Source organism: Ixodes scapularis, unplaced genomic scaffold (assembly GCF_016920785.2).
Source record: "Ixodes scapularis isolate PalLabHiFi unplaced genomic scaffold, ASM1692078v2 PGA_scaffold2__306_contigs__length_199485367, whole genome shotgun sequence".
Taxonomy (NCBI): Eukaryota; Metazoa; Arthropoda; class Arachnida; order Ixodida; family Ixodidae; genus Ixodes; species Ixodes scapularis.
Genome location: NW_024609857.1, coordinates 51,911,715 through 51,983,283, shown reverse-complemented (window position 1 = coordinate 51,983,283; position 71,569 = coordinate 51,911,715). Strand labels below are relative to the sequence as shown.

Below are 71,569 nucleotides of genomic sequence, written 5' to 3'. Positions count from 1 at the left end.
TCAAAGGCCAACGTCCAGCCGTCGGGCGAGTATCTTGTTCTCCCTCTATGGGCTTCTTCGGGATGAGAACGGTCAGTGCCTGACGCATAATGGTGGCTGCTGATTGAGTCGCGGGGCGTTTTCAAAGACGTCACGAAAAACCGGAGCAAGTCCTCTGAGGAACGTCTTTTAGAAGACACTGGGGACTTCCGTGCAGCGAGTTTTTGTATGGCCCACTCGATGTATGCAACGGAAAGCTTCTTGTTAATTTCCCTTTCGCAGCTCCTCCGACACTTTCAGAAGCGGCGCTCCGAGCGGCCGGAGCGGCTGGAGGCGTTTCGTTTCCGCACGATACCCGTTCGGCGACGGGCGCGCTTGCTCGGAGACGCGCGTGGCAATATAACATTGTGAACAGAGTCGCTAGAAGAAACAAGTGATCACAAACAACAAGCACTGCAGTTGCAGAACATTCGTCTGTTTAAATTGCAAAAATAAAGTGCAACGTTCGCCGCGCTCCCGTTGTGTCGCAAAGTGTACAAAATTGTATTTATTTTTCCTAGCCGTTATTGCTTGTTATTGTAGACTGTGACCACTTATACTTATACCGATTTTTTTTTATCAGGCTTCACCGTTTCGCGAAAGCAGCCACCAAAAGTTTTTGTTTGGCATCTGTCCGCGTCACACCATCACACGGGTGAAGCGTCGTGGAGGCTGGTCGGTTACGTCCTAAAAATTCCGTTTTCTCCTCGATCACTGGCGTTATTTCGAGAAGTTGCTTTAAAACGCTTGTAAACGGTCGTAGCTGCCTTTAAAGACCCGGAAAAACTTTCACGATTGTGCAGCACAAGCGAAAGGTGGCGCAGCTTGCTTCAGAAAACACTTACAACGAGATCGAAGAGCATGTATAGGCGCCTCGTAAAATTATGCTGAAGTACTCTGGGCTGTCGACTGCTTGTATATACTGACCGAGAATTCACGGTGTGCGCCCTTGTACAGTTCTCTAAAAATAGGGTCTCAAAAATAGCATAGTTTTTTTTGGCGTTCACAACCAGAAGTCGTCCATCACGGTCCAAGGTCACTGCGTTCCCAACCCTCCGTCGGCAGGACTTCCCGAGTGTGTCTTGGCGAACACTGGAATGTGCAAGTGGTCCAGTTGGTATCATGATTACTGCCTAAAAGCGCCAAAACACAACGACAGAGCGAGTGGACCAACGGAGCGCTTTTATGCAGTGGGAATAATATTCTTCATGCGCCGAGAAAGCGAGAGAGAGGTAGGAGACAAGAGCTCGCGGGAACATCAGAACGCCGAGCCAAAAAATGACCGCATCTCCACGTGGTGAATGATGTTCATTGGGGAAAAGCTGTGGTGGTGCTTATGATACTTATTTTATTGTTCATAGGTAGTGCTGATGATGCTGATTTCTTTTCATTGCTCATAGGTAGTGCTGAGTTCCGGGTTGCATTTCGACTTCATTATTACTGCTTTATGGTCGGTGAAATGCAGAGCCAGTGGTTCTTCTAGCAGATCAGCTTGGATCGCTAGAAACCGTGGGAACGCATCTCCACCGCTTAAGTCAACGGTCCATGTCAGAAAGAGAATGTGTGGTATGGAACGTGGTTTTATACGCATTTGAGCATTTGACCGCAGCGCCCTCTCGTCTATAAACGTTTAGCCAATACATGCAAAGTTTAACGCGATTATATACGAACTTGACCGCAGCGCCCTCTCCTGTATAGACGTTGAGCGGCTACATGCAACGTTTCATCCATGACATCCCCAGCTCTTGAGTTACTACCACATCTCACAGCCCCCTACTCGTCCTGCAGTCGCGGCCGAGTGCGTTAAGGTGATGGACTAGAACTCCATCGGAGTCTCAGGTTCGAATCCTGTCGACTGCGCAAACATTTTTTTTTCTTTTTTTAAGAAGACAGATGGGATGACAATCGATGTGAGCACGGACGCCGGACAAGGCCAGACCCTAAGGAGCTTCGCCCCTAAAAGCTAGTGCTGCCTTTGTCTCCACCGCATTCGTTGAACGCTTTAGAACGCGGAATGCCGGCGTCCGGCGTTTGGCTTTTGCATTGAAGGCGTTCGACGACTTCTTTTATGTCTACCCACTAATCATTGCAACCAGATCTTGCTGTCCTGACGACTCCGCGCGTTCACGTCTCTACCTCTCCCTCTGTGTCTCAGCGTATAGTTCGTCTGCCGTGTTCGTCAACAGGGCAGAGGTGACCGATTGACCGCCTAAGCGCTCCGTGTGTCCACACTCCTTGTCCTTGTTTTTTGGTGCTTTTACGCGGAAGAACACTAGGACGCCTAAATGCTACACAAACGTTCGAATTGTAAAACTATGCGGAGCGCAAGCTCGTCTGCTTCTTACACAGGGATTGCGATGACGTCAGAATGCCCAGTTCTTAGTGGCTGATAGAAAATAAAATAGTGGGCAGACCTCAAGGTGTCTAGCATAGAGGTTACGCACTATGATTTTAATCAGAGCCAATTAGAACTCGGCGTCGTTCTGATTTCACCGCAACCCATGAAGCAGACGACTTGCTCACCGCGTAAGTTGTTCTGCCGTCCGAGATTGACCTACTAGACTCAGTGTTTAGAAACCCATGGGTGTGTTTGGGAGCGCTATTGTGCTGCACTTATTGAATCTTAAATGTGCAGGGTAGCACTGGCAGGGTCTAAAACACGTTTTTCACAAACACGTCTGAGTTTGCGCCCACCAACTGTGAGCATTCCACGTGCGCGGAAACGAGATTCGTGTGAAGTGAAATGCCTGCGCATGCGCCAATCCGACAGCAGAGTAACCGCAGTGGCGTAAAGTTAAAGCTATAGTATACGCAGCTGTCGGCGCATTCGGCGTGTGAATGTCTCGTTAATAACGACGCGTTCATTTCCCCGGCAAAAAAAAAAAATATTCATAATGTGATTTGTTTGTAATAACGAGACAAACAATGTACGTACACACAGTTCGTGCACGAAAACATTGTTCTACAGCTGGGCATCCGTATTAATAAAGTCCTTCGTGACAGTTATCTCCGCAGGTTTTTGCCGCGATTCTTGCAGACGTTAGATTGACCCGTGCGATTTGGATCCGCAGGTTGCACGAGAAATTTGTGCTCGTCAACTACGTGGCTTTGAACATGGTGCTCATCTTGGGTCCCAACTTCATTGATCAACTGTCTGAGCGCTCCGGCTTTCAAGTGTAAGGTCCCAATAAAAACGTCGAGAGCTTTAAGCTAGAATGCATGTAAAGAATGCTCTGTTAACTTTGTAGCATATAGTTTTTTTTTTTTTTTGACGAATATTTTATGGAATAAATGCTTCGCAAGAATATACGGAACGAGCATTAAGCATTCCCTACTCATGGCATCTACTAGCCGCAAAAAATATTTTTTTTTTAATTATAAAGTTCACTCTTAGCCTTGGAATTAGGAAACAAAATGTGCAGCGTATCCTGATACCTCAAACAGGAATCATTAGTCTACGTATGTGTAGATCTGGTTTCGCTCACGTTTAGGAGCGACCTTTCGCTACCGCTACCTCTCGAACATAGACTATACTCGGCGACAACTTTTCTCGGCAATGCAGTGGAGAATACAGGCACGCGTTCTCTCTCCCATTTTGAGCGCTGAATGAAGCTGTGCGTGGGCTCTCCTCCTCTCCACTGCATTGCCAAAAATCGTTGTCGCCGGGTGTATATATTATGGCAAAGTTCCGGGGGTGGGAGGATGAATATGCGTTATCTGGTGTTCTGAAGCATTAGGTCGATCCACGGGCGTTTGTCAGACAAATACGTTTCCTCTTGGCAGCACGAGCAGCGCAGTGTGGGTCGCCTTCGTGGTTCTGTTGTTCGTGCTTCCCGCGAACTCGCTATTCGAGTGCCACCGCAAAAATCGACTGCTCACATGGAAGGTGCTCAACGAAACCATGCCCTGGCACCTGCTCTTTTTGGCCAGCACGTGCGTGGTCCTCAGCAACCTCTTCAGGGTGAGCAGTGGTTGGCGGGAAATATTTCTCAAAGTGAATGTCCCGTCAACTTGAGAACCTGAGACAGCGACTACCGTAAAATTCTGTGTCAACGGCCTTCCCCGAGAGATCGTACATCCCGTTTTTCTGGCTAAATAACCGTACTATAAAGATTCCGAAACGTCGCCCACCCCCTGACTTCCATCGGACATTACGCGATGTACAGCGGGAATCACATCAACCGCGCGATCTAACGTTACCGATACTTGCAACAATCAAGTTCGTTACGAATTCCCGCGCTTTTGTCCGCGAACTGCGCGCGCGTTATTGGTTCCTGTCGCACGCAAGCTTGTAGCAAGTTTCCGCATGTTTATCACATCGTGAAACGCGAATCTGCTGCGCGTCCGCAATCTGCGGTATCTTTTCTCGTGACACAGGATGGTGGTAGCGAATTCCCGCGTGTTTATCGCGGCGTGAAACGCGAATTTGCCGTGTCCCTGATCTGTGGTATCAGTTCCCGCGCCAAGCGGTCTGTAGCGGGTGCCCCGCGGAGTTCATCATTATTTTTTTTAATTATTTTCGTATCATTTGACCCGCCTTATGTGTACCATCTATTCGTACATTTATCCGTACCATTCTTACGGTACAAATAAATGGTGAAAAACCTCGTGTTTGTTTTTCCATTTATCTCTTCATTTTGGGTGGGCGTTCTTTCAGTATTTTGCGGCGGGTAAGTCTAATAGACAGGTTCGGCGCCCTGAACGAATGCATGTACTATAATCGCCGACAGCTTAAGAAACGCAGAGCGTGGTGAGTCCCTTGCATCTCGTTACCCACGTTTCGCAGGCAATGCAGTAAAAGCATTAGCTGATAACGCCAGAGAACGAATCACGAAGCGAGAGTGATCACGACGGTGTTTCTTAACCAACATTGCTGTTGGGTTAGAACCCCGTAAAACAGCGTTTCCCAAAAGCCTACACTAGGTGTAAAGCTGGTTCCCAGCACATCAATCATGCCATGACATTTATCGATCACGCATCGAACGAATCCTCAGGCGTGCGTAAACTGCTCAACGAAAGTAGCGTAAACACAACGCGTTTTTTTATTTTTTTTTTTTTTTACATTAGTACAGAAAGGGCGCGGCGAGCCTCTAGTTCCTTTATTATTGTTCCGCAGTCAATGTGGTTGCTGCATTTCCCCGGAGAGAGCGTCGAAGAGCGAAACACGATGTAAAAAGCATGAACAGAATAATGCGACGGAGTGACCATAGGACAACGTATTGCCAAGCACCAGATCTTGCCACTTAGCTTGCTGCCCCGAATCTCAATAGACTGATCTCATGAAGCGTTTGGCGCATGCGTGAAGCCGCCATAACTTTAGTTCACAGGATGCAGGTGGCGGTGCCCAAGACGGCTCGTGCTTTCTCGTGCCCTGCATGCGCAGAGCTCCAACGAGGTTGTCGCACGTGCAGAAAGACTAAAGTTCCCTCGATGCATTGCGGCAGCGGTGGCTTAGCCAAACTGGCTGGTGAGATCGGTCTATTGCTGCTTTGTCAAACTAGTAGTTGCAATTACAGCTTTTTAATTATGAAGGAAGAAAAAGAAAAGCTGGAGAAACCTGCCCTTGGTTATTTCTGCCTACTGTCTGCACCTGCACCTCCTGTTAAAAATCTGTTAAAAAGCCCACCTTGCTTTTCCATCAAAAATCGCCATCAAAGATTCGTTTGCCTTTCTTCCTTCCGCGTAGAGATTCTAGTTGTTTCTTTACTGACAGATGAAGCAGTTATCGCAGCTCCAATTGGACAGCTTCCGTTGTTCTTTCGTCAATGGAAAGTTTTCGTCGGTCGTTTCCGCAGTCCCGTAATGCTCTCCGCGACCCCACACGAAATCTGGACTCTGCTGTCGAGGTATAGCGGCGCGCATGCTCAGTAGCGAATTTCTCGTCGTGGAGTGCGAAGCGCGAAAAACGGTCAACCAAAGCTTTCTCATCATGAGCGCAGCTTTGAACAGACTCGGCTCGAACAGCGGCCGTTGAGTATTGGAATAGACATAGAAGAAACACAGGAAAGGGTTTATTTTTAACTCTGGCACTAAATCCTCATGTTTTCTTCTCAGACTCCTTTACATTTAAATGCGTGTCATATCAAGGACTATGTGTTAGCGCTTTCGTGTCCGAGTCTGGAATTATAGCCTCGACAGAACGCGCAGCGTGGACCGCGCAGCGCGGAGCAGAGTTTCGGGCCCATCCGTCGTGACAGTACGGGCAACCCGTTCGGGAAAGTGTGCAATGTGTGCGACAGGCTGTGGTTTCGGGTGGAGGGTACATTTAAAACGTCACTGGTAAATGCCATAGAGACAGTCATTTCATGTTCTTGCACGCGGTGATGGATTTTTAAATCACTCTTTTTACATGGAAGCGGTGGGCGCATGGGTACTAGTCTTGGTCAGGTACGTACATTAAGTTGGAACTATTAAAAGGCAGAGTATAAACTTCTTCGATGCATTCACGTTTCTTAACCACTGGCGCGTCCCCGAATTCAGCGAATCGAAAGTATGTTTAGGAAGTATAGGTAAACCGCCGAGAGATGTTTCTTTTCGAACTGTTTAACATCATCAATTGTGACAAAGAGTTATTTTGGTGCAGAGCTTTGTGGTGGCTTCTTCTTCGTCCCTGTGCTCTTGACGCTGATCCTTTTGAAGTAATGTAGCCGCTAGCCCAGTCAATCATTTTATTGTGTCATTTTCTTCTCAAGTCTTAATCAAGCCTTGAGCAGAAACAAGGTAAGGACTACGATATTACTCAGCAATTTCTCCTTTTTTTTTTAACTGACGTTTTCTATTGCAGACTTCAGGACTGCAGCAGCTGGTGCGAGACAATTTTCACGAGTACGACCTGCCGAACCCGCTGTACGTGCAGATCTTGATATCAATAGTCACAGCAGTTGTGTGCGAGTTCTGTCAGAACGTCGTCGTGGTCGCCATATTTGCACCGTACGCTGCTCACATGGTGAGTCCGAGAACTCAAGCCTATATTTTGACATCTTGGTGACACGTTAAGAACTCATAAGTCGTTCCCCATTTCATAACACTCCGTCGCACCAATGCCCGACAGAAAGGAATCAATGCATGGCGGAAGCGGATCATTTACTTGGTTTTTGGCGTGTCATCTCGATATAATTAATCGTACGGGGAGGCGTACAGGAGCCACTGTCACAAAGACTTTAAAGTACTATTGTTTTACGTGTGTCGCCAGAAGCAGGAGAAAAAAAATCAATATGACATGTTCATCTCTCAATCCCCTTTTGCTAACCAAGCCCCACTTAGAGACAATTGGGAACTATTTTCTATATATTTAGGCATATTAAAGGTAAATGTGCAATCGGGACCGAATTACGGGGGGGCGGGGGGTTAGAGAGGGAGGGGAAAGGGTGGGGGGGCTCTGCTGCGCCTTCTATGAATTCCAGTAGCTCTCCAGGAAGCGCAGATTTGTATCGAAAGTCACGCCGTCTGCCATTCACATTTTATCAAAGCCCGATAGTACATAGTTCCATCGGCATTTAAAATTACTTATTGGAGCTGGCCGATTTCCTCCAATTTCTTTACATTTAAATTAGCATAGAACCGACGTGCTTTTATGTGTCTTGTAATGACCGGCTATAACAGCCGGCTGCGTAGCGGCGTGCTGTAACGGCCGTCTGTAAAGGCCGGAATTAACGGTCGGCTTGAACAAACAAACCGACACCGAAAAGCGCTACGGCTATAGAGAACCATATAAAATGACTTCAATCCCCGTCAGTATTCGAACTTACCACTTTGGGATAGAGAGCCAAGTACAATGCCGACTGAGCTATCCAGGGTCGGTGGCTTCTATCACACAAAAGCGAACTCTTTGGAACGGCGCGTGTAGGGGTGGTCGCGAGCTTCGATGCCTTTTTTAGTGCTTTAGCCTTTCCTGTCATGTTGCGCCAACACATGGCGTGCGTCAGGAATGGTTGCGAATTGTCAGTAGGCGGTGTTGTTCTGACGCCTTTATCTTTTTCCCGGGAAGAACTATCCCATTTTGTATTTACTAGTCTGTGTCAGCATGATCAAGCTTGTATCACTACAAATATTCAGTAATCATTAGGACGTGAGGCTTGAAGTAACCGAAGAGCTTTTTCAATGAAACGTTGATTGCAATAAGAACAAACAAAAAAAAAAAAGTTGAAAACGATCGCATCACTTGTGCACGAGTTACGTTATTTGAACATCTAAATGTTTTTCTTGCACGTAAAAGTCTTCCTGAGCCGACAAACTGGGTGCTTTTATAACTGAATACCTGAATGTTTGTTTGCCTGTGTGTGGAAAGGGGGGGGGGGGGGGGGGTAAGGAGGCGGTTACCAAAGATTACTGGTGGTAACTACAGCACTTCAGACCAATATTTTCAGCAGCAATAATAATTGCAAAGGAAGAAAGGAAACTTGGTACTCGACAGATTGTATGTTGCAGTTTCCTCTACCCTTCAATCCACCTCTTCATTTCTTTTTTATTGGTCAGCATACTTAAAAAATATGTGGTTCGGGAATTAATCGTCAAAAGGCCTTGGCTTACTCATATGTTACACTCTGATTTATGAAATTGTCAAATACCAACCCGGTGAGTTCTCGATCCAAATACTTTTTTGAGGCTACATGTCTTTTTTTTTTTTTTTTTTTAGGTACAATTCAAAAGCTGTTTGGCGAGACACATTTTTGTGGGTTGTATTTATTTATATTTTTGTGCATAGAATCTAGGCCTTCTCTGGTGAGCGTTTCGGCATTGTTGTTTACAGTCACGAGACAACATGCATGCTGAAGTAGCACTGCACAAGAACAAGCACGCTTGGTTTGATACGGTGCCCTTCCCTCACCAAAACCCCATTTCGCGTTGAGGACTACCATTTAACTCGACTAGCCGTTCAGTTATGTTTTCGTGTTATTAATTTCAAACTTACCCGGCATGTTTGAGAAACGAACACCCAATGTTCCATCCGCCTGGGACAATTCCTTCAAACAAAAACACTTCTCAAACGTCCCCCGTATACCACCGTTTTGTTTTGCCGCTGCTTCAGCTATTGTGTTCGCCGAGTGTACATCGAGAATCCCGTCGTTTATGATTGGAATCGTTCTCGCCTGAAGGCCGACGTGATGCACGTGCACCCGCTGTACTTCGTGCTCGCCGTCTACCACGCCGGTACCCTGTCCATCATGTGGCCAGGTTCGTGCATCTGCAATGAGATTGTATTTGCGGAGGCCCAGAGCAAAATCACAGACATGGTAAGTAAGCAGTTGATCGATTAATCGTTTTTAACTGGTTAACCGAGTTACGGAATTTCGGGGAGAAGGTAAAAGCGCTTCGTGAACATTTGTTCATTTTAAGAGGCCGCACCGTCATATATTTGGGGTAAAATACTTGGAAATTTCCTGTATAATTTCAATTCAGAGGGATTATCAGGCTTCAAAAATGATTTGAGGAAGTTTTATTTCTTTATTTGCGTGCCCGTCTCTTTCTGGGCCTGTTGGCTATACAGCGTCTAAAGCTGTTCATGCCGCCATTATTGACAATGCAAGGTAATAAAAAAAATGAGTCGTTTACAAATCTCTGTAACGCGAAATTAGAGCGCAGCTCTTCAGGACGAAGAGGCGAGGGTACGGAGGGGAGGGAATGTCCCTCCTCCTCTTCCCTTCTCTGCCTCCTTTCCTCCTTCGTACCCTCCCCTCCTCCCACACTTTCCCCGCTAAATTTAGCTGAAAAATTGCCGCCACGTGACCTCAACGCCAATTCAGTTTCCCCGCTAAATTTAGCGGGAAAACTGACGCCACGTAACCTCAGCACCAATTCAATTCCTCGCTAAATTTAGCGGGGAAACTGAATTGGTGTTGAGGTCATGCGACGTCGGTTTTACCGCTAAATTTAGCGGGGAAACTGAATGCCCAGTGTTGCATTCTGGGGCGTCACAGTCTTATACACCAATTCAGTTTCCTCGCTAAATTTAGCGGAAAATTGAGTTGGTGTATAGGTCTGTGACTTCCCATAATGCAACGCGCGGTTGCTCTGACGGCTATGGCGACGCCGACGCCGACGCCGTTATACGCGAAAACAGGCGGTAAAAGCTGCGCTGTAAAAGAAATCTGTGCAGTTTTGATAGTCATTTTATGGCGAATTCCACTGGTCTTTTTGGAGCGCGCCTGGATCAGTAGACCAGATGCGAGATGCAGCACGCGATCCGAACGGAGCCGCTGCGCATCCGAATCCCCAATTAAACATGCGCCAACCCCTCTCCCCGGGATCCCGGATACCTTCCCGACCCAGCTCCCCGCCCCCGGGAATCCCCTTCCCGCGGTCCCGGATCTCGAAGCGAATGCGTTCACAATCGCTGCTATAACAACACGTGTTCAACACACAAGCGAAGTTAGTCGCGATGTGAAAGATGCATGTTGATAAGCGATGTGCATCAATGGAACCGTGTATAGCCCACTTGCCTCCTCATCGGAATATTCGTGAACGGTGTCCCAAGTACGTCTCGATTTTCGGCCTCTTCTGCGGAGGTCCGAAGAAGCAGTCGGGGCATACAAGTAATCCTTGTCGTCGCTGCTACTCGAGCCTCTGCTGCTGGAGGAGCTGCTCGAGCACAGTTGATGACGACCTGTCATCAAGCAGCAACAGCAGTAAAGCGGGCGGCACTTCAAGAGCGGCCATTACGAATTCTTCCGAGGCGAGATGCCCGGCGAGAAAGGTCGCTTGTGCGCGTCGAGGGCTGACCCACTGCGGCCTGGCCGAACTGGCTTCCGGTCGAATCCGCCGAAATCGGCGGAGCGACTTTTCTCGGATCCGGATCGAGATCTAGAGTCGGAGCTGATCCAGAACGACGAGTGGACCATGCCCGTCTCGATTCCGGTCGCCCAAGAAATAGGCGCGCTCCAGAAAAGTAGATCTCGGCGCACCCCAAAACGACCGGTGGAATTCGCCATTAGATACTGTTAAAGGCGACGGACAACCTGAGCCAGCCGGTGTCGCAGACCACGCGGGACGAGCGCAAGGGGCTCGTGCCAGCCGGAGCTAGCGCGGGGAAGAGATATTGGTCTTCAAAGCAAGGGCATCAACAAAATACCACCTTAGGAGACAAGGCCTGCCGCGCATGACGTCATCATTAGTGGATCCCCTCCCCAAGCGACAAGCACGCTGAAGCTCGACCGGGGACATCGCAAGGCAGCATCACTCTCGTTGTGAGACCACGCGATGTCGGTAATGCTGACGCGAGCTAGGCGGCGCTGCGTGGGTCCACTAGTGATGGCGTCTGGGGCGGAAAGGACTAGGCCTTTTCTTCTAGCTGGCACGGACGGTCTTTTGGTAAGATTGCCTTCTTTCACTGCCTCAGCTGCCTCAAGTGAGTATACTCGTGTACTCGGACTGGCCTTCGGGAGATGACGTCGAAAATCCAGCACAGCCTTGTTATCGAGGGATTCGTGGGTCATCACATACGTCATTTCTACCTTTATTCAACCAAGTTGTGTTTTTATTAACGGGACTGGGGGGAGATCGAACAGTCACACCTCTAGCGGAACGCTCCAGCTGTGGGGACAACAAACCGAATTTTCCTGTTTGTTTTTTAAAAGAGAAATCGAAAATGACGATTCGAAGGCCGCTCCTCGTGCGACCAAAGCACTGGTTAAAGCGAAGCGCTCGTGTCCAGACCGGGCTAGGCGAGGTTCCATTTCTAATTGTTATGCTGTGTTAGTAAACACCGAACTGTCTGGACAACAAGCTTGATAAAGTGCCCCCGATAGTTCGATCTCCCGCCCAACAGCATTTTTTAGCTACTTCACCCGGTTTTCGAGATACAGGATCTATAAAATCGCAGCGCACACTCGGGCGCCGCGCGTATGACGAGCGGCAGTACGCACCCCTTCACATTCGCTCCGTCTTCAAAAAACCTCGTCGTCCTCAACGCCGTCCTAGAGGTCGCCCTTGAGATCACCCGGGAGGTCGTCCTAGAGGTGGCTCGAGACGTAGTCCTTAACGTCGTCCTCTAGGACGTCATCCTTGAGGTCGTCCTAAGGGTTGTCCTTGAGATCGCCTTGGAGTTAGTCCTATCGCTATCTTTGACGTCGCCCTCTAGGACGTCGTGCTCTAGGACGTCGTCCTAGCAAACAGATAAACCCGCGCCGCGCATGCACGGAGCGGCGGTACGCACACATTCAGATTTGCGCCCAGGCAATTTTCGGTTTGAGTTGAGCAAGTCGTTACGTGGTCAATGACGGTTCTGAAACAGCTTGAGCATTAAACGGTTACACACAGACACGACGGGACACACACACAAAGCTGCAATGATGTTGGGGAAACAACTTCAACAAGGATCACACAAAGACAGAAGATTAAGCGATTACACAAAGTTGAAGCATTTACTCAATTTCAAAGTGGCACGCTGCAGTCGCGCTGACGTCGATGATCGCGTCGTAAACCATTAATAAAATAAAGTGTTTACTCAAAATTTGGTCGTTGTATTCACAGGAGCTTTATTGTGGGTCTCTTACGAATGATATCGCAATTCATAGACAACCAACAATAGTAATTTCTGAAGCCAATTTTTATTTGTATAATTTCTGGAGAATGCAAAGGTAAAAATATGTTTTTTTATTGTTGTTTTCTAAAACCGAACGGACATTGAGTTTTATGGTTGGGTAAACTATACTTCATTTAAAACAACTGATATTTTCAGTAGTAAATATTGAGGCCTGTGAGAACGTACCAATACAACATTTGTAAACTAAACCAGACAAACGATTGAAAACGCTCTTATTATTTCTACAGTTCTGTATTTGATTTTGCTCTTGTATGCATTTTTAGCGCCATTCACAGTGAAATAATAAGTTGCTACGTTTTTTTTTATGTTTTATTTAGGCGATGGGTCGACGATTGCATTATCTTTGTAATTTGTTTCTCGATGGTTGCATGTGTTCGTACGCAGTATAGTATAGTATGTAATATCCTCACTGAAACCCTGAAATGTCGATCAGCCAATATGCATCATTTGCAATTTAAAAGTTAGTACTTATATTCTTTCTCTTTTTCTATTGCGCCATTGTCTCTTCGTTTACAACTATACTTCACCAAACCGTTCGTGCACGTGGGAGCAAAAAGTTGGAAATCTCAACAGTGGTGAGATCCACAAGTGTTAGACTACTCAGTTCTTAAAGCCTTCAGATTTTTAAAAGGTCTATCGTTCGTGTTTTTCAGGCGGTCCCTGGACTCATCATCAAAGTTATCGGCGGTATTATAAGTATTCTGGCAATCAACAGCATGGGCTTCGTGGTCTTCAGCATGGTGATTACACCATACCGCCTACCACACGAGGAGGATGTCGCAGATCAATTCTAGTTCTGTCGAACCACAAACCTTGCACCGTGTTTCTTTTCTTTTTTTTCATAACGTTTTTTTTTTTTTTTTTAAGCTTTTGACATGAAGAAATGCTTAATGATTGTAGCTCTGTACCTTTGTGGGTGCTGCGGGTGAACAAACTCAACCTTTTATAGCTAGGCGAATATTTCACGTGGAAACTGAAAGGCCAAGATGAATGTCTTCGCAAGCAACACTGAAGTTCTGGGAACAAGGACAAATATAACCTCCCGGCCTCGATAAAATGTCCGTGTTAAATATTTGGACTAATACTCGCTTTGTGAAGTTATTACTGTGAGCCTGGAGACACTAACGTGTGTAGAATTTTCCTATTCCTCTGATATTATAATCGTTATCGCTTGACTTTTATATGGCGTCGAGCAAAAATGGCACCTTTAAAGGGCAACTCCGCTCAATTCCGAAAAATATAGGCTTACATGTGATTCAAATTCACAAAGCGCTACTAAACAACTCTACGTCTTCGGATTCGTGAAATGTGGAATATTATTTGTGTAATCCTAATTTAAACATCAGCTGATACCGAAACCGAAACTTCGGTTGCGTCAGGCAACATTGGTCTCGGGTCGTCAGAGTCATGGCACGTCACGTCGAACCACGTGGTCTTGTGACGTTCGGGAGGGAGCGAGAAACAGGACACGCGACGCTTGAGCAGGTCTTTTTTTTTTCTTTCTTTTTTTTTGGACGCGGGCAGGTCGCTTCGCATGGCGTGGACGGTGATGGCCCGGGGGAGAGGGGGAAGGGGAGACGACGAAAGAGGAGAAGGGGAGCGGAGACACAGACCGATAAGCGCGCAGGGCAGCGCAAACTAGCGCATCCGTGTTACGCTGATCACGTGAACGCCCGGTCAGCCAACAGGGAGGAGAAACGCATGACGTCATAGTTCAATTTCGCTCTGAGAAGTAAAAACAAACAAAACGTGAGGATGACGTACACATGCCTCTGACGTAGTGGCTCAATGTCGGCTGCTCCAACGCCGTGGCATCGACTGCGCTGGTGATCGCGCCTCGCGCCGCCCGCTAGAGTTGGCAGATTTCGGCGACTTGGCTCGCTTGAAGGTTTGCTGGCCAGTTTATTAAATATATAAACGGAATTAGATCGTAAAATTTGGCATGGGGTCTTCCTATATGATACTGAAGAGGGCCACATAGTTTTCTAAATATCAAAAATGAAGCGGAGTTGCCAACAAGCAAATAAGGTGCTATAATAGAGGTGATTACGATAGCATTAATAATGAATTCCTGTCATTCTCAAATAAATTTTTGGAAGGGTATTTAACCCGGTCCGTGGAAGATAATTGGCTTATGTTTAGAAATGTACTTACCAATTTAATCAACAGGTTCATTCCTCTTATCACCATCAAAACTGTAAACACCGCTCCGTGGTATAACCAACAGCTTCGACGCCTCAATAACAGAAAGAAGAGACTTTACCGCCACGCCAATAAAACAGACCCCCTTTCAGTTTCCTGGTTACGCTATAAAACATGTGATAAGGAATATCAGTCACTGCTTACAACAACTAGACGTCATTTCTTCAAACATGATTTATCATCTATGCTACTAAATAACCCTCGGAAATTTTGGCGTGTCATTAATCCTGTTGAGCATCCTGATATCGTCCTTACCGCCAGTAATAATGACGTCATTCCCATGTCTCAGTGCGCACAGGTTTTTAACGACGCATTCATACCAGTATTCACATGTGAAGACATCTCGTCATGCCCGAAAGTTAACCTCATTCCTGATATCAGCATGCCAGAAATAATAATAACTGAAGGGGTATATACTCCTTACTAAATAAACTCAAAATTTCTACTGCTTCTGATCATGTCGGCTTTAATAATAAGATACTAAAGAATATATCAGCTAGCATCTGTCCCATACTGTCAGCCCTTTTTTCACAAATGTTATCGTTAGGTTGCATCCCACATGACTGGCGAATCGCAAAAAGTAATTCCCATCTTCAAGTCTGGTGAACGCTCATCGCCATTAAACTATCGTCCCATCTCGTTAACCAGTACCATTTGTAAACTTCTTGAACATATAATACACACACAAGTAATTAACTACCTGGAAGATCATAACATCATACATAAATATCAGCATGGTTTTCGCCGAGGATACTCATGTGACACGCAGCTCGCCGGCTTCATTCATGACATACATTCAGCTCTTGACGGTGGATCCCAGGTTGATGCTGTTTTCCTCGACTTTTCTAAAGCTTTTGACCGTGTCCCTCATCACCGGCTTCTAACCAAACTGTCCAGGCTTAAGATTCACCCTAACATTTTGGCATGGGTAAAAGATTTCCTTTCGTCTAGAAAACAGTTCACGTCCGCTAACAATTGTAACTCTTCCTTCAAACCAGTAACCTCGGGAGTCCCACAGGGTAGCGTACTAGGTCCACTACTATTTCTAGTCTACATTAATGACTTGCCATCCTGTGTCTCATCCCGAATTAGAATTTTTGCTGACGATTGTGTAATTTACCGAATAATTCCCTCTGTCAATGACCAGAAAGCTTTGCAAACTGATCTAAATGCTATTAATGCATGGTGCTCTTCCTGGCTAATGACCCTAAATTGCTCTAAAACAAAGTTTATGTCTTTTACTAATCACGTACCCCGGATTCCTACCTCCTATGTGTTAAATAATAATACTGTTGACCTCGTCTCCACTTATAAATATCTTGGAATTCATTTGCAACCTGATCTGTCATGGCACTACCATATAAAGCTCACCCTGGCGGCTGCTAACCGCTCTTTCGGATTTCTCAAGCGTAACCTTAAACAGGCTCCTCCTAACATACGCAAACTTGCCTTTTCCACACTAATACGTCCAAAATTAGAATATGCATCAGCCATTTGGGATCCTGAACATGCTTACATCATAAACGACATTGAATCACTGCAAAATCGTGCCGCTCGCTTCATATTTTCAGATTATTCACGTCATTCCAGCGTCACAGCACTAAAACGCCGAGCAGAGCTACCCGAACTACTCCATCGTCGCAAACTTTCACGCCTATCTCTTTTCCATAAACTTTACCACCACGCGTCACTTCACGGTGATTTCTTCGAGCCACCTGCCGTTATTTTTCCACGCCGCGATCACCCCTACAAAGTTAAACGCATAACCTGTAAGTCATCTGCCTTTTCCCGGTCATTCATTCCACGTACCACAATTGATTGGAATAATCTACCATCGCACATTGCCTCAGAAAAAGACACCACGAAGTTTCAAGAACAAATTCAAAATACTGATGCCATCTAACTTTTGCTGTTTTACATTGTTGTTTCATCTTTTCCGGAACGTGCAGAGCAAATGTGTACTATTTTGTTTTTACCTTGACTCAGCTTTATTGCAGTGTGATGAGTGAGTGTATGTTTTTTTGTTTTTTTTAGTGTATCCTTTATTTTCTTTTTATTATTAAGTGTATTGATTGTTTTTTAGTATTCTCATACGTTGTTCAATGTGCACTAGTTCCTATTGGAACGATTTATGTACCCCCCCCCCCCCCTATGTAATACCCTCTCACGAGGGCCTTTAGGGGTAATATGAATAAATAAATAAATAAATAAATGTTGTTTTCATTTCGTTAGGGTATTTGATTGAAAGATAGTATATACACGAATAAATGTCACCCTGCATCGTGAGGTACTAAAAAAGTTGACCGGTATTCGATTAAAAAGTATAAGTTACTAAACTTCGGGTTAAATGTTAATACGTCTCTCTAATAAAAAAGTTAAATATAGGTCCGTGCGATTGTTATATTGCCAATCGGAAAGTTTTTTTCTATTCTCATATTGCCAATCGGAAAATTTTCGCTCACCGGGGAGCAGTAATAAAAAAGTTCTTGTGTACTGCTTAGTTTAATTCAGAGCAGAAAACAAAGATAAGCGAGAAGTGTTTGCTATGTTATGACAGCTTAAGTATATGTAGGTCAAGAAATTCAACGGTATAAGCAACTAATGACTCGCCTACATTTTTTTTTTTTTAAGTGGCGAAATGAAAATTTAAGCCGACCGTGTAAATTTGTTGAACCGGGCCCTCGTGACTGTCAACCTGACTCTGCATACAGACGATCAATAAATTGTGCAAACCAAAAATTAGTGCAATTTTCATTAATTAGGTTCTGTTTTATTTCATCTGCTTATTCATTGGTGCGTTCGTTCGTTCCTTCATTAGGTTCGTTCTAGTGTGTAAGACGTACATGCCGTACATGTGTGTGTGTGTGACGGTCCAACCTGTCGGGTCGACATAGTTGCCCAATCATGTGTGTGTATAATTTTTTCTTGCTTTGGCGACTGTAGTAATTAGTGGCAGGGGATAAAAAGAAAACTCCCCACTGATGCACGCAGATGCAAGGTATAGTACTGGGTGGCCCAAGGAGCGGCCAGGCTCTTTAAATCGACCGCAAAATTGGGCTTCTTAACCTATCGCGCTACGATTTTGTGCAGCGTTGCCCACAAATGGTGCCTTTTTTTTTTTTTTTTTGTAAGATTTGCAAAGAGCGAATTTACCTCAGGAAAAATTAAAGAAATAAAAAGACTTAGCTCCTATGGAAACGCAGCGAAGCCACCGGTCTTCAAACAATACGGCGCCGCTCGCACGGGCGACAAGAGATGGCGCAAGCGTTCGTGACGCCAACTGCCGCCAGCGAACGAGCATGCGGCGCCGAGAGCCGGCGTCTTTAGCAGGCGATCGTTTCGACTCAAAAGCGGCGCGCGTTCCGCAGGCGGCGATAGTCGCAGAAACAAAAACAGGCGCGGTAACAAGGAACTGAAAAGCAGACGACATCGGTACCCCGAAAGAAACGCTCAAAATATCCCGACAAACATTTTTTTTAATAGATTATCTGTCCATACATTATGTTTTATTAGTAAGGATGATAAAATGATGCATTGGCAGCTGATATCAGAAGAGCTCTTGGCGCCGTATGCTCGTTTGTTGGCGGCAGTTGGCGTCACGACCGCTTGCGCCATCTCTTGTCTCCCGTGCGAAGCGGCGCCGTATTGTGTGAAGACCGGTGGCTGCGCTGCGTTTCCATAGGAGCTAAGCCCTTTTCTTTCTTTACTTTTTCCTCAACTAAATTTGCTCGTTGCAAATTTAACAAAAAAAAAAAGTACCATTTGTGGGCAACGCTGCACAAGAACCGAATTTTGCGGTCGATTTAGAGAGCCTGGTCGCTCCTAGGGTCACCCAGTACATTACCCGAAACACGCCAACAGGCAATCGTTACAGCGTTAACGTTCCACGTTGAATACTATCGTTTTCAGGATAGTAACGGTCGGTAGAGAACACAATGCATTTACTTTATAGTTGAGGGAGTTGAGGGTACATAACGAAGCGCAGCAAGCGTAGAATCTGTAGGCTGGGCGCGGGCCACAGTTTCTAGCTGCGATGTCTGATAAATGCAAGGATAGAAGGGTAGGAGAGGGCATGGCGTCAGCCGCGTAACCTCCACAAGCCATGCTCCCTAGTTTTCAGATGGAGTGGGCGTAAGTATAGAGTAGGTCGAGCTTATAACCTCCTTAAATAAATGCAAGGATCTTAGAAGTACTAGGGGGGGGGGGGGAAGGGCACGTTGCAATATTGGTAAAGCCTAGTCATAAAAAGTTTAAACGAGAGAGAGAGAGAAGCGTTGTGATAGAGGTGGGGGGGGGGGGGGGGGAGGAGAGAGCCAATAGTGTATGCGCACTGGGCGCTTTTGCGATATTGTGCCCAGCGTGACCGCAGATCTTTCTGGCGATTGGTGCGCGTGACATGTCACGTGCGGGAGGGATGGTTGATTGTAGAAGGATTCCTTGCAGGCTTGCGCGCGCTCCGTCCTGTAGGTTTTATCAGATCGAAGGCTAGACGAAGGCTAGCGACGGCCACGTGATGTGGTCTTGTTGGGATGATAAGCGAGGAGAGTAAGGAGGAAACTGAGAAAGAGGCGAGGTGTCAAGGGAGCATGGCTTATGGGGGCTGCAGCGCTCCCTGCTACCTTTAACCATCAACCACGCGACGGTCACGTGCTGTGCTCACGTTGGCCCGATCAGTGAGGAGGGTAAGGAGGAAAATGAGAAAGAGGCGAGGCGTCAAGGGAGCATGGCTTGTGGAGGCTACGGGGCTGACGTCGTGCCCCCTCCTACCCTTCTATCCTTGCTTTGCCCCGTAGACTCCCAGCAACCCAGCAAACTTCAGCAATTAAATTGCGTCCATATCCCACGATCCCCGATCTAGCAGTTGCACCCACCCTCACTCGAGCCTCCCTAATGTTGGATAACGAGACCTTTGCAAAAAGAGCGCTCTGGCCGCCGCCATTTTGCGAATCGAGCGACCCCTGTCCGCCAGAAATTTCTGGCACCCGCCTGAGCTGTGGAAACCTGGTCAGCCTGACTCCCCACCTGCATTGTGCATTCGGAGTTCGCCGGCTTTTCTCGGAAGTTTTTACTTTATTTGCCTGTTTAGGATGCTTACCCTTTGTGTGTATGCTTACCCTTTGTTTGTGCTATCTTCCAGTGTGAGAACTAGGAAATACCAGGGCTCGTAGCCTGCGCGGCCTTCGCAGGAAACGAACGAAGAAAACGAACGTCAAGCAGCCCGCGACGCAGGCAGTTTGACGTTCTTGGAGAATTATATCTCCGTTGAGATAATCTCCAAAAAGCCCACCCGACAATGTTCCGGGTCTTCGCGAAAAATAGCTGATAGGGTCGGCTCCGGGATGTGGGGACGGAATAGGCACTTTAGTTCATTTGATTTGAGCTGTGCAAAAAAGCAGCTCTCTTCTACATGTTCACCAAAACACGCCAAATTCCGTCCGATTGTCGTGAAATGCCTATCGTCGACACTGTATATTGGATATGCTGTGTTATTTGAGACCTTTCTCAGATCCTGTTCGGATAATGCGGCACCGTGGGGTACGTAGAATATATGTTGTTCGAATGATGAGACTCGTTGAATTTCATGTTGTGGACGGGGAATATCCAGGCAGTTCGGATATCCAGTGTGGTCAAATATTTTCGACGGCTAAGACCTTTGTAGATTAACACGGCTGAGTGTACGGTGCCGTAAGAAGATCAACATAAAATGAAACAAACATTCCAGTTGCATTTGTTCTGTCGCGCATGGACTCACCAAAACAGCTTTTATTTCTTTGTTTATGTTCCCAAAAATAGTACAATGCATTCTAAAAAACCCCGAGAAATTCTATTCGCCATAGAACACAAAATAAAAGAATTGAGCGCGGCAATTTATCCTCCACCTGCGTCCGGCCACAGCCCACTGGCATGAAAACCCACAGCCCAGCGCAGTCGGGCAACACTGACGTACCCTCTCAAGACTAGGGACGCGCACTATAAATCACTTCGTTCGAGACTGCCGCTGGAAAATCGCGAAACTCGCTTTAAAGTTTAAACAGTTGTATTTTTTTGCATTTCATACAGAGCATCTACATTGCGTAGCTTTGCGGCTCCTGTCGGGTTGAAACTTTTCGTCCGATTAGGTCAAGCAAGATCTTCCTCCGAGGTCATTTTCCGTTCCAAACGGAACATTGAAAAGCTCTCCTAGTCCTGCCGACCTTTCCACAGACCACGGCAGCCCGTCAGCATAGCTGCGGCGTAGCAACAGCTTGCGAAAGTAATGGCGACCGAAACTCCAAAACCGAAAGCTGGATTTTACATGCCCGGTGGCTTGTTCAGAGACTGGCGCCACTTTAGTACACGTAGCAGAGCGCGGTAAAAACTACAGTGTTTTATTCTTTCTGTGTATTCTGACCAACGTTGATTCTGACGCCACTTTCCCAGGATAGAGTGGCTTTAAATCTTACCTGCTGCTAGCGCCACCTCCCAGCGGCACATCGCTCTTTTTACTTATGATGCCAGTCCTCATCTTGAAGGGAGTTCCCCTTCCCCGAAGGACGCAGCGAAATCTGGTTAGGCTAAAGCTGCTACGCTCAGTTGTTTGTGTAACAGTCTCTGCCACTATTTATTCTGTGGACTTATTGACCATAAAGTTCATTAGCTTCGCCTGAGCCACGAGCATCTCTATATGGCATCTGCATTGTTCGCATGTACAAGGTGCAACGCCCGTCATCCATTCGAAGAACTTTCTCAAGGGCAACAGCTTTGTAAAGTAGGTGACCAAGTGCTTTAGTGCGTTTTACCGTTCCCATGTGCTTTACGTTTCTATGGTTAGTTGGATAAGAACGAGCGAGGCGTCTCGAATAAAACAGAGGTCCGGTGGAGCGTATGCCGATGCTTGAGGTCGGTCTACCTTTGTTAGGCTTACTGCTAGCGGTAGCTGTAACGTCACGGAAACCTTTGTCGCGTTCGTCAGAGTGGCCGTTATTCGTGACTGGATCGGTATTGTGTGCCCGTGAAACTATTAGTCGGTTTTTTCCCTTTATTTTTATTTTTATATTTGTGTAAGTGTTACGTAAATCTTGTTCGCGATATGTAGGCTTCACCGGCTCATGACAAGTTAACTTCGCGTCGCCATTGCATTCTTTTGACATTACGTAATCCAGCGATTTGTCCTTATATTGTTTGCGCCATTGGAGATACGGTACGGCGCATAAAGTGCTGGCAGTGTAAGAAGAGCTGTCCCAGATGTCGGTGCCGTGACCCAGAATCACTGAAGCCGGCTTAAATGAGCGATGTAACTGAGCAACATCTTCGATCATTTTCGACTTTTGGACATTTAACCGTATTACCGCAATTCTTCACTTGAGAGCCAGAAATTACTGGTGCCATGGGGACGATGCGTAAATAGTTCCACTTCAAAAGTTGCCTGTTTGGGGAGCCTGGACATTTCTGTTGGAGGAGGTAGTGGAGAGTTATTTAAAAAACTGGGAGACAATGGAAAGGAAGAAAGGTTAGCATGAACAAAGCTTGCCTACAGGGCACCACCGCAAAACGTTGTGTTTCTATTAATCTCAATACAAAGCTGTGCAACGTTGAATGCTGTTTTTGCCCAAATGTAGTGTCAGCTGCCCAATACAGATGTCAAAAGTTATGAGCGATTTTCGTAAGTTTTCAGTGGTGAAATGGTGGCTGACAGAACCCGCGATACATGGGACTGTATGGCGCCAACTACCGAGAATGGGCCCCCTTTTTCCCATTGAATGTTTCAGAAATTCGCTTACAATTTTCGAATAACATGTTGGTTAATCCTGAAGCTTTGGCTTCTGGTCTGGACTGCTAGCACTACATTCGAGCAGGGACTCAGCATTAAAAGATGCATGCTTTATATTTGTAGAAAAAAATGGCACTATTGTTTTTTTCTTTTTTTTTGGGGGGGGGGGGGGGGGAGGGGGGGGGCACGCTGTGGTTTGTTTTGGGAGTGGGAAAGTGACTTAGAAGGGAAGGGTAGGGCATGGAGAGGTAGGCATTGCATATGCTCGAAACCTACTAGCCCAATTACATTATACGTGAGAAAATAAGCCTGAAAACAGGAGCGCATATGGTTAAGATTGCTTGACCATGCATCGTAGCAAAAGGTGTCGAGCCTAGTCAGTGTATGGGATGCATCCAAATTACATCTTAGCTCTGAAGCGGTGAATCCTATCCTAGAGCCATGTTCCTGCAATGTGCTTGCTCAAAGTGACTATATTTACTGCGTCTGCCTGAGAAAATCTTCAGGGGCTTTCTGCAGTGCATAAGTCGGCTTCACCACAGAATGCTGAAATTTTAGTAAAAGGTATTTCCAGTGATAAAGGCAGGATGCAAAAGCTTTAGCCCATCATGTTAGACAAGTGGAGAGAAAAGTGATTTTCCAAAGAATTGAACTCTAAGCTGTCCTCCATTGGTGTCGTACTATGGGCCCATCCATACTAGATCTTGAAAATGTTGACGAGACCCACCTCTTTAATTGGTTGCCCCTTTTCATACAAAAGACCGAGGTCTCAGTAACTTGCTGTCATGTCTGGACCCATGTTCCCCACAACATTGTCAAACACTATTCACGTCTGCAGCTCGTTGCTCGCCCTCTTGCGACGGAAATGGGAGGCGCTCTAGCGGGTGTCCCCCAGTTCTGCTCGGCGGGTGCGGCGCAACTTCTTGCCATCATGGCTCGCAAAATGTCATTTCCAAATGCAAACAACTCTTCACTTTCCCGATATAGTGCTGCAGCCAACCTTACTAGAGGGTTTTGCAAACTCAAGTGCAGTGCATTTGCGTTAGTGTTTCGTGCTCATGCTGTGCATGCGCGTCGTTGCCATGCGCAAATTCAAGACCCCAAATTTGGGCTCCGCGTACGCGCAGTATGGAACACGCAATGCAAACCCCGTGCTTGCGTTCGTTCATACGCACAATACTAAAACTCGCTACTGTTTAACCGGTCTTCCACGCCAACAAAACGTGCTGCAGCGAGCAGATGAGCCAGTGGCTAGGCATTCCTTCGAATTGGGGAGGCTGAAATTGGCAAAACGACAGTGCATGAAGAAGAAAATTTTTTTAAAAATATTGCAATAAAGAAAAAAGAAATATTTTTTTATTTTAGGGCATTTGATTTGGAAGGATTGGCGGCAAATTCAGAAGTTTTGCCGATTCTCAAAAGTCACGATTTTGGTAGCTTCATATGCTTTACCCACAATTAATGTCATTTTACATCAATTTCTCAGTCTGGCTAAAATATTTTCTTTGATTTTAGACTTTTTATTTTATAACTTGTTAATTAAAAATGATAAAATTGGCACCAGTGACGATAATTTGACTGGGTTGCCATAGTTGTTTGCACTTCTGAAATATCATAAGCGACAAGTTATATTAGAGCTTGAAAAACTATGCATTAAAATAGCTTTCACTGGCAACAGATGGCAACAGAAAAAATAAAACAAACTCGGGGCAAATTATGGCAAACATTTCTGGTCCCTCGTCCAGAGTTTTTATTCTTTCTTTTGCCAACACACTTTTAAGTTAATGTAAAATAGCTTACTTGTTTTATTATTAATACAAATTGCAGTAATGTAGGCCCCCAATAAACGGTACAATCACAAAAATACACCATCTAACTATAACAGTCTTTACAGAAAGGTATAATTTTGTTTCCTTTTAGCATGTGAAAATTTCTGACATTGTTTTCAAGTGACACATTAACACTAGATATAATATAAAGTCATGTGTTGCACATTGCCTTAAAGTACACGCTCGCTGCTGTCCTCTGACTCATTTTCCATTGTTTTTTTGTAGTAAGAACAGCATTAATTTATATGTTTTGTGAACATATCCTTAACTCATTACCAGTTGTGATATTTTGTATAATTTGGTTTGATACTCTTATTCTTGGGCTGGGAATAATGCTAAGGCAATTAATTATCTAAATTCCCCAAAGCCAACTAACCAGTCCACAGTTCATTATTTGACAGGACAATTACCTGAGTGAAAAAATTCACCAAGGACACAGATATCAGCACTGAGTTCTTAACAAACACAATATTCTATGTTACCTTAAAGGAGCTGTGCAACAATTTCAGGGCTTTGCTTAAATAATTGTGGAAGTTGATGCAGTGAACTTCTGCAGTGAACTACAGAAAACAGATTTTGCCTGGATACCCTAGTTTTTACTTAAAAAAATGAAAAAGATCCAGGTTTTTGCCGCCTCTCAACTCGTGCATCGTCTTCCGGGTCACGTGCACAGTGACGTCACTAGAGTAGGCGCGGAGTTCCGGAAAAGTTCTCTCTTTAGAGCCATCAGCGAGCAGCGAGAACTCATCCGCTGCCGACTGCGTGACCACCCGTCCTTGCCCGTCCGGCGCTGTTCCCCTCCCCCTCCGGCTTCTGGCGGCTGTTCGCGGTTTTGTGGACCTAGGATAGATGGCGCCACTAAAACTCCGTATAATAAAAGTTGTCGATGATACCAGGGTGTTGACGCATTTATATATACGTTGGAACGACAAGATTTGTAAAAAGAGTTACCTTTTATCGAGCAGGTATTCGCACAACTTGCTATCTTTCTTACAACGACCCAAGTGACGTCACGCCGCTTGTTTCTCATGGCCGCCGCTCGTGGCTGCAGGTCGGGAAATATTCCAAGTTTTGCCTCGCTATTACGCGGCGGAATCGCAACATTGCGATGAAAGGAGGTGTGTTTTCTGCCATTTGTGACACAGTGAACAATATCAAAAGCAGAAAATGCCAATTCTTTCAACGTTAAAATCGTTGCACAGCTCCTTTAAAGGTGTATGAAAGACCCTGTTTTTAAAGGGATACTGAACTCTTGGAGGTGTGTGAAAGTGCCTAAATCGGACACGTATGTCACAAAATAAAGCTTCCACAAACATTCTCTACACCCCAATAATTACACTGCGAGACACATCTTGAGTTAGCAGAGAAACCGGAATTAAGACTTGTTTTCAGAAATTAAATTCAAAATGGGAGTTTCGGTTTCGTTCCCAAAGTAAAATGTGCCTCCTGGCGTAAATATTACGCTAAACATTGGTTTTGTTTTTGGGATAAACAGGTGACCTGCATGCATAACGCCCTAGCTTTTTTCGTATTCGCGGAAATAATTTGTCTCTCAGTGAAGCTAGCACACTAGGCAGGCTCAGCAACTGGCAAACCATCGTGCACCTCCGACCCTCACTATAACCGCCATTTCGGAAAACGAGTGGCACCAGCTATACACAGTTGGAGTCGCGAACATGGCTTACGGCTGTTTTCGCCAAGCGACTGCATTAGGTACAGGGCCACAAATCATTGTGGGGCTTGCTTAGCTAGCTGTTTGGATAGCATAAATGTGCTCACTTTAGAGAATTGTACTCATTGTTTTTCACCACAACAGACATTACTTTTTCAAGGGTGTGGTAGGTTGAAAGCTGGGTGCTGCTCTTTTAAAAGCGGGAAAGGGGTACATAAATGCACACCTGAATGTTTTCAGACGAACTTCACGTCCAATCATTTTGGCAAAAAATAGAGGCGAGTCAATAACAAGTCTCAATTAAGTTTCCGACCCAAAACTATAATTTTCTTTGTGGGACTGAGCAGGCAACATATCATGCTTATTATTTCCTCGTGGATTGTGTTACTGAATATGAGGTAAGAGAGGTTCTTTGGTCTTTTCGTTCATTTAGGGCTTAAAATTACATTCTTTTGTGATATCTTTGATTCATTGTACCCATCGTTTTCGTTTTGTCATTTTCCGCATTTCTCGAGTGTTCCCTGAATCCCATCTCGCCATGATTGTGCTAATGGCAGGGCCTTGATAGCTTTGGCCCTTTCGCCACAGTGGAAATTTTGTGGCAGTCTCTCCCACTGTTTTCTGACGATCAGGGCCAACTTGCTAGAAGCCGCGTCTTAGCAAAGGCTAGGTAAAAGAAGGCACTGCCAGAGCCAGAGCATAAGCTGAGCGGCACTTGAATCGCATCTCACTGCACTCGCACGCCTCAGCCTTTGCAGTGTGAACGAAAATATGAGCTCTACACCTCATGCAAACATTTAATGTTTGAGTTGCTGATGCCGCCTCTGTATCAGCACCGCCTTGAAAAGCTGCGATATACACTTCTGCTGGGCAAACAAATGTTTGGAGGGGCTGGAAGAGAGTTACGAGCGCAAGAATCTCTGCCATGGTTATATCATGGCACCGAGGTAGTTGGCACATGGAGCTTGTTTCAGCCGTTCCAAATGCTCTATTACTCAACAAAAAAGGAGTCCCACTCTGTTTCTCCACTGCTTCTTACAGTGACAGTACTTCATGAAAGAAAGTGCACTATGCCTTTCATCCAAATGTTTAAGGAATCTCCTATTTTTTTATGCGGGTGTCATGCTGGGATAAAACTTGCACCCAGCCTTCAGTCTGGCTACATTGCAGTTAAATTTGAGCATTTTGCACAGCCAAAAATTCTTAATTGTTTCTTGGGCATTCATTTCAATTGAAGAGCTCTGCCAGTATATCAAGGGCAATACTTTCCTGGATCAATTAAGCAAATTATATTACTCTATGTTCTAAATAATTTGCAAACTACATCTGCCTTGGATTTTACGGCATAAATGATCTATAGCGGTAATTTACCGAGTGTTGACGAATGGGCTATTTGGTAGTTCACTTTAAAGGGATACTGAACCAAAGAATTTAGTGCCCGTAATAAGTGGCGCACGTTCTTTCCACCAGCCAGCAGCCGCCGGTATGCGCGAGCACACGCAACAAAAATGACGTCACAGACCTCCATTCGCAGTTGAGAGGACAATGAAATGCATGGGCTTCGGACTAAAGGAGAATAGAGACAGGCTTTTCATTTCTACAAGTGAAAGCTACGTGCTTGTTAGACCAATTCATCGCTTACTTTTTACACCAGGCACCACTGTGTAGATGAAAAACTTGTCTTTATTCTCCTTTGGTCCGAAGCCCATACATTTCACTGTCATCTCAACCACGAATGGAGGTCTGTGACGTCATTTTTGTTGCCTGTGCTCGCGCACACCGGCGGCTGCTGGCTCGTGGAAAGAACGTGCGCCACTTATTATGGACACCAAATTCCTTGGTTCAGTATCCCTTTAATGGGTAATAAGCTGTGCAGGGGCTCGGACAGAGTAGAAGACGGAAGAGAAACAGGGCGCTGGGGACCTACAACTGAGCTTCAATAAATCTGACAATGCATATAAATATAAAATTTGCCCAAACTAAAATCAAGGAAGGCAAACAACACTTAAGAAGGAAAACTCGTGTTTCTAGAGTCATCTGCACACAATGTTCTCTGATCTACAAAGAAACATGCTTTCTTTTACCGACAAAGCAAGTGACGGGGCACTTACACATTCTTACCCCGCTTGTCCGTTCACACGCGCTTCTATATTTTCCTGCGTGAGCTTGTCCTTTTGCCTACTGATGACAGTGCATCCTTTAAAGGCTGGGGTACATCTGCAGTCGCGGCAATGCATACCAAGATGCCCTGACACGTCCTGTGACACATTGTACTGGTGCTCGTAACCGCTCATTAAGACAGCATCTTGTCTGCCTTATTCATCTGCGGCCGCACGAAAGGGGAATAGAAGACACCACTTCCACAACATGATACAAACTAGTTTTGGTGTTTCTTAGTGCATACTCAGTTTTCTCGCATCAGTATTCACTTTTTGGCACATCATAGAAAGTTTGTCTGGAGCCGAGAAGACCACATGAACACCGACTCAACGGCCCACTTTCTTGAAATTATGAGAAACCTTGTGTAGGTACAATAATACCGTAATATTTTTTATTTGTTTTGCTTTTCTATTTTTGATGAGTCTTCTCTTTAGTAGAGTCTTTGTGATTGCAGTCACAAAGTGTGAGGGGTAGCCTGTGGCCATGAGTCTTAATGCTTGATTTTTAAAGCTATCCTTGACCAAGTGAAAGCAGGATTTATGTAGAGCATCTTTAAAACAAATGTTGATGATTCCTCTTTTCACAAGTTTAGAATGGGCTGATGAAAATGGTAGGGGGGGTTTATTGTCTCTAGGCTCATAAAACCAGCACATGTGTGAGGGATGGCAGTGGAGCCTGAGGTCTAGAAATATCATGGAACCGCTTACCGTTAATTCATGCATGAGAATGAGTGGTTTCCGGCATTCACTAAAAGTGGCCAGAATATCACAGATTTCTTCATCAAAATGCTCCGTCTAGAAGTACTACAAAGTCCTCTACAAACCTAAATAGCTTTACCCTGGAAGCTTCAAGTTTCTTAGATAAAATTCTGTCATAAAATGCGAGGTAGATGTTGCTTAACACGGGAGTTGAGCAGGATCCGATAGACACCGTTCCTATGAATGAAAGTGCTTAAATTCCAAGTTGAAAACGTAGACTTCAAGTAAATGGTTAAAAGCTCTAAGGAGTCACTTACCTCTAGGCCACACATTTTGAAAAGCTTTGTATCCATAGTCATCAATACAATCTGAAACACACACTGAAAGCTCCAAGTGCGGAATCAAATAGTGGAGATCTTTAAAGGGATGCTGAACCGAAAATAGAGTTTCAGAAAAAAACACAGAATTGATAGGCGGAATGCTACAAATCCCAAAACGTCGCTCATAAAGCGGTATCCTTAACGGATCATTGTATTTTTATAAAAAGAGGGCGCATTCGCACGAGGCCGAAAATACGCATGACAACGCAATTCTCATTTCCTCCTCTTTTCACTTTTACTCGGCGAGGGCGCGGAGAGAAAAGGGAGCGAGGCCATTTCTACTCCTTCTCAGCTCTTCTGCAATAAAATGACGTCAACATTCTTTCTCATTCACTCCTTTATTTTCCAGAAATACGGCCATCCGCTCGAGATATGGCTATATGACTGATGTTTCGTGGTTTATGGTGCCCTTTGAACACTTCTGCAAGCTTATTTTGTGAAATCCGAATTTCGGTTCAGCATCCCTTTAAAGGGCAACTCCGCTTCATTTTTGATTCTGAAAAAACAATGCAGTCCTCTTCAGTATCGCCTAGGAAGACCACACGTCAAATATTACGACGCAGTTCTGTCTAAATGTTTCTTAAACGGCCCGGCAAACTTTGCAACTCGCCAAGTTGCCGAAATTGGCCGACTCGAGCGGGCGAATTCAGACGCAACCAACAGCGCAGTCAAGGCTACGGCATGGGCGGAGCCAACATTGAGCTAAACGTCATCATGGCCCCCTTTTGCTTGTTTTTACTTCTCCGATTGAGCGTAGCGCATGACGTCAGCAACGTTGCCTCCGGCGCTCAGCAGTGTCCACGTGATTGGCGTACGCGCCTGCGCAGCGCGCTTCTTGGGAGCAGACCAACCGCCCGCCGTTACCGCCGCCTTCCGCGTCACAACCACCGTCGTCGTCTCATCGTTTGTGATTATTGCCCCTCGGAGTTTCGTCCACACTATGGACACCACTTGCGCAGAGTCGCAGACTTATGCCGCAGTTGTGCAGACGTCGTCGAGTGCCGTAGACACCAAAACGTGGCGAAGAGTGCGGTGCAGATGACACTCGCGCCTGCCGCACGCCCGCCCGCCCCCATCCCGCCCGTCGTTGGGCCGAGGATCACGTGACATCTCGTACCACGTGATGGCCATGTACTTGGCGGCCCGAGGCCAATGTTGCCGGACGGAGCCGAAGTTTCGGTTTCGATTTCCGCTCGTGTTTAAAATTAGATTTAAAAATATATATCCCATTTTTCGCGAAGCAAACGACGCAGTGTCTTTTATTAGGGCTTTTTAATTCGAAATCGCTCATTATCCCGAAATCTTCGGAATTGAGCGGAGTTGCCCTTTAAAAAAATTATGCAGGAGATGTAGGCGGGACGCTACAATCCTTGCAACACTGCTCGTAAGGCGATAACTCGAATGAACGGCCTTATTTTTGTAAAAAGTGGTCGAGATTGAATGAGGCCGATGAGGCACGCATGATGTCAAGATATCTTGTTTCCTCCTCTCTTCGCTTCGCCCCCTCAAGGCGGTGAGGCGGAGAAGACGCAAGGCCGCGTCTTCTCCACCTCACCGAGCAAAAAACGTGCAACGGGGTGCTTGTAGCATCCCGCACGCTTTTGCCGCAGTGTTTTGTGGAATCCAGATCTCGGTTCATCATCCCTTTAATTAATGTCTATGAAACAGGTCATAAAGCTTTTGTCTGGGCATCGTTTCAGAAAGTTTATTATCTGTTCTGTCCAAGTTTTTTGTTTTTTTTTTTTACTTGAAAGGGGTTGTCGCTTGATAAAACATCCATTTTTTTTTGTAAGAATATGGCCATTGATTTTTTCCAGATTCCATTTTCCGATACTATTCCGCGTAGCACACAGTTGGTTTTGTATGTTTGGACTGTGAAGAAGATATCTAAATTTAGGCCTTTGCTCTTATCGACAGCTTGGGCAAGTTTATCTAGCTTCAGTCGTTAGCATAGTTTGCATGCTTCAGTTTTTACTTTTGCTAAGGACACGTCTCTGCATACAAAAATTACCTCGTCAGCATCTAAAGCTTTCAAGTAGAGCATGCCTTTTGGTAACACCACTAAGCCCCCTTCTTATCGGCTGGTAGTAAGGACAGGACGTTGTCTCTTTAATAGGCGACGGTAGAAAGGAGAGCATGTTTTTTTGTAGATCTGCGCGCAGGTGACTAGGAACACGTGTCGTCCTTAAGTGTTTCCCTTTTTTGCTTTTGGTTCAGGCAAATTTTGTATTTATACGCATTGTCAGATCCATTGAAGCTCAGTTGTAAGTCTGCGACATGGTTGTCTTCAGTCTTCTACTCTGTCCTTGCCCTGTGCTGCTTATTACCCGTTATGATTTACTGGGACCATTTCAATGAGAAATATTTCTCAACTCACTAATTTTTGAATAAAATCTTGGTCAAACAATGTGATTCTTGGGCGGCGCCGTTGACGGAATGTGTTTGTTTGTCACTTTCACCTGCCGTAGTGCAGTAATTTTCTGCCGTCGATTCGGCAAAGAGAACCTACTGTCTCTAATCTTTTTTTTTTGCTAGAAAATGCATTCCGTCCTATGCCTACAGCCAGTTATGCAGGCGGTGTTGAGCAGCTCGGGATTTATAGCAGAAAAATGACACATCTGTCTGTTAGTTGCCCACTTCTGGTAACTTTCTGACCAGCACTCGGCCCCAGGCAACTGACTGAAAGCCTGTTAGGTATGGGTACAGATATGGTCTGCACATGAATTTAATGGCTCTATTTTTTTTTTTAATATCTAACAGAAGTGGGCCATGGTTACTATAGCTTCCAAAATTGGTTATGAATGTCTGCATCTGTGCTTGGGCAACTTTTCTCTGTTAACCCTTTACTTGATCAGCTTATCTGGTGATATATACTCCACTACCAATTTAGAAAAAAGTGCTAGCATGAAGTAATTTTCTGTACTTCATTTCACCTTGTAATTATTATCAAGCCAAGGAATGCCTTGGTTAGAAAAGCATCTCACGTGTGTGAGCAAGAGGACCGGCAAGGGTAACATGAACATACCTGTAGCCTCGATCCTGCTGTTATTGTTTAAAGAGAAGCTGAAGTGGTTCTGTATTTAAGGAAACATTTAAATCATCTTTGGAGGCTGCAGAAAATCATTTTCAAAGTACTGCTGAAGGTCCTTCTCCCCAGACCGTGGCGTCACAGAAAAGGAGTTCGAAATATCCACTTTCGTGCATCTTCAGCGCCTTTCAAAGCTATTCACACGCACTCTTGCTATTTTTAAAAAGTGCAGAAAAAGACGTCACCACTGATGCCAGTGCGGTAGAATATGCCTGGCAAGCTTGAGATTTCACGTGCGGCCCTTGAGCGACATGCGCTTGGCAGCCGAAATGTCATCTTGCGACGTAATGACTGGTTGGAGGTTATTCGTGTTTTCTCGCGTTTAGTTAGTCTTCGGGGGAAACAAATCTTATATTCATATTCGCAGGACAGAACTACGCCAGTCTAACACCGTTGTTACTGTTTGGCTGGTGGCAGCTGATAAAGCCCGTTTGCTCTGCTGACGTCTAACCCCTGGTTAGCTCAGTCGGTAGAGCGCTCCACTGGAAATGGAGAGGTCCCGGGTTCGATACCCGGACCAGGCAGACTTTTTCGGTCGCTCACCAGTCACCTAGCTGTGTTTGGAGATTTGTTTGTCCTTTGTCCCTCTTGTTCCCCTTCTCCAAGGATTATTTTCGTCATTCTTGTCCAGCTCGCTTGCACCTTTGCATTTAATTGCATTATAATCAGAATTGATCTCTATCTCATTTCTTGAAAGAAGTGTTTCAGCTTCCTTTTAAATACCTTATTATACATGAGTGCTTACAATGAACATTTTGATGCTGGCAGCTCACATGCAGATCCTTTTGCAGTGTGCTGAGTGAAGTACATGCAACTAGGCTTTGTTCTAAAATTTATTGGCAATCTGCACAGTAAGAGTAAGAGCGTGGAACATTAAGGTCTATCAACACGATTTAGGAGGGGGACCATTTTAAAGTGCCAGTTTTGCTGATGAGTGTTGTAAGGAGTTGTGGTATTCCTGAGGTACCTTTGTTACACACTGCTCCCCGCAACCTAAAATTAATCTTTTTGTGTGCACCACACGTCATTGGCGAGTAAAGGAAGGCTTTTTTGCATGTACTTGATGCATTATGTTGTATCACGACCCAATGCCACCCACTTAACTCTTAGTTGACGAGTGTTGCCTTTGAGCAACAAACCAAATACTAATTTGTTTTGTTCAAAAGTTTTGGTTTCATCACATTTTTAAAAAAATTTTTATGTAGTAGTCTGGCAGCAGACCTGGAAGATCAAAACTATAGCGCCATCTATACTCTGTGACAACTTGGCAATGCAGTGGAAGGTACAGGCCCGCGTCCCCTCTCCCATTTTGAGTGTGCGCGGGCTTTCCTCCCCTCCCTGGAAATGGGGGAGGAGGAGAGCCTGCGTACACTCAAAATGGGAGAGGGGACGCGAGCCTGTACCTTCCACTGCATTGCCAAGAAAAGTTTCGCGGAGTATAGCGAAAAAATGTGAAAATAGTTGACGAGAAAAAAAAAAAAAAGTTTGGCACACAAAGGTTGTTGCAGACAGTGTTTGTTGGGGCGAAGAATATAGAACCTTGTTTTTCTTTTGGGACTGATATTTTTTCATAGGTGACCGTTTTACTTGAGGCTATTATATACACAGAAATTATTAGACTTTTGTAGTGATTTGTAGAGGTTACGCAAGTGAGCCATCTGCGGACATTTGCCTGGTGTCGCCCAGAGTAAACTTTCCGGGCAAAACCAAAATTGTACCTCTGTGGGTTGATGATAGCGTTTGTGCCCAACTAGTGTGTGCTCAGAGTATCCAGCAGACTCTGAGCACACACTAGTTGGGTACAAATGCTATCATCATCATCGCTGAGGTAAAATTTCGGTTTCGCCTGCAAATTGAAAAATTCTTATTGTAACATAAATATTAGACAAAAAAAAATTTTTTTTTCAAAACTTTTATTATAAACATGCCTGTCCTAACTAGGTATATAAAAGATTTTTTTTTTATGTTTAGTGTTCCTTTAATGGCAAGCTGGTTCTTCACTAAATGCTGTGCATCTATTGAAAGCACTGAAGAGCAAGCTTTCAAATCAAGTTTGCTTTCGTGGCAGGAGGGCAACGGGGAGGCTGATGGATGTTCCCGACACATTTCTAAATATTGCAATAAGTAACACCAGACAACAAAGCACCTACCGTTAGTTTCTATGCTACCTTTCATTCTCAATGAATTTCAAAGTAAACTTTGTTTGGAAAAGGCCTCCACTGATACCTTTCATACAAAATTTGCAGCATAATTCAACCTGCTTTGAATTTTGTGTCTTGTGACAGACTTTGAAGTGAGCCAGGTTCAGAAAAGAAACTTTACGGAATCTTTCTTTTAGCAAAAGAAATAACTGAGCAACTTTTTTTTTATTAGAATTGCTTACATTTCACTCACCTGCATCGTGCATGCATTCTTTATCGGGAGTAAAGCCAAAGCTACAAGTCCAAGGCAAACTAACATGCTGCACAAATTCTCGTTCATGGCAGGCAACTTAAAAGTGTGAGGCTCACTCTTGTAGCTTTTGCCACACTAAGAGTCGACTCTTGTGTGCTATTTTGTCAAGGCTAGCATAGCTTTTATGGTCCTTTAGCACTGCACTACTGCGGGAGCATGTGACTTTGTCTCGCACGGTAGTTCACCCAAACAAGATGCCAAATGGAGCTACGTGTTGACGGCGTTGGATCGGTGGAAGCTACACTAGTCTGAGAAAAATGTACAGAAAAACCTGACGTTTGTGCTTGGACATGACTGACTGCATTACAACTTGTGTTCGACTGTAGCCGGTGGCAGGTTAAGAGTAGGGTGGAAGCTCATCCCACCTTTTTTACTTTAGCAGAGCAAATGCTGGAAAGCAGGTCACCTCCTCTTCAGGATTCACTCTGCCAAAGGGGAGAGATATGGGAGGAGCTTCCACTTTACTCTTAGTTCCTTTGCTTTCCCCGTGTCGTCGCATCTGACTGCGCAGTATTTCATGCCCCATTTCTGTCGAACTGATACTACCGTGGAGCGAAGGAAAAAGCTTAATTATTTTTGAAGCATATGTTATTGGAGGATAAGTTTTGTTTGAAATTGACCTTGAATAGTATGTGAATGCAATGTGCCTAAGGAGCCTTCCAGAAATAAAGCTTTTTAAACTACAGGAGCATGCGGATCTAGATAGCAGGTTCTGCACTCCCCAACGGCGCTCGGTACTTTTGCCTCAAACTTCGCTGATGAAGTATTGCCTCTACGAGTATTGCCTCACGCTGTTTTCTGCACTTTTCCGAAAAAAATTGTGCCTAGTCTATGTCCAGGAAGGACTGCCCTTTCCATGGTCCATTTGAGGAGTTTAATTTCTGGCCATCGTAAGTGGTTCGCCATCCTGCCGATTTTTTTCCCACAGTGTGTATCACTGTTGTAAACAGCTACATCCACCACACAGATCTTTTATCGGCATATGTTGGGAAAGAAGCGAATTGCCATGGAGCATTCGAAATTGGCGGTGCAGGCGGCGCCGAGGAATCACTTGCAGTTTTGGACACCTTGTGCTCCTCATGCTGTGTAATCGTGATGTTCATCACGATAACTGAATCATCAGTCACCATCTTCGTCGTCTCAAGATCAATGGTTTCACCAGTGGAGAGACTTCAACCATCTCATTGTCAAAAAAACAGCTGCAAACTTTTTTTTTCACTTCTAAATGTACATAAAAATATAGAATGTGAAGTACCCTCTGGTGTCAGATGTACAAAACAAAACACAAGTGCTGTAATAACGTCGCCCTCTGTCGGCGTATTTTGAAAATAAATGTTTCAATGGAGACCGGCTAATCGCCGCCTTTGTGCGCTTTGACCATTGCCGCAGTGGCCGGCAGATCGCGAGCTTTGGAAGCGAAGGGGTTAACCTGTCACCAGCTATGGGACGTGTTGTAGCGCATCCTAGTCAAACTGTGCCATCCAAACGCATACTGAAGTGTTGTTTCAGTGATGTGTGTTAGTCATCTTTATTGACTGATGGAAAGTAATTGATTGTTAAAAGTGGGTTGCCTGAACTCTGTTCATTTCATGGCTGGTTTCTTGCTCATGATTGAGAAAGATGTTAGTTTTGGGTGGATCATTGTTTTGGGAGAATGACTATTCCAGCATCTATGGACTGATCTGTTTTGAGCATAGTTTCTTTGTAATCTTGAAAAGTTTGAACAGTGCCATTAATATAGCTGGTGCTCTCAGGGCTAGCAATAACAGCTGCTTTTGGTTCAGTGACATGTGCAACTTGCAATTTTGAGATCTGTTTGAAATATCTTTTCTTCCAGTGCCTTTTACTAACACTTTTTTTCTTGGAGTAATGTGTGAATAAAGACAGGTTTCTAATGCAGCTGTTCTATGCAAGAGCAAGGTTATTAAATAAAATAGTAGGGCTTTTTTTTCTGTTTAGTGAACTATGTGAAAGTGCAGTACATGATTTTATTATGAGCAAACAGGTGAAAGTGCAGTATAGGACTTCTTTATGACCAAGCAATTCCATTAATTTTGAAACAATTGAGCTTTGCACTTTCAGTTTTAGAAAGCACTATGAAAATTGAACATTTTTGGTTGATTTCATTGTTCTGTGTTATCTGGCTTCATGTGGGTTTGAACTGAAGTTTGAAAACTAGACACTGAATGTTCTCAACTTTTGTTTAGCTTCCCCTCACTGCTAAGTGGCCTGTCCACTTTGAATCTTTTTTTTTTTCTTCCTGCAGCTTCTAGGTTCCAGCATGAAGAGTGCCTCCACACTTCAGAGCTCATTGTTGTGTCTTGGCTCAGGTAAGGAATGCCTTGCCCTCTGGGCTGTTGACCACTGGATTGCTCTGTGTGTTGTTGGGGTGTAACTACTGTAGAATGCTCTTTCCATTGATGATTTGAGTGTAGGCTATGTTACTATTCTGTGTCGTACACTACATTGATGATGTAAAGCAGCAGGGCTGTTTATTGACCGTAGAGTGGAAATGGGGTTTTGCATAGTTGCAGGATTTAATTAGTGTAATGCAGTTGTGCAATCATGCACATACTGGTATTTTTCTGTTGCTTCTGCACAAACGAAACAGGTGACACCAACACTGGTGACAGACCTTGTGGACTCTTTAGATACCATTTAAAATTAGTTTTGCCCCAAATAATGTCTAAAAAGTTAGTTTTTTTGTGCTCATTTACTTGAGCTGGAGGTGGCAGTGGGTGAAGTTTTAAATGGTAACAGGTAATGGATAAAAATATGTCAAAGGGTAGAAGAGCAACACACAGGCAGTCCAGTGGACCTTTCCTTCCTTAAAAGTCAATAGCAGTTTGTTGTGTGAGCTGAAGTTTGTGGAGGCACTGCTCATTGTGGGACTGCTCAGGTGTGTTTCCTTGGCCCTTCCAACTGTCTTGCGTTGTCATCTTGCCAAAGCTTGAGTCTTGTATAAAAGAATAGCCTATATGAGCTGGTTTGCTATAGGTTCAAGCTTACCAGAATAAAATTCACCATTCTATGGAAGCTGCTTGCCAGAGCAGACTTTTTCACAAACTTTAAAGGAAGCATAAAATAAAAGCTACTGCTGTAAGAGTTGACTGTTTTATCACAAATTATAATAAATAAATGCTTAAATATCCCATATAGTGGGCAATATAAACCAGATCTCCAACTGTAGAAAAGCTGCAAAAGTAAGCTGTCTACAGGTCTAAGAAACCTAGTTAATCTCATCAGGAGATTGCTCAAGCAAGCTTTTTCATATTCATTTAGGAATCATGATGCTGAATCACTTGTGACAGGGCCCAAGTACATATTTGAGAACATTAATGCCTATTAATTACAATTACTGAGATCATTAGTTGGGCTTAATCAGACCCGACAGTAGTCTGTGATGAGTGTACTGTCCCTTCACACATTTAAACATAACCAGAACCCACAACCCACTCTGAGCAGTGCCTGCCACAATGTGGCATTGTTTTTGGATACCAGCTTTTTGACTCCGTCACTAATGTTTTTGCAGGATTGCCGGGGTGCCTTCCCAATTGTGAAGTGCACCTACTGCCGAACAGAATTTCAGCAGGAAAAGTAAGTTGCCACACCTCTTTGTCGGAGCCTTCAGTAACCAGTGACCCGACTCTGATTGCCTGTATGTTTTCTTTCTTCAAAGCAGCAAAGGCAGTACACACACAATCTGCAAAAAATGTGAGCAGAACGTCAAAGCTTATGGAAAGGTATGACGCCTCCTTTATGTAGTCCCTTTCAGGTTTTGATTGATATGGGGAAGAATCATCCTATGTTTTCCCCCTCTTGTTCTTTGCATGCCAACAGCCCACTGCGTGCGAGTATTGCAACATTATTGCTGCCTTCATTGGCAGCAAGTGCCAACGCTGCACCAACTCCGAGAAACGCTATGGACCCCCCGTGAACTGCGAACAGTGCAAGCAACGCTGCGCCTTTGACCGCAAAGATGATAGCCGTCGTAAGGTGAGTGAAGTGGTAGAAACAAAGGCTGTAGCACTTTTGCGTCCTTTTAGGCTGTTGCTTCGCAGAAGCTACATGAATCTCCAGAATTTTCTGTTCAATAGTTTTGCATGCATTTGGCAGGGGTGGGCCAGTTGTGCCATTTCAATAAATTCCCACTCGCCTGCACCTTGCTATGGCTAAATAGAAAATTTTGCTAAATTGCACACAGGTGTTCATCTGAATGGATTGGGTTTTGGAAGAGTTTTTGTTTTTGTCTGGTGCCTATGGGAACCCAGTGGAGTATAGACATCGCAATCCAATCCAGGTTTCCGGCTTCACAGCATTGTTTCCCACCAATTTTACCTTTTTAAGGCACGTTCAGACTTGCGACTTGCAGCGGTTACACGGCTGACTAGCGACATGTGACAAGCGACCACTGATATTTAGAGTTCCTGTATACGCTCCCTACGGGAGCCAGAGTTGCATGTTCATCCCCGTAGCGCCGGCTTTCCTGCACGGCATTCAGAGTCTGCTCCTCACATGACTGAATGCGGCGACTAGCAGCGGCAGCACGTGGAAAAGAGACGCGCAACTCTGGCTCCCGTATGGCGCATTCACACTGGAAGCGGATCCGCGTTCCGCGAAGCAGTTGCGGATGCGGTTCTTGAGAGACCCCGTTCAGACACACCGAGAGGCGGTTGGCGGTTTCTCGGCGATCATGCGTGATCTTTATGAGACTTGCGTATGGCAACCCTGTTTTGCAATCCAAAATCCACTTTTAATCGACGATCCAATGCCAGCATTTTGCTATTTTGGCACTCTGAAGATTTTTCTTTGGGATGTTCGCACGCATTACAAGTTCAGGCAGCGAAAAAAAAAGCATGGACCCGCCAACTTTGCCTGTGATTCCCTTGACCTCGCCCACAAGCAAAGCCCAGCCCTGCTGACGCAGAACAGGATGCCCCCGACCTTTTCTTCGAAGTGGACCCTTCCCGCATGAATAGCTGACCTTGTTTTCGGGATAGAGGGCCAGTTTTCCCCCATCGTTCGCTCTTATCATTTTCGAAGTTGTGAGAGGCGGGGTGGACTATGGTGCGGGCTGCGGGGGATTGTGTTTGGTGCCCGTTCGTGGCTTCGTTGGTGGCGGACTCTCCTCTCGTCACTCGCACGTTGATCGAGTGTACTTTTTGTCTGACATTAAGCTCAAATAAACGCCGTATGGATTACCTCTGCATCGTTTGGTATGTACACTTTATTCCTGGAGTAGGTTCTCTTTATTTCTTCTGTTAGTAGTGAACGTTACAGGTCGAGCTAGCGCAGGTACCCTTCCCGCTCCGCGATAGTGCGTTGGCTGCGCAATCTGGCTTACGACGTCTCTATCGCCCTTCGTGGTAGTCATGCACAGTGTCGAAAGCTTTCAATAGCTCACGCGACTATCTTAGTGGTTAGAAAAGCTGACATTTCGGTCGATCAGGGGCGGGTTCCGACGTTCTACGAGCAGAGACTAACAAGACAGCGAGCTTCGGGCTGTGGCACTCGGTGTAATAAACAAACTCTTTCCCAACCAAATCATTGGTGCGAAGCCCGTTAAAATTCCAAGTCAATTCTTTTCGCGACGGATTCAAGTGACGGACATGAACATCACGTTTCTTTGTTGATTTGTCTGCTGTAACGCTAGGACTACAGCGCCTTGGACGCCTCACCAGCGACAGGTGCCATCTTGTTTTGAAAGTCACTGACGTCATGTCAGCGTCGCATTGTGATTGGTTGCCGCTTTGCGGTTTGTGAAAGCGGTTGGGAGAAATCGGTCCCGAAGTGGTTGGCAAAAACGCGCTCCAACCGCTCGATCCTAGCCTCTTTGCAGTTGAAAACGGGCGGATCCGCTTCGCGTTTGCGGATCTGCTTCCAGTGTGAACGCGCCAGTTGGGAGCCTATACAGGAACTCTACCGACATCCACACTGTGGGCAATAGGAGAGTCGCTACCGGCAAGTCACTTCTGGGATGCTCCCTGGAATCGCCATCGATTCCATTCTTCTTTCCACACTGCAGCTGGGGTTTGCATTTCCTTGCTTTCCTATTTTCATTGTCGCACAGCTACACATGCGTTACTTTCGCCATAAGAGAAACTGCTGATATTGGTCTGGGTCCTTCGGAACGAAAGCACAATCGCTATATTGTTGTGCGCTCGCTCTAGCTTTTATGGTACAGTACCCCGTCAAGCAAAGTGGTGCACAGAGTTGCTGCCAGGCCGACTTTTTTAGGGCACTCGTTCATAATTGGGTGTTAAGTTAGAAATGGGTATTGCTTAATACCAGTGATCAGAGTCACCGCAGAGACCGCTTATAACGAAGTCAGCGGGAACCTAAAATCACTTCGCTATATCCGCTGTTTCGTTATAGCCGACTTCGGTTAACGAAGTGCAAAAGGAAGTGGGAAATCGTGATCGTTTCGCTGTAGCCACTATTTCGTCATAAACGACTTCGTTATAACCGGTCCTGACAGTATCCACAACTGTTACCACGAATTGAGGCTCCGAGGCGGACACGTTAATATACCCCCTTACCGGAATGCCGCATTTGAAGAATCACGAGGTGCCACATGTCATTTCCGAGGCGCCGCTGAATGGCTCAGCCAGATAGCGATTTGGCAATTGGTTTGAAAAATCGGTCCTGAAGCAACTTCTCCGAAATAATCGCTTTTGTGACAAAATCCGGAACACGACCTGCTGCGACTCTCAAGTGTGGATGCTTCTTTAGTGGAATTTTGGTGCGCTACTAAAGATGAACGAGTGCTAGCACTGTCATTGACAGATTTTTCAGACTTCAGGGGACGAAAAAAAATTTCTTAATAATAGAGCAGTCCAAAAAATCGGCAGATTAAGAGACTGGCCTTTATTAAGTTGGGACGCGCTCTAGAGAAAAACTTCGTTTTTATATTTGGAATAGCTGAATGTCGGCAATGGATACGCGACGAGCGCAGGCGGTACATCGGCACACACCAGCGAGTACACCGCCGAGCCGCCGAGCACCCGACAACGCGCACACGCTCGCCGACCGTGTGACGGCACAGTGTGACGGCATCTCTAGCTGCGCAGTCCGGCACTAAAATGGGCTCAGGATCACACCCCATGTCATCATCACTTGACTGGTCTTCATCTTGAACTTAGCAATCAGTTCAAGTCTTTCCTCACGGCATGTTGCAATGTTTGCATCCATCATTTCATAGTTTCCTCGCGTGAAAGAAGTGGCTGCACTTTTTCCGGAAACAGTCTTAAAGACAAGACCATGCTGCTTTTTGAAACAACTCGGCCAACCATCGCTTACCCTGAAGTTCTCGATCCCCATTTGAGAGGACATCTCTCGGGCCTTTTCCTCCGAGAGGGGTCCGTTAATCGGCAACTTGGCACTGCGTGCACGCTTCAACCAGAGTAGAAGCACATCCTCAATTTCACTGTGCGCCGTCGTCCGCATCTGCATACGCTCTGTCGTGAAGCTCCCAAGCTCGACGGCGTCTTCAATCTTTCCTTTGTTCTTCAATATCCTTGACAGCGTGGACTTGGGGATCCCAAATTTCTTGGTGATTTCAGTCTTTGTGAGTTGGTTGCGATCAAGTTCTTGAATTATCTTGACTTTCGTTGCGAGCTAAAGTGCGTTGTGCTGTCGTTTCTTGGTAGTTTCCATTGCAGATCTTCGATTAGCTAGATATGACAACGTTGTTTAGGCAAGAACATGGGCTATCGTTGGATTGGCTTGGCTAGGCTCTGGTGGCTTGGCTACTTACTGCTCTTTTTTATAGTTCTCAGACTGCCACAGCTATTTCCAACGTTTATAGTTTTCGTTCAGTTTAGTTTCGTTTAACCGATGTAAGAAAAAAAAAGTGCTCCGATTAGCCAAACATTTTTATCATTAAATACATAAGAGACCAACCAGGGGTGTCGTTTGCGTATTTTTCATTTAAGAGTTTCATTTAATGGGAGTCCACTGTATTTTTTTTATTAAGCTGTTGTGTACTAATTTGTATTTTCGAGCAGTTACATGTTGATTAATTGGTTAGTTTGATCACAATCAAGGAGAAACAAAGCAAATCAGAGTTTAATGTTTACACAGTCAGAGGTTGTCATTTAGAGCTATCATAATAATATGTTTGTCTCAAAGCATGTTTTCTTTAGGAGTTATCAGGTCCAGAAAATGCTGATTTTTGTGTGACTTGAAGCTCTGTAGAATCATAATTTACCTCTCTTTATTACTCAGGGGGTTAAATTAGTACTTTACAACTACTCCATGGTGATAATATGCTAACCTTTGTTCACTAGCACTAATGGAAACAAAATACAAATTTGACTAAGATTGTGGCACAGTTTCACAGCTGTAAAATGGCAATTTGGCTGGAATAGTACAACTGCTAACTTTGGTTATTTAATGGGCTTCACACAGTAGTTATTACATGAGTGCATGTCAGTGTCACTAATAGGAAACTCGACTGAATTGCTCCACACTTATGTATGTGCTCCTTCAGAGCTGGTCCAAAATGTTAATCTTCTTAATGCAAAAGTGCTCCAAACAGATTTTTTCTGCTCCAAAAATAGCACAAAACTGGCTGGTCCACTCTTGATTTGGGGAAACTAAGTGAGAGAGAGCTTGTTGCAGTACAATGCTGCAAAACATTCTTCCGGTTTCTGCTTCCAGATAAGGTCGAGAGTTGCACGTAAGTGTCTGCAGTGTGTTGAGATTCATTTTGGAACAGAGTTTTTAGGCGTAACGGATTGCTTCTGTAGTTCATATTCCTTTTCGTATTGCGTGATTTTTGCTTTGTGTATCATGATTTTTTAAATATTTTGTATGGGTGTGCATCATTGTGTATTCAAACATTTTATTAAGCAAGGCGAATTTTTTTGAAAATCAGATATGACTGTGATGTGTGCTTTTTATGGTCACTTCTCGGGTTACTTCCAGCTCTGCGTTGCCACGGGCGATCCCCATCAAGGCGTTTCTTAAAGGAATACTGAACTGAAATATGTATTTCGCAAACTAAGGCCGCAGAAGCATTGAACGGGATGCTACGAACTCCATAACATCACTCATACATCGACATTTCAAACGGATGGCCATACTTTTGGAAAAGAAGGGTGCGATCAAGCGAGTGCTATGACGTCATTGTCCCCCTGGAAAATTTGAGAATGAGGGAAAGCGGCCTCGCTTCTCGTCTCCTCTTCTTCGGTTTACTAGCTCGAAGGGACGTAGCGAGGAGGGGAGGGAATGAGAATCGTGACGTGACTTGTCTCGTCGCCCGTGTTCAATCGTGCACTTCTTTTCCAAAAATATGACGATCCGTTAGGTATCACTGTATAATAGATGTTTTTGGGTTTTGCAGCGTCCCGCCCATCAGTCCAGCCTTTTTTTGTGAGCTCAAAATTTTGATACAGTATCCTTTTAAAAAACACACACAAAAAAATGAATTCTTAAAGGGCACAATGGGACACTTTTTTTTTTTTAGTAATTTGTCTATGAAATGGAAATTTTTTTTTACGCAATATTTAAGTTGTTAGATGCAAATTAGGGGGAGGTCACGGCCCGCCCTAACCCCCGCGCATTACTACTGGATTGGCTTGGATGCTCAGCCGAACACGCTAACAAGCCTAGTGTCTCCCTTTCGTGACATCCGGTGCGTCTAGTCTGGCATCTGACGCAGTCTCCTTGTCGTGCAAGCAGACATGCTTCTGGCATTGCCTGCTGTTTTAGCACTGTTTATCGTTGTCCGCAGCATTTGTACGTCTGCAGGACATGAAAGCTGCCCGTCAGCGTCTGTTTTTACCTAGTCTGTGTACTATTTCGTCCCCGTCTAAAAGCTTGTGCAACGCTCATAAGACACGACCATGAAAGCGGCATGCTAGCATTCCATCATGCATGAGCCACACGGTCCAATACAAGTGTCTGTCAATATCTGGTAAAAAGCGACTGAGAGGACTAAAAAAATCAACAAAATAAATATGCAGTCCTTTCAGTATTTTCTGTTATTCTTTGTTTTCTTGCATAGCATCCACAGGCAAGGTGGGCGAGCGTCATGACGAACAATTGAAATGCGACTAAAAATATTTGCTTTATCAAGCCAGGTGCACTGTTCAAAGTAGGAGAGTTAAGTGCCTTCCGACACCTTGAAAAATCTAATGCGAGACGAATGCCCGATTGCCTCCAGCCAGATGGCTTGCGAATTCTCACCTGTCTAGGTATCTTCTCAATATTGGAACCGTGATCGCAATCAGGACTTTGCACAATTCACAGAGCAGCATGGCTGCCTTTACTGGAACCATCTTTATTCAGCATCAACACATGCAAACGAAGGAATGAAGTCCAACCAAGCAAAATAGTTGATTTGGGGACGCTATGGGCTTAGGCCAGTCCCCCCTATGAAAACAAGCATCCTGCCACAGCGCTTCCAAAGGCGCATAATTGGGACAGTTGTTTGCTGCAAACTACAGTCAGTTGAGGAGACCTTCCTCTAAACACTTGCGTAAACTCAAAAAGATTCTCACTCATAAAAGTAGACAAGCTCATCGCGCTACGCTCGTCGACCACTCCGCAAACGCCGGCAGCCACTTTAGTTTTTATCGTACGAAAGCGGGAAAAGCACTCTCTGAATACTTCTGAAAACAGTAATGACACTATCTCAATTATTTGTTTCTCACACATAAAAAAAAAAATTGTTGATTAAAATACTATTACAGCAGGAGATACAACTTTACAACCAAACTTTCACACGTTAAAGGCCGACGTACAACCTTGGCTTTCTGCTGGGAAGATAATCCTCTAAGTGCTCCCCTCTCCTAAGCTGCGAGGGGAGCAAGTTCAAGCAAGGTAAAGAACGGAGAGGATATGGGAAAGGAAGATGTGGTCGAAAGTGGAAAGCGCAAAGCGTACGTCGGCCTTTAATCGTTTCTCCAACCAGTGGGAGATGTAAGCACGGCCTAAGTACGGGGCAGGGCTTAGCAGGCTGTGACCTCCACCTCCTGCACCTAAATTGCGTCTAAGTAAATATTGCATTAACTAGGGGCGAAGCTCCTTAGGGTCTAGCCTTGTCTGTCTGTCCGTCCGTCCGTCCGTGCTCACATAAAAAGAAAAAATGCTTGTGCAGTCAACAGTATTCGAACCTGTGCGGGGAGACCCCAATGGATTTTTAGTCCATCGCCTTAACCACTCGGCCATGACTGCAGTACGAGTAGGGGGCTGAGATGTGGTAGTAACTCAAGAGCTGGGGATGTCATGGATGAAACGTTGCATGTAGCTGCTCAACGTCTATACAAGAGAGGGTGCTGTGGTCAAAGCATATATAATCGCGTTAAACTTTGTATGCATTGGCTCAACGTTTATAGACGAGAGGGCACTGCAGTCAAATGCTTAAATGCGTATATAACCACGTTCCACACCACACATTCTCTTTCTGACATGGACCGTTGACTTAAGCGGTGGAGATGCATTCTCACGGCTTCTAGCGAATCCAAGCTGATCCGCTAGAAGAACCACTGGCTCTGCATTTCACCGACCATAAAGCTGTAATAATGAAGTCGAAACGTAACCCGGAACTCGGCTCTACCTATGAGCAATAAACAAAAATCAGCATTATCAGCACTACCTATGAACAATAAAATCAGTATCATCAGCACCACCAGAGCTTCTCCCCAATCAACATCATTCACCAAGTAGAGATGCGATCATTTTTTTTTTACATTTTTTTTAATGTGCATGTCCTATTTAGGTTTTTTTTAGAAAAAAATGAGACTTTTGTGATCCCCTGTAACGCCGAATTAGAGCGTAGCTCTTGAGGAGGACGAGGGGACGGTACAGAGAGGAGGGTATGCCTCTTCTCCTCATCCGTACCCTCCCCTCCTCCTCTTCTGCACCCCTCCCCTTTAGCGAGAAGTTTTCACTAAATTTCCTGCTAAAATATTTTCTCTAAATTTAGCGGGGAAATATTTTAGCAGGGAAATTTACCCATAATGCAACGTGCAGTGATGTCACGAGTGACCCTCGTGACGTCACACGTGATGTCACGCGTGATGTCACGTCTGGTCACACGTCACGTGTGACGTCATCATGGGAAACGTCCCGTAATGCAAGCTGCGGTTACGGCGACGCCACTCAAGCCGGAAACGAGCGCCTATGAGCTGCGCTCTAAAATTACTTTATGGTGTATTCGCACGGCAGATCTTCATGTATGGGGAAAACTGGATACATCGTAGAGCTCCAAGGAGGAAAGGCCGTGAGTAGGAGGAGGCTGTCCGAAAAATTCGAGCGAGCATTCACACGATGGAGTCGTATGTAGTTGATTCAGTGGTGTCTTTCGCTTGGGGAATGTGTTTGTAACCTTGGGCTGCTCATTAAACGAGAGGCAGGGAAGAAAAAGAATTAAGCACTCCAGTGTTAACCCACAGTACAGTCGCTGCGACGAGTCACGGCGAAGTCGAATTCGGCATTGGCGTCTCGTTCAAGCACCGAGGGCAGTGGGGTGCGTGAACAAGAGCATTTGCGGAACAAATAGACATTGTTTCTTCCAAACGCTTTTGTTTTCTTTTACTTCGTTTCGAACATTCTTGTTGTTTTTTTTTTTTTTTTTTTTTTAATCCGGAGCGTGTGAAAGCGCGTCTCCCGGTACGAGCTCTCGGCATTGACGGTGCTACAACTATGTTTTATGTGATACGTTTTTTTTTCTTTAGAGTGCGGGCAGTGGGCATTGGGTACTATAAAAAAACATAGTTTAGAGCGGCCTATTAACATTGTGGCGTGGCTTGGTGCTAGCGCACCTGCTTTAAACTTAACGAACCCGACTTCAGTTTCATCAGGCAGCGGTAAATTTTTTTTAAGCATTCGACAGTGTTGACGACGGATGCCCTGTGTCGCCAACTACAACGTCAGCGACGACGACGACTACAACAGCATCAACAATGGATGTCATTTCCAGTGGTGGACAGAACTCTTAACAGCTATCGCTGTAAAAAAAAAAAAAATAAATAAGGGTACTTTACAGCTCAATGCTGCTGACATTAATCTTTCCCCGCAAGGAGGAGGACCGGTCACTCCGACGGGACGACGTATATTCCGATCCAGTCGCAGAGTCTTCGTGGGTTGGGAGAATAGTCGGGACGTCCGCGACATGCTGCACGCGACCCCAAAACTCTCTAATATTTAATTTCCATCTGCAGAGAACAACTCCGTTGTGCGAAAAGAAACCCTACAAAGTGTCGACAGGTGTGTTTGAGAGGTCTCGAACGGAAACAATTAAAGAACACTTTTGACCTCTGTCCACTTATGCCGAGAGACCCTGCCTCGCCTAGTCGAACCCGTGTGACACGTGGATGTTGAGGGTGCTCGCTTCCTTTGCCCAGGTGGACGGCAAGCTGCTGTGCTGGCTGTGCACCCTGTCCTACAAGCGTGCCCTGGCCAAGGCAAAGCAGAATGACCCAATGCGGCACTCTGCACTCAGCAAGGGGGGCTCTGCCTCGGCGGCACACCACCACCATCACCACCACCGGTCCTCCTCGGGCTCTGTCGCCTCGGTCGGCGCGGCAAGCACGGGGGGCCAGAACCACCACCACCATCGCAGTGGCAGCAAGCACTCGACCACCTCTTCACTCACCAACCACAAGTGAGTTGTTTGGTGTCGCCTGGGGCTCTTTGATCTCCGTTAAGTGTCGACGACGAAAGCCCTCGAATGGGAGCTACCCCGGTTGGGGCAGAGCCATATATAGAGAAATCACTGAGAGGAGCAGGCAGAGCCAGGGCATGCACCAGTCTCAGAAAGAGGGAACATGCTCTCTTGGCCAACCAGAAGCCAAAAATAATCCCCTAGCGATGGTAGTGAGAAAACGTTTTAATTATAGGTACATGGTTTTAATAAGTGTTTAAGAGTTAAATGTAATAACCCATCACAGTTGAAAATGGTATGTGATGTTTTGATCATGATCATGCAGAAAGATGTAAGAAACGAATGTGCCGCTCAACTCTCTTTTGCTCGGACGGAGTGTGGCCGCTCGGACGGCAGATTCCCGGTCCTCGGTGCTCGGCGTACGGATTACGTCAATCGTTCTGCTAGTCGCACACGCTTCTTGTATTTTCTATGCCTTTATATATCTTCCACCATGATTTCGCATGGCTGTGATCGAAACATCACATGCACCTTATTTTCAGCCTCCTCATTTGCCTCCAATACTCACCAATGAATGGCCAAACTCTTTCTGTATGGGTCTCTGGGGGGGGGAGACGTTCTAGGGCAGTGCTCTGGAATGTAAGAGAGGTGATGCAGCAAAAGCACCAGACGTGCTACGACTATACTCTAGTATGCGTGTACCTTTTAATTTAAAAAGTGGCGTCCCATTGCACATTTGTGCAATTGTTGCAGTATATGTAACACACCTATGGTCACTGACAGAATGAGGACTGCAGGGTGTGCCTTTTGAATGCCAGGCCTCCTGCGCAGGTTGAATGAATTCCACTGTGCTTTGGCTGCACACACACGCTCAAGGTGCACAAGACGTTGAAATGTTGTTGAAGGTCAGAAGCTTGCGCTAGAGGCGGGACAGGCCCCTTGTCAGTGACTGTGGCAGTGACAAAGGTTACGAAATGTTGTGACGTAAATGTGCTGTCTAAACTGTGACCCCCAACATAAATTGTCATGTTTGGTGTTTTATGGTTTTGGCTTCAGATATTGCAAATGACTCAATATTTGCTCCAATTCTTTGTCTACCTGTCAACGTTTATTCAGGACAACAGGCCATTTACTTTCAGGTCATGACAAAAGGCACTGTTTTTGGTTTCCATTTTGTGCCATGCTATTTGTGTTTTAGAGGAAGGAGAGGTTGTTTTTGTAACAGTAAAAGCTATGGACCATAGATATTGCATAAAATGGGGAAGAGGGGCAGTTGAAACTTCTCTATAACATCCTTCAGCACTCCATCCACCTCATGCAGACACGGAGGTAGTTGATGGAGGAGGATCTGATAAAGAAGCTTCCCAGTAACTACTTCCTGGAGTTTATTAATTTTGAAGTATGGACTTTTATTGAAGCAACACTTGTGTGCCACTTTTGTCGTGGGACAAATCAGTATTGCCAATGGCAATGGCACCAATGCCAAATCCAGCAAAAAAATGGAAATAAAATACAAGGGCATTTTTTTTTTTGTTTCTTTGTCAAGCATATGTTTACACTTGGATATTTATTTATTTATTTTTAAAAGGAAACACTTGGAAATTGCTCAGAATTTGGGAGAATTGGGAATCAAACAAAAATAAACTCCGATAAGATCCAAAATTTCGGCAAAAAATAAACTTCGAAAAACACCCTCTGAATTTGACGAAAGGTATACTCCAGTCGACAATAATCCTTGGAGAAGGGGAACAGGGGGACAAAGGACAAACACAAATAACCAGTCTTGGGTAGTATCGCAATGATTGTGTCACGATACTGTAACTTGTTACTTTTTTTTTTATAGTTTTAAGTGTAACTAGATACATTTTTTTAAGTAACTGTGACAATATAACTTAAAGAAGCTGTGCAACAATATCGGTGCTTTACTTAAATAATTTGGGAGTTGGTGTCTCGACCTTTCTGAAGTAAAGAACAAAAAGCCACTTTTGCCTGCATGACTTAATTTTTATTCTAAAAATGGACAAAGATTGAGGCTTTCGGCACCTCTCAACTCCTTCACCATCTTCCAAGTCACGTGCGCTGTGATATCAATAGGGGACGCGTGGGGTTCCAGTGAAGCTCTCTCTCTAGAGCCATCAGTGAGCAGCGAGAACTCGCCCCCTCACGACCACGTGACCATGTGAGGAAGAAAGTCTCGTCCGGGTCCGGCCATCCCCGCCCGGCTTCTGGCGAACAGCCGCCAGTAGCCCTGTCCTCCTCTGGCTTCTGGCAACTGTTCGCGGTAGCAGATAGAGCTGACGGTTTTGTTAAACTCCGATAGATGGCGCCACTAAACTCCATATAATGAAAGTTTTGGCAATAATAATAGGTTTTTGACGCTTTTATATTTATGTTGGAACGACAAGATTTATAGAAAAATTACCTTTTATCGAGGAGGTATTCGCACAACTTCCTACTTTTTTACGTCATGCCGCATGCTTCTCATGGCCGCCGCTCGCGGCTGTAGGTCGGGAAGTACTCCAATTTTCGCCTCGCGATTATGCGGTGGATTTGCAACATTTCGAAGGAAGATGTGTTTTCTGTCTTTTGTGACAAGATTAACAATGTCAAAAGTAAAAGATGTGAATTCTTTCATTGTTAAAATCATTGCACAGCTCCTTTAAATAGCTTTTTCAAAGAGTGGCTAAAACGTATCTGCAAAGATATAGAAAAAATTACCCTATTTTGTAAATGCTACAGCAGGTTCGACCGTGTGCGAAGGTTGGGCCCCACATTAGATGCGTCAAAATAAAACAAGAACTCAAAACTTTTTTTCGTCGCAGCAAAGGGCTGACATTTTTCTACTTTCCTTTTTCATCGCATGGAAAAGCACATTTAGCATGTGCTTTATTTCAACCTTTTTGTGCATGGCTCTCTCACCCGATCCTCACCTTTCCGACATTATTGAGCATCCCCACCTCCTCAGCCAAGCGAGAGAGCCTCTATCGCGGTGCCGCAGCAGTTGCGGTGATAGCTTTCTTTGCTAATGGATCCATCTGTTCATCAGTATTTCCTTTTCTGGTCAGCTGAAAAAGGGGAATAAGAGCTCTTAACAGAAAGTGGAATGGGGAGAGAACGTCAGAAAGAAAGAAGGAAAATAGTTGCATGGTAAATAACCCTTATCGCTCAAACGAGAGGCTGTCATTAGTGACGAACGGCAGGTGTTATTTGTTCCGGCTATGAACTACATTTTGATTGTGTTGAATATAGTAATGATAACTTCATTGCTTGCTGCAAACGCTGCAAAGAAGGATATGCAGCCTGTAGGTCTTATTTCTCCAACCTTCGCAAGCACCTTGGGGGGAGCTTCGACTTTAATTTCTGGCACTACTGCTAGGCATGGAGGCGGAACGATGAAAGGCTGAAACCTCGACAGCGCTCCTCAGCCTCAACGACTACCCACCATTAAGAAAAAATTTCACACCCGAATACTGCTTTGCTGTTTAGCGCACCCGTTGAGTGCCTCTTGAGCAAGGAAAGGGATGTGCATCAAAAGGGGAACGTTAAGTCGTGATAACTTTGAAAAGCAGTTGCTGCTGTGTTACATGAACTAAATAATATTTTATTTAGTCCATCTTTTATCAAAGCAGCAAGAGTTTAGATCCAACAAAGTCATGTGGTGGTATGTATATCTCAAAAAGTGAAATGCAAGTTTTCTGATGGTTCTAAATAAATATAAATCATAGTCCGGTGTGGCCTTATATGGGTCATCAACATAGTTAAACTCAAAAAATCGAAAGTATCTTAAAAGTTACTAAGTTTCTATGAACAAGTAACTGCAGCTGTAACATATTACTTTTATTTGAAGTGACTGTAACTTTAACCTAAACACATTTTCGACGAGCTATGTAACTGTAACTAATTACTTTTTAAAGGTAACATATCCAAGATTGGGTATAACGGATATGAAAATGTTTTCTCTTTCTTTAGAAGTGCGGTGTTTTGTATTGATCTTAAACAATGTTGCTGGTACGATTCCTCAATGTTGCAGGTTGAATACCGAACACAGCAGTAGCAAGCGGCCACGGCTGGACCCTGCTAAGCTAGCCAATGGCAGTGTTCCCCTTAGGTATGTAACCATTTTTTTAAGCTGAACTGGAAAGGGCACCTCCTGGGCACACCAGACTGCCAGTAGTGAAACATTGGCTGCTGATCTGAGACTTCTGGGAGGTTCCTTTTTGCATTCTTTCTACCAGCTTTAGCAGCCTTTGTACTTTGTGTCAGCTGTTGCAACTGCATTGCTTGTTCTCTCACTAACAAAGTGAGCCTGACAGGAAAGGGTGTGCAGAGCTTTTCTCGGGGATTTTTACCTTTGTTTTGTATCGGGGCCAAGAAGAAACTGGGTCCATATGCAATAAGGTCTGGAAGAATTTGAAAAAAAGTTACAGTACTTGACATGACTTAATTTTTACAAGTGCCTAATCTCTCAATATACCATGGAATACTGCGCATCCGCCCATTCCATATAAGCGCTTATTACCAAATTTCTAAGATCTGAGAAAATGTGCACAGTACATTTATGTAAAATTGATGACCGGGCCAGTGCCCATCCCTCTTTTTTTTTTTTTTTTTTTTTTTTGCGATTATCTCCAAAGTTTGAGTGGGCGCTTGCCCAGTATTTTACGGTAATAAATTGCGGATCTTTGCAACTTGTATTTATTTTTTTTTTTTTTATTTTTATGCCTAAGAATTGTTTTAGAATCTCTCCTATGAGGTGCACTCAGAAGATAGATAGGAACAGGGTGTATAAGGACAACAGAATCTGTTTTCTGTAGCCAGAAGTGCTGCCTAGTGTGACATTCAGCTATACTTATTCTCCTACGAAGCAACAGGGTACTAGTGGCCCGTTTGAGATGGCACTGACATCTGCGTGCAAAGAACACAAAGGGAACACGGGCCCCGAGCCCTGAGCTCACTTGCTGCTCTCTCGTCCTCCCAGGAGTGCCCCCGAGAACAGTGGCCTGATGGACCCCAACAGCAGCGACCATGTGGTGGCCCTGACTCAGCTCAAGGAGCAGGTGTCCTCACTGCAGAAACAACTAAACCTAAAAGACCAGCAACTCTTAGCCAAGGACAAGCAGGTACTCACTCGAGCAGCGAACCTGCGAGCAAACTCCTCCTTTTTGTTACTTGGCCGCTCAAGATGATCCTGAAGTGGAATTTGAGTGGAAGTAGTATGCTGGCGAAAAGTAATTGAAGGCATAGCCTTTGTTCCTTTAAGCCGCCTCGGTGGCTCCAAAGCGAGAGCGCTGGCCTACGGATCCCCATGTGGCGGGTTCGAATCCCGGCCGAGGTGCCCGCAATCTGACGGAGGCTTATTGCGGTGGCGCCGTGTAACCGAGCTTTCGGTTGCACGTCAAAAAGATTCCCAGGTGGTCCAAATTAATCCTCAGTCCTCCGCTGGGGCATGCCAGATGCCCGTCAATTGTTTGGCACGTAAAAACCCCCAAATTTTGACTTTGTTCCTTTCTTTTTTGGGAACTCATTTTTATTTGTGAAGTGTGCACCTATGGACAATGCGAGTGTGTACAGACGGCAGTGTTGGGAAGTACTTCATGTACATTGTACTTAAAGTACTACTTGAAGTGGGTTTAGAAGCAGTGTACTTTACTTAAAGTATTTTTTTCTGGTACTTTCCAAGAAAAGTACAACTCCCGACACCAAACTACATTCCCCAAATTTTGTCTCGGTAAAGTTCAGCTCTTTCAAGGAACAAGCGCTCGCGTCCTTGGCTTTCTTAGTATTATACACAACTCTTGAGGTTGACTAAAGGAGCTCACCAGCCTCTAAAAAAGAAAAATCGTTATGTGAAAACTCGCTATCGTCTTTCGAGACGTCATCCGGTCATTTATCTTTGTGAAGTAATGGCGGCTATAAGACTGATACAAAGAAATGTCTTATAAATAGGACTCCCTGTTTTCGGAGTTAATTTCATGTAAAATTCGGAGTTTTAGTGTGTGTCACTTTTTCAAAATTCAAAATAAAAGTAATTGTTTGGTTAGAAACATCTCTTAATAGAGCCCTACAAGGACTTTTTTACTGGTTTTTAATTTCCACCGAGCCTGAGCACACTGAACGTAGTAACTTAGTGAAACTTTTCGTTTCTCGAAATTTGCTTTATTTTAAAAGTTATAGGTAAATTAAAATTACAAAAACAAGCAAAAAATAACTTCCCTCATGACGTCCTTGGTTGCTTGAGTGGCCGTGAACTAGAGGAGGGGTAGTAAGCTGAGCGAGCACTCACGGCTGCCGCACTCCGTGTCGAGGGCGCCACTAAAGCATACTCTGGATCGGCTGTATGCAGCAGGCACCAAGAGCGGCTCTCATTGCATTTTTTGCTGCGCGATTAAACACTAATTCAGCATGGCACTTCATTGGCCACATACGACAGCAAACACAAGGTAAAGATCAGTTCAGAATGGGAGCCACTTCGCGCTGCCATACTGCGAAACGGCCAAACCGCAAGACAAAGCTTCTCGCTAAAGGCCTGTGGAACGCTCGGAGCCGGTCGGATCTTCCTGTCCATACGACCGCAACGCTGCCACGTACATCCGGGACCTTTCTGTGCCGGCGCCTGATCCCACTACTCCTTTCTAGTGTGCGCCGCCTTTTCCACCGCTTGGTGGCGGGTATGTCGACGGGTCATTTCTTGTTTCCGTACTTTATAAACTGCATTTGTTTCTTTCTGATTTAAAATACTGAACAAAAACTACTTTTATAAATAATTGAAACGGTTTGCACCACTTATATTTTGTATTTCGATTAAAAAGAAGCATTTAGTGGCTCTGACCAGTAGTAAGCCCAGGACCAAAGACGTCGCATTTTGCGCGCTTTCAGTACCGCGGGTCGCCCTCGTCGGTGGAGGAGGTTTCCGCGTCGTCCGGTTAAATTATGACGCACTGATACTTAGTTATTCTCTCTGTGCCCGCTGGCTTGCCTGAAGCCCAAGAGACGTGGAAACCGCAAAAAAAGTAGACGCTTAAATGATTGCAGGCCCCCTTAAAGGGGTTATGACACGAAAATTAAACGGGTAGATTATTCTTGAAATGGAACGCTCATAGGCTGCTTAGTATATACACGAAGTTACACAATTTTTAGAGCTCTGTTAATTGCAATAATCAATTTACGAATTTTTCTCATTTTCATCTGGCGACCAGGCAACACTGCCCAAGTTGGTGACACCATGGTATCCATAAACCGCGTGATTGTGGACGCTCCCTCATTCTAGGCGCCCCCAACCTCTCACGCAACTCGGTAACCCGAACGCTATTCTCGCTCTCGCCCCTGGCCCGGTGACCTTTCACCCTGCATGCGCCTGCGAGATATTCCCGGACGACGGTGACCACGGCAAATTCGTCCGTAGCTCGCCGTTGTTGGAGCTGGTCGCCAGCGGGTTGCAGTCGAAATGAACAGCTCTTAATATCCCTTGATAGAAATCACTCTCATCGCTGCTGTGATCAATGTTGAACGCTTTGACAGGGCGAGTGATGCCGTAGACGTAATTGTCACGGTCCGCATGCTTGAAACGCGGAAGGTAAACGAGGAAGCTGAAGCTTGAGACGCCAAGGGAGCCATGTCTGTGAGTGGCGTGCAAGGAGACTCCGAGTGGAAGGCTGGCTATGTCAATAGCCTCTCGCTCCGCCTGTATCCGCCCTTCCAAGGGACATGCATATAAATCATTTATCCACGAAACTATCAACTATCATGCTTTTTTCAAAATAAATTTAGCAGGATCATAGGGACATACAATGGGTCCTAGCAGTATTGTTATCTCATATTTTATTTTAGCGCGTCATAACCCCTTTAAATGTATCGAAGAAAAACTCACAGGTATCAAAGGATAGTTCTGCAGCTGCATTTGGCATTGGTGCCCTTGCGATTGGCAGTACTAACTGCCCCACGACAAATCTTGCAAACAAGTGTTGCTTCAATAAACGTCAGTACTTAGTTATAGCCAAACTCCTGGATGTACTCATTGGGAAGCATAAACGCTTCAGCTTTTGTAGCTCCCCTACGAAACCTACGGGCTCATATCTTTTACTGTTCTAAAGAACACAAGCCCTCCTCTATCAAAGAAGCACAACAGCATGGCCCAAAACTGGAAACCGGAACGGTGCTTTTGTCGTCACCCAGAAGTACATTGACCCATTGTACCGAACGTTGTACTGACCGGTTGTACTGAACGAACTCTGATAAGACTCGTGTGTACAGCCCGCGCGTGTACATGAGGGGTTCCGTGGGGCGAGCTACAGTCAGTCTCACCCCAGCGCTGGATCCTGCAGTTACACCGCCATTGACGCCTGCGACGCTAGCCTTTTTTCTATCTTGTTTTGGGCACATGTTTGCATCCCTTAAACATTTAGTTTCCGCAGTTATTCGTCGCCTCCTGAAGTGTCATTCGTGATAATGTAATGTAATGACTTTATTTTCAGTGCCTAAAAAATTATATTATCCAATATTATCTAGTGGTGTACACTCCTTATTGAGCATTGCGCCTTGGGTAATTTTGAAAATTAATTGTGCCCCCAAATGCCATACTAATCATTTGCTACGATATCGGTAGTAGTACTGCCTTCACTGGGCCTTAGGTTTAAAGGGACACGACGGGGCATTTATGCTCATTGAGTGTGTGCCTTCAATGACCCAAAACTTTGACTATCTTTGGTGGTTGTGTCTAAAACCATACAAAACGGCATGCAACCACGGAGAAGAATGGACACGACTCAAACTGGCCAGTTCTCGATCGGCGGTTATCGGGCGGAAGGAAAACAAATTGTCTTCTGGGTAGCTGGGCTCTTGTATGTTATGTACAAATAGAAACCTTGCCGTGCATAAATACCCTGTCCGTGTCCCTTTAAGTGATAATATTGAGTGGCTCAGCGAGAGGATGGAATGAGAAAATCAGGCTATTTGCTCGTAAGGAGTTGGTCAGCTGTGTGCTAAGCATGTTTGCAGCGCACAAACTGTGGCAGCAGTAGAAGCAGCCTGTGGAAGACGCTGTCATTTGGGTTGGGTCGGTGGCATATGCAGGGGGTGGTTTGGGGGGGTCAAGGCCCCCCAAAATCCTCACTTTCTCTTTTTATTGTTTTCTTTTTTTAATAAAGGAAGACAAATATTGAGTGATTACTGAATTGTTCCAGTCTGCCGGGGATTGGGGACGGCCGTGTTCGTACCTGTGAATTCTACAGTACATCGACTACTACTACATGCAAAGATGGGACAAAGCCCCCCTCCCCTTTGAAAATATCTGGTTATCCGAGGCCCCTATTGTATTTCATTCACTGCTTAGCTGACAGAAATCGTTGCTCGTTGGACCAGTCGATTTTCAGTCTTGTACCACCTAATCACACTTTCTGCGCATACTGACGTGCAGAGAGTGAGGTGGTGAGCTCTGTCAGTTCAGTGTGGCTTTGCGTCAACTACTTAAGTTGTCATCATGCATAAATGGTTGATTCCTGGGTGTTTGCAGATTGCAGAGCTGAAGGCGCACATGTCGTCCGATGAGAGGAATCACCGAACCAAGCTGCAGGCAGAACAGAAGCGGCACACCGAAATAGTGCAGGAGCTGACGGTGAGTCTGAAGCAAGGGGCCAGCATAAGAGGCTGCCAGTGGCCCCCTCCCTGTTTTTAGCGCGGTTTCACGTATCATACTTTCGGCTCGACATCTCGCCGAATGCCCTGGTAATGAACTTTCGGCCCATGTCTTTTTGCACAGAGGCAGAGTTTTCCAGCTTGCTTGGATTCTTTCGCCTCCTGATTGACTGTGCCTGCAACTTTCATTTTAAGAAATCTATCATTTCATTGCATTGCCACAGTGATCCTTTATTGTGGATGCTTTTGAACTAATAATTTCTGTACTTAAATGGAGTTCTTAATGTAAAAAACAAACTTTTCTGTCAAAAAAAAAAAAAAAAATTAGACTTATGCAACAAAAAAAAAATAAAAAATTGTAAAGCAATATTGATTGCGCTAGATTTATTTCAAATTCTGCATGCAAAGTTCATGATGTCACGGTATAGTCATACACTCTTTCCATCTCAGTGAGAGGGTAATACACTCTTTCCACTTCAACGTGAAGGCGAAGCCAATCCACCTCTCCTCCACGCACCCGAAATGCCGAGAGAGAAAACAAGTGGAAAGGAAGTGACTACCAACTAATGCCCTAAAAATAAAAAAATAAAATTTTTGCGTAAAATTAATTTTTTGACACGCGTGTCCCAGCCAGACAGTATAAAAAAAAAAGAAATGTTTTTTTCTTTATATAACTGGGTTTTCTTTTTTTTTTTTAGGGGTATTTTGGCCATTTTTTGAGCTACCCAAACAAATTGCGTTTTCTGACTACCCAGACTGTATTCTTCACAGTATGCTATTTATTTTCTCGAAATTCAAGATATCAGAAAACCGTAAATGAAAATGATTGCGAAACCAACGTTCAAATTTCCGCATGCTCTCCAGTGGTGTGATGTCACAAATGGTACAGACTTTCAGGTCATGCGGGTGTGTCGAATGCTTTTTGCATGCTTCTGAGTGAATCAGCTACTAACCGTTCTTTTCCCACCATCAAACACCTTGTAATTAGTTGGGATCATGGCTTGCTGCCCACTTTGTACCATTTCTCTCGTCACACTTCAATGTTGCCAGTAGGGGCTCCTGGTTCGAGAAACACAACGAAAACAAAATTAGAAAATTCAATAACCTCGCGAAATGTTTTTTTTTATGCATAACTTGGGGAACTGGTACAGCCGTGTCTATCAATGTGTTGAGCCAATTTTGAGGTAAATCAGTTACCGTGAAAAAAATCGCCGGAGTACCCCTTTAAGGAAAAGGGCAGGTTTCAGCGCAAAGAGTAGATGGCCGCACCCCCCATGTGTTCTACTGAGGCTAAACTAGAGAATTTCTCAATATTTTGCAACAATTTTATGCGATAGATTTTCTTGCTGATGGCCTGTTCACACTGGAAACAGATCCTTAGATTTTCAACCGCAAAGCGGCTGGGATCGCACGGTTGGGACCCATTTTTGTCAACCACTTCCGAACCAAATTTTCCCATCCGCCCTCTCAAATTACGAAGTGGTAACCGATAGGGGGTATTCACTGGACGCCATGAATGAGGGCGCTGTTTAGTAGAGCGCATGCTTAGAACAAGCTCAAATTAACAGTCTGATAAGACCAATCTGGATGGTGTGGGGTGCACGTTGCAAAAGAACTGTGGAAGCTCAACATTAGCACGCACTGAGCATTCTGCACGCAACTATGGCTGCCAGTGAATACTCCCTATTACAGCGAGACGCTGACATGACGTCAGTGAATTTGTAAGCAAGATGGCACCCGTAACTAGTGAGGCATCCTAGGCACAGTATCCTAGCATTACAACAGTCAAATCAGCGAAGAAATGCAAGGTTCACGTCTGTCACTTGAATCCACCATGAAAATAAACTTTACTGGCATCGCTCCGGTGGTTTGGTTTGAGTAAGCTTGCATGCTTCTTATTCGAGGCGCCAAAGCCAGGCGCTGCGCTGTTTTGTTTGTCCTTTCTCGTAGGACATCGGAACATGCCTCCGATCGTCCGCAGTGACAGGTTTTATATCCACTTTGACAGTCATGTAAACTGCCAAAAGTTATAGACTCGATGTACATGACCACTGCACCAATGTAGACATTGCGAGCGTAATTGCATGGCCAACACACTGTTGCGGAGCTGGCGGGGCACTCAAGATTGCTGTGCTATCTCGACCCGAGACGTGTGTCACCAAAACAAATAAAAAGCCCCTGCTCAAGAAAGGAAGTGTACATACCACATGATGCATAGATGGATGGTCCATGCTGCATTTATTTGAGTTTAATGTCAAACATACCGCAGGCCCAGTCGACGTTTGACGAGGGTCGAGTCCGCCACAAACATAACCACGACCGGTTTATACCGAACATATTCCCCGCACCATGCCACTCACTACTACTAAAATGGAAAAGCGAATGACGAGGGGGGGAAAACTGACCCTCTGATACCCTAGTTGCACGAGCGCTGTCAACTGTCATTGAGCCATGGACAGTTGATTGAATTGCGATCGGCCAGATTTGCACGGCAGGGCCAACTGTCATTGAGCCGCCAACAACAGTTTGGTTGAACTGAGCAGCTGGCCTACCTCAGTTAACTGAAGGGGGTTTGCCCCAATAGAGCGACAGGTGCCGGCATCCGCCGCGTCACCGCGGCCAGCGAAGCACTTACTATTGGGGGAGGCATTTGGAAGTACCATAGCAACCATCATTGTCAAAAGAGGTACGATTCGGAGCCTGAGCCGCCGCCAAAACGACCACGCTGCAAAAGGCTACCCCCGGCGAGCGCAATTATTGTGATGTTGGTGCCACTAAGACTTTTGTTATGTCTCTCTCACTTCAATTCATGTGAAACATTCTAAATATCGTTTCTTTACGTTAAAAAAAAAAAAAAAAGAACTTCATTTTATATTGTGTTGAACGTTTATAATGAATGAAAAGTGTGCATATAATTTGTTAGCATCACTTTTTAAAAATGGTAACGTGACATCAGTTTTGGTCTCGTTTTGGCTTCAGCTGGGACCAAAAACCGCCGGCTAAGCCAATTACGCACAGAAAAATATTGTGGCGCAATCACTGTGCACGATTGGCGTAGTTTGCAACAGCAGATGCACAAAGGCAAGGAGCGCCGTGACCATGCACTTTTGGCACTGCTTGATTGACTCCACCGGATGGTTGGATGCGGTCAGACATGATCGAAAACAGAACTGACCAAAGATAAAAGTGTTTCTGCCATCTGCTTGTTCCTGTTGCAGAACAAGTTGCTTGCCCTGCAGAAGCAAGTTGTTGCCAAGGCCAAGAGCAGCCGCAAGAGCGCACTGGCCGCGACCGACAGCCCCTCTTCACTCATCTCGTGACCTTGAAGGGGATGGGTGACTGTCACGTCTTCATCCCCCTCACCCCTTGTAGCTGCCCTCCTTCATGCCTCTCTCAAAAACAAAAAGGAAAAAAGAAAATAGGCTCTGATTTTTATTCATTATCATTTTTAACAAACAGGTCTATGTTATTCCTGTCTTTTATTTACGTTGCAATTTTTTAGAAATTTTTTTTAGGGCATTTCTTTTTTTTTTTTTTTTCACCCCAGGGGAAAAATTTTACGTACATTCGTTTTAGTTGTGGCAAACCCCCACCCCCCACAAGGATGTTTAGTTGAGCTTTCTGTCGTCAGGTGGTCAATCATGCTTTCTGTATTTGTGCTGACCGGCTTTGGGAGGCGGAAGTTTATTTTACTGCTGCTCTAAATGCAGATGAGGGTTTTTATGTTTTCTCTGGTTTCGGTAAATCGGTATGATCGAACGGTGTCCGGTGTTGAGCGATCTTCAACATACTTGGAAGCATAGATTTGTGGAGACAGACTAACACTGACCGATTCACATCCATCTCTGTAAAATCAAGATCATTTACCACACTGTACATTGTGAACCACAATAAAGTCAGTATTCAATGAAATGATCAGGATCTTTACTCCTTTACTCATCCTATATGACTTTTTTTTTTTTATGCGAAAGCATTAACTGTCTTAGGGAGCGAACTGCATTATTAGCTTTGAAGCCATGCCAAACGGCACCTAAACTTTTTTTCTCCAAGTGAAGCCGCTATCTCCAACTTTGAAACAATGCTAAAAGCATAGCCAAACAGCACCTAGTTCCTCTATCCCAAAGGAGTGGAGTGAAGCCGATGGATTTTGGCTTCAGTCCCATTGGGTGGCGCGCGTCATACTTTCTCAAGGAAAAAGGCTCCCATTGGCCGCTGCACGTCAGTTTCAACGACCGCCACCCCATGGCGCTGCGTGTACACGCCGCGAGCGTGCGGGTAACACAGCGTCCAAGGTCGGAGCGGCAAGGAGGGCGCGTGCTTGGCCGACGCAAATACGCTGCAGATGTTTGCCATGCCTGGTGGACTCTGAAAGGATTCTGAAGAGCTGAATTACTGGAGTTAGTTACAAAAACAGAGCATTTAATGTTTGTGGTGGAAATGATAGAAAAAGGCCATGAAAACTGCAAACTCAAAATCGAAAGCAGAGCATAGATGGTGCTATTTGGCAGGCATTGGCAGGCAGTGGTAAAGCACCTTGATAAAGTCTGCATTTTGCATGTACCGACAGCCATATGGTCTATTCGTCTGGGGCACACTGCACCTGTCCAGTGCAGTAAACTCTTTCCACTTCAGTACACGAAAAACTGGCAGGGAGAGAAGGAAGCTCCCCCTCTAGCCTTCCATGCATTTGAACCGCACTGCACCGTTGCTATGCGGGCCCAGACGAATTGGCCAATAGTTGTGCAAGGAAGACGTGCTACGAGCAAGTGCTGCGTTGCCGTTTGCTACCAGGGGCCACATGAGGCCTTGTGCATTGGCATATTTGATGCTAGTTGTAAGACAACCCCGAATGCATTACGGGACATTGGAAGCGTAACTATGTCTCGTATCTGGATCCGCTTGCCGAATGAACAAAATTGGTTTGTGCATAGGTGTACTATGGTGCATAAATTTCCATAGAACTATATGAGGGGGGGCACAAGAAATAAGAGGGGTGTTGTATGAGGGGCTGTGCTTTGTCTACTCCTCCCAGATGTCTTGTCTGGCAGCTGGAGATAGAAGTCCAAGGGCTTGTGCCGTATGACGATGGCGGGTGTGCAAGAAGTGAATGCTCGTGGCTTGGAGTCCGGGAGAGGCAATTTTGCAGCCCCCGCACCGCCGTCTCCGAGGCGCATATGCGGAATTGCATGCAAAGCAAGTCGAAGGAGAAAACCTGGGCGTGCTACTGGGACATTTCAAACACGATACAAAGTTTTTTTTTTGAGAAGAAGCATGCAGACATGAAAGGAGCCGACGGTGCCTCTGCAGCTGACGCAGTAGCATGTTCGCCGTGTCATTGATGCAAACACAAAGAAAGCAACCAGTTGCCAGAAGGAAACAGGAAAAATGGAGCCGACGGTACCTCCGTGGTTGACGCAACAGCATGCTCGCTACGTTATTGGTATACGCCTTGGATACGTCACTTCCGTGACCATGTTTTCATGACATTGACTTGCAACGTAGCGTATACCTTCCAAGCATGGGAAAAGACTTGCCGTAAAATACCGGGCAAGCGCCCACTCAAAATTTTGAGATAATCATGAAAAAATGGGGCATGGGCACTTGTCCGGTCATTAATTCTACATATAAATGTACTGTGCATATTTTCTCAGATCTTGCAAATTTGGGTATGGGCGCTTAATGTGGTATGGGTGGATGCACGGTATTCTATGGTAGTTCTACATCAAAAAGCATTATAATAATATATATGTTTCACTGGTGTGTGCTGTATATGACCCACAATGGGAGGCACTCACCTGATCAAATGATGTTTTAGCGAACGCCCACATTTCACCGAATAACACTTTAGCGAATAGTTGGCCGCCGCGAAGCAGCGTTTACGGGTGGGCCAAGTGGGTCCACATTTGTGTAATGAGCCGCCGCGGACTGTCGTCGGGCAAAGCGGCGCAAGTGCAGCGCGGGGTGGGCTTAGCACGCGCCCTTGTTATTCACTAAAATGTTGATTCACTCATCTGACTCTGTTTGCTAAAACATCATTCGCTCATGTGATATGGACCCGTCCCACAATGCAGTAAAGCAGGGGTCGCCAAACTGCGGCTTACAAGCCGCATGCGGCTCTTCGCAGGTCCACGTGCGGCTCGCTACTCCCTGGTACGTATACTCCTCCCCCGAGCAAAATTAAGATATAAATGCAGAAAGATGGTTTGTGTTTTGGCAATCTTGTGCTACTATATTTACGCTGTACTAACCGTAAAGTCTAAAACGCATCAGGGTCATTGACTACCTAACTATGCTTCAAGGTGCTTTCTGGAATACTTCAACGTGTTCACTTGCAGGTGCTTGTTTCATGAAGAAACATATGATAAATCACTTCGCGAGTCGTCGTCGTAATCGCCTAAATTGAATAATCGAACAAAACTGCCACACCCGCTTCTTGCTGCAGCTCCTTCAGTTAAAATAGTTTTTCTTGCGGCTCTGCATACGTTCATCTGGCAGAACAAGATTGGTGTGTGTTTATACTGCCGAAGTTACTCTGCCTCGGTGTGCGTCTGGTGTCTCGGCTGTAGACGAGCAATTTAGCCAGTGCAGTACAACCGCTAGTCTGGTGTCTTGCACCATGCACCACGCAGTAGTGATACACGAGCGCACGCCGGTACAATGCTTATCCAGATCGAAACAGGCAGGGGCGGGGATTGAACACAGGATCCCTGGGTTCTGCAGTGCAAGCTTTTGCTCCACATGCTCGGAGCTGGTGCGAGTTACCTTACTCTGCCACCGATCCCCGAGGCCACCCTTGTGTTAAAGGGTTAAAGACCAGCCCACCAAATGTGTTGTTTCAGCAGGTCTGAAAGTTTTCTTTTACCTTTTTGTGGGTTCATCAGCTGTGATAATGTCCAGAAGGGTAATGTTAGGATGGCAGGTTTGCAGACAATTGTTGAATTAGTTCCCAAGTTGAGTGGTGCTAGGCATTTATGATTCATCTGAATGCAGCCAGTTGTTTTGAATTACATGTCACACAAGAAGATTGCCATATGGATCTTTTCTTGCCTAACGGCAAAGGCTGGCATATGCTTCGGAGGGGAACTGGGACAGGTGAAACAGCTGTAGCAATGGTATTGTCAATTGGCTTGGAAATATGTTTAGCATGCCACAGTTAACTACTTGCTGCATAAATAAGACTGTCCATCTGTACTTCCCCTAAGCAACCAGTGGGGTGGAAGCTAAGTGCTCGTTGGATCAGCCATACTTCTTGGCCATGTGATTCTGCCTGTACCCTCAAAAAGAAAATGGGGCGAGATGATGAAAGGGAGAAAGGTTATCGGTCCAGCAAGTGCTTGGCTCCTACCACAGTGTCAGCTTGGGGCGAACGGAGTATGGTAGATGGATGGCTGATGGCAAACAACACTTATGTCGGTTGTGCCAGCTCCAAGGGTGGTCGGCAAAGTGTCATCTGCTATCAACCACCACTCTACATAGGCAGACACTGCCATACGAAATGCAACGAGTAATTTTGTAATGCGCGCAAATTCCAGTTGCTCAAAAGGCATGTAATACCGTGGCATTCATCTTGTACACAATGTTTCCGAGTAAAATAACTGAAAAAAGCTTTGCTACAGCTGTGTTGCCTGTTCCCTTCAAAGCACCTAAGCTCTATGAGCAGGAAAGATTTGCTGTTAAAATCCTAAAATTCAAATTTTTGGCAAAAAGGACAATAAAGATTTCCAACTAGAACCTTTAGGGTAATGTAAAAAAAAAAGTTGGAATATAAAAAAAAAGTTTCATTTTACTGCATCTGTATTCCTGCAAACTGATACCTAAAGAAGCATTTTACTGAAAACAAGGTCTACCCCAATGATATCTATCAATGGCACTGTTCAGGCTGTCGAGCAAATTATTATTTTGAAATCTCCCACTTTTCCAGGTTTTCCCTGACAACCTCAGGTGAAATTCCCTGACCACTGTAGAGGCAGTTAAATATATGACCATTACAACACAATGCATTGAGCTCTGTAACGATAATTTTGCACGGGCTTAATTCGACTTGCATATTCCGAAATATTCGGGTTCGCCCAGTCCGGATTAAATGAGCACTTCCTTGCCGCCGACATCGTTAGTGAAGAGGCCGTTTTCGGAAACGCAATGAAAACACAACGCTCAACCACACGCGTCAATAACCGAATGGCAGCATGGCCGCCAGATGCACACTTTCGAATGCTTTCGGCTTAAGGCTTAGATCGGATTGGGGTCTGCGGCTTTTTCATTTGTTACTAAATCTAGTAGTTCTAACTGCATATTGGAGCTGGCCTAGTGTCGCGCCCTCAATCCAATCCAAGACTTGAACTGGATTTGTCGGCTGTTCTATTAGCATCAGGTAGCACACTCTACATCGGGTGAGCAGAGCCCACGCTTTGCTCTAAGCAGAATGGATTGCCTATCTTTCTGCCCCTAAGCCCTCCAGTCTTTGCTCAGGGCACTCAATGGCGTTTCCAGCTCATTTTCCCCGACTGGACTTGCTTTTGACAATATCCCTGAAAATTCCATGATATTTTCAGGTATTAAAACTTCCCTGACAATCCCGGTCGCTAGACACCCTGCTAATTGTATACCAAAGTATAAAATGCACATTTTCAAGATTCGTGGAAAGTTGTCCTTGCAAATTTACCTGAGGCTTATAACTTTGGCAGTGAAGTAGTACATGCTGCAAGAAGCTTATCTTGAATACAAAAATTGGAAGACATGCAAGACAGTTCAAAATGGGATAGCTCCACCACCCTAAATCCCAAAGTATGAAGCTGACGGACTTTGACCTTAGCAAGACCCATCAGGTGCTGCGACCCTTCACTGAAGGCCCCTAGTCCATGCACCACCACAGCACAAGGGACTGCACCACTACTACTCTGAGGCACGAGCACTCCATCCTCACTGCATAGTTCTAGTTGCAACAGCGTAATATCAGTGTTAGCGATTTGCACTCCAAAAACTATGTCTGGATAATGAAAGTGGGGCAAAAGTTGCCGAATAACTGGTGCACTCCCATATTTGGTTTGCAGGCAATCTAGGGTTTGCAAGATAATCTTTTCTTGTAGACTGAGGTCCTGCATTGTCCAGTCGGGACAGCGAGTTGTCAAGTGTCTTATCGAGTACAAACTGTCAAGTACTTGTTGACCAAGAAATGGACCGTCGTATGTTGGGCTCTCTATCCGAACCGAATACTGCAGAGCCGTGGCATGATAGCTGATGTCCTGGTGTTTCACACTGTTCCGAACCATGTCCTCGCTTAGAGCCGCTGCGATCAAGTCGGCGGAATACATCCCAGCCATCGCCAAGCACCAGACACAAGTGACAAAACTTTGGTGGTACATTTCTATCTCTCGTTTTCTAGATGGGCTCCTCAAGTCACTCTTGATAGTGTCGTAAAACTGTGATTCATTTTCGATCTCGTGGCTAAACATAGTCAGTGTTAGAAGCAGTTTGGCAACTTCCTTGAGGCGAATGGCGTTCAGCTTCGTAATGAGGTGACGAGCAACAGCATCTAGCAGTCTGGGGTGGTAGCTTTTGACGTGAGTGGCCAACATGACCAGTTGTATCGCAGTGGGCGCATCCCATCGACTAATGTGGGGCTCGCAGGCTTCCAATACAATCTTCCAAGGTACCGCTTCTTTCGCACTTGCACTGTACCGAAGTTGCTTAACGATGGCACAAACGACGAAACTATCTACTCTTGGAAGACTTTGAACCAGCACATTCGCAAGTTGGTGCAAAAGCTCTTTTAGCTCAATCCGCTGTTGGCACTTGAAGTAACTCTGACACACGCTACCGAGTTCGCCAATCGTAAGCGTACAGAACTCTGATAACAGCTTGGCTTCCATCACCGGCTTAGCCGCGGAGACCATCCAACGCTGGAGGTTAGAATAGTACAGCAACTGTACCACGTCTTGTACCGATAACCTTGACACTACCCTGGAGACACAGCGCAACATGGTCCGATTGTACCGTGATATCCTGCTGAGCCTCAGGTGATAGAAGCAGTCCGCGATGAGTAGCTGGCGGTCTTTGCTCCAGCCAGGGCACCGCTGCGCGCATTCGCTGTCCAGGGCATTCCAGAGCAACTTGAAGTGCGGCGTAGTCGTTGCTGCGGTGGCTGGCCACAGGCAAAGATGGTACGCAATGTCTCTGAGGCCATCATTGGAAACACGGGGCAGGTGATTTACTAGTTGTTGGATGAGCTCTGCGTGCTCCGGGCTTTCGATGTTCGACGTACGTTCGTCCGTCCGGACGGAAACTTCGCAAAAGTGATGCACGTAAAAATCGTTGAGCGTACCTCTGAAGCGTGCAGCAGAATTTGCCGACTTGGACGGATGCGGGATCACAGTGTTCCTGTAGCTTGGGAGGTTCTCGAGAACCCGGTGAAAGTATTCGTTTTCGTTCTCGCGGTACTGCTTGCCCGATACTGTTGCGCAGAACGTTTGGCAAACCGTCGGCAGGATGCTTCGAGAACGTGCAAATGAGTATACGGACGTTACCATGCGAATCATTCTCGAAATCAGTTGTAAGCAGTAAAAGAAGAACCCCTGCCGTGTGCTCGCTCCTGTCCTGGTCCAAACCACCCAAACACGAGCGAATCACATGTTGAAAACGAAACAACACGGATGGATGGATGAATATAAATTATATTGGCTATGCCCTTTGTAACGGGCGGTAGCTTGCGCCACCTTGCCTAAGAAAATGCTTTAGCCATAATCTCTGGGCTCGCCGAATATACATTATTGGTGAAGCCTAGTCATAAAAGTTTAAACGATGTTGTGGCCAACGTGACCGTAGATGTCACGTGTCAGATGGATGGTTGATTGTAGAAGAATTCCTTGCAGGCTTGCGCGCGCTCCGTCCGGTAGGTTTTATCAGATCGGAGGCTAGCTACGGTCACGTGATGTGGTCACGTTGGCCTGATAAGTGAGAAGAGTAAGGAGGAATATAAAGAAAGAGTCGAGGCTTCAAGGGAGCATGGCTTGTGGAGGCTACGCGCTGGCTGACAGGTGGTGTTGCCTCGGTACGCCTGCACATCCGTGATGTACCAACACCCGCAGCCCTCCTCCGGTGACGTCACACGAGTCGGCTGGCGAGCGCCGCGGAAAAGCGCTGCACTGAAGGCGTCACGCATGGATTTACCGACGTAGAGTGGCATTTTTTGTTGACCCAAACGTTTGTTGATTGGTAAAAAGGATTTATAAATATCTGTATAACTGGGAAACATATTTTGTTACATGGGACGTCCAATTATTGTTAGGATATGAAAGAACAAGGTTCACGACGTTTTGAGAGAGATGGGTTTTCGTTTTAGGCATCCAAATCTTGGGTGCTTTAATTATCTCTAGGAGTTTGAAGACAAACAAACAAACAAAAAATAAATGCCCTGAAACGTTATTGTAAGTGATGGGCCCTTTCAAATTGCATAACAGCAACTATCAAGTTGGTGATGACATGTGTGGTCACTGAATTCGCATGTCAAGCTAATGTAAAGAAGATTACTTAGAAATGCGGATTTTTGGAGCACGAAAAAATGTAATCTGTTGAAATGGATTTTTTTTCCAGAAGTAAAAATATGATAATAACAATAAAACTGCAAGCGACCTGGGAATCCGAAACTGAGACACGAAGACGAAAAATTAAACGCACAAAAAAAGAGGCAAAGACGCCGCCTAGATCAAAGCACACAAGTTTTGATTTAACGGAGTGCAGGCAAACTTAGCAAACTTAAAGCATAATTTTCAGTAAGGGACACATGCAGCTGTGAGACCTTCATACACACATCTACCCGCGCTCATTCACACTACGAATAGATGCTGTGAATATAAGTTATCTTACCTTTGAAAGCTTCAAATTGTATATTCTCGTGTATCCACACTATCTTCTTGTATCTATCTTGATACAATTCAAACACAAGAAACTTTCGTGACACTAAGACACAGCACATGTACGGCAATGCACACAAGAATAATGCTAAGACAACTGTTGTACTGAATATAAAATAATTATTTAGATTTTAGGGCTTCGGGTTTTACATTTTCTGTTCTTTGACTTGAAATTAGCCTCATAAGCTTTTCGTTCACCTTTCCTGGCTTTCCACAATAGTTTTCCAGCACAATATTCGTGCTGCACCAGAACAAGTTCTTCAGAACGAGCTCACTTGTGTGTCCTTCACATGCGTCGAAGTCAGAAGCAAATACTTGTAGTATGGCTTTAAAGGGATACTACAACGAAATTTCGGCGCTCAATTTTTGGTCTATATGTGTTCACAGGAACAGCATCACATCGAACATACCAATATTTTGTTAAAAAATGTCGCTAACGCCTCGCTTGTAATGCCCATCTAGGGACCTTGACAGCTAGTGACGGAGGTTGTCTCGCCTCCGACCACGACGAGAGAAGAGGGGCAGGAGGAACTCCCCTCTTCCCGAGAATGCCTTTTGTGTATCGCAGAAGTCGCTATTGTCCCCCTACAAGATTACAGAAGATTATCCCGTCACTCAAAATTCGTACAAAAACAGCCGCTTCGGTGGCTGGAACGACTAGGCCATCCTCTCTACGTCAGCCTCTTCTTCACTTTTTCCTCAGGTAAGTTCGCTCTTTGCAAATTTTACAAAAAAATGCACCATCTGTGGGCACCAGGGCAACGCTGCACAAAGTCGTAGTGCGATAGGTTAGGAAATCGAATTTTTTGGTCGATTTAAAGAGCCTGCCGTCTCCTTGAATCACCCGGTAGTTGTGATCAATGAATTCCGTGATTGAAGCGCACTAATGTAATGCATTTTTTCTACGTTTGGGAAAACAAAATGGGGCTTGCAAAACGGATTATATCGTCTACTTCTGTAGGCTGCATGGTACGCCACTGTCGTATTTCGCAACTACTTCCACGAGCATAGGCGTAGACTTCGAAAAAGGGGGGGGGGGGGGGGGGGGGGACGGACAGAACCCATCCGGGCCCGGGCCATGATTCTTACCGAGACGCTGTTTACGTGCCATGTAATGAGCTTCTAGTAGTGGCATGTAAACAAAATAACGGCCAGGTTACCTTTATTGACAAAATACATGGGAAATGGAACCCCAGCGTGATTTCGTTAGCTTCAATCTCCAGTTCTGGCGAAAAGGTTACGCGGTGCAGCACCCCCCCCCCCCCCCCCCCCCCCACAACCCCCCCACCCCGGAGAACTTCGCAGCCTGCCCTGCCCCCCCCCCCCCCCCCCCCCCCCCCAACCCGGTAAAATGGAAAGTCTACCGCCGCTGTCCTCGGGCTTTCAAAGGAATGTCCAACACTAGCCTTTATCGTATTTGCTGTTGCTACGCAGGGTCTTCGAACAGGGCTGTGCGAACAGTAACAAAAATGTATCCACTCACCAGCTCTGGTAGTAACCAGAGTGGATAAATTCTTATGTATCTACTGAGCACCAGGGCGCACAGATAAATTTTTAATTATAAACCGGGCGCCAGTGCACAGATAAGATTAATGAGGTGCACCCAAAGATTCCGGAGGCGATGGT

At 45.3% G+C, this 71,569-nt stretch overlaps 2 protein-coding genes and 2 non-coding genes across 5 annotated transcripts; 2 read left to right on the top strand and 2 right to left on the bottom strand.

The window, feature by feature from the left end:
• The first annotated feature begins 21,249 nt into the window (after positions 1-21,249).
• On the top strand, positions 21,250-61,946 carry LOC8052487 (protein FAM76B). Of its 2 annotated transcripts, none has more exons than XM_029968645.4 (9): positions 21,250-21,509; positions 38,325-38,389; positions 38,472-38,535; positions 38,633-38,788; positions 48,145-48,404; positions 52,435-52,512; positions 53,383-53,524; positions 57,913-58,014; positions 61,253-61,946. In XM_029968645.4, the coding sequence occupies exons 1-9, from the start codon at positions 21,426-21,428 to the stop codon at positions 61,352-61,354; spliced, it is 1,053 nt and encodes a 350-aa protein (XP_029824505.2). In that variant the 5' UTR covers positions 21,250-21,425; the 3' UTR covers positions 61,355-61,946. The 2 variants fall into 2 exon arrangements, with proteins under 2 accessions (XP_029824505.2, XP_029824506.2); XM_029968646.4 differs by having other exon boundaries at positions 21,258-21,509; positions 38,475-38,535.
• Trnas-gga lies at positions 32,790-32,862 on the top strand. The gene has a single exon. It is a non-coding gene; the product is annotated as a tRNA-Ser (tRNA).
• Positions 45,892-45,973, bottom strand: Trnaf-aaa. The gene has a single exon. It is a non-coding gene; the product is annotated as a tRNA-Phe (tRNA).
• A 4,727-nt stretch (positions 61,947-66,673) lies between the features above and the next one.
• On the bottom strand, positions 66,674-68,687 carry LOC8052489 (FAST kinase domain-containing protein 3, mitochondrial). Its single transcript, XM_002434197.4, has one exon. It carries the CDS (start codon positions 68,567-68,569, stop codon positions 66,704-66,706), a length of 1,866 nt encoding a protein of 621 aa, XP_002434242.3. The 5' UTR covers positions 68,570-68,687; the 3' UTR covers positions 66,674-66,703.
• Positions 68,688-71,569: the final 2,882 nt, after the last annotated feature.

What these genes read in the sequence shown, in the direction of transcription:
- LOC8052487 (XM_029968645.4), top strand. Translation starts at nt 21,426, where the DNA reads ATGGCATCTGCATTGTTCGCATGTACAAGGTGCAACGCCCGTCATCCA. An exon ending in ACGTCAAAGCTTATGGAAAG is followed by an intron (nt 38,536 to 38,632) that starts GTATGACGCCTC and finishes GCATGCCAACAG; the next exon opens with CCCACTGCGTGCGAGTATTG. An exon ending in TCTTAGCCAAGGACAAGCAG is followed by an intron (nt 53,525 to 57,912) that starts GTACTCACTCGA and finishes GGGTGTTTGCAG; the next exon opens with ATTGCAGAGCTGAAGGCGCA.
- LOC8052489 (XM_002434197.4), bottom strand. Translation starts at nt 68,569, where the DNA reads ATGATTCGCATGGTAACGTCCGTATACTCATTTGCACGTTCTCGAAGC.